The sequence below is a fragment of the Saccopteryx bilineata genome, chromosome 5, assembly GCF_036850765.1.
Source record: "Saccopteryx bilineata isolate mSacBil1 chromosome 5, mSacBil1_pri_phased_curated, whole genome shotgun sequence".
NCBI lineage: Eukaryota > Metazoa > Chordata > Mammalia > Chiroptera > Emballonuridae > Saccopteryx > Saccopteryx bilineata.
Genome location: NC_089494.1, coordinates 260,194,016 through 260,266,104, shown reverse-complemented (window position 1 = coordinate 260,266,104; position 72,089 = coordinate 260,194,016).

Sequence of the window (72,089 nt, the reverse complement as noted above, 5' to 3'; positions counted from 1 at the left end):
ATGCACTCAGCAGGACAGAATTTCCATCGGCCTCAGGATGGAACCCAGGCCCCTGCACAAGGATCTCTAGGCTCTCACAATGTGGTCCCAGCACTCTCTCCCCTGCTAGTCCAGCGAGGCTTCTTATGGTTTCCACTTTCTCTGCATGTGGGTCCTGGGCAGGAATGTCCTCTTCCCACTCGCAAACCTAACGCCCCGCTGTTCTGTCGCGTGCGGCGCCTTCCCGTTAGTCCGCAGAGGCGGGGTGAACGGGCGCCCCTTCTGTTCCCGGAGCACTTAACTAAGTCTGTGGGTCCTTAGGGTTCCAGTCTGATGCCCGGAGGGAGTTTCGGGGTCTGACAGCAAACAGATAGAGGCTGACCCCCTCCTTTCCCACATGCTGGGTGTTTGTGACTCAGGGAAGCTTGTTACCCTCTCAGAACCGCTTTCTCGTGATGACTTTATGGACGCAAAGAGGATCCTGTTCTCAGCACCGAGGTGGGGTGTGGAGGCATGGCCCGTGGGAAGCGCTCAGAAAACGGTCTGGACCGTGTGTCTGACGCCAGGAAACACCAGTGCTTTTTGTGTCCCAGGAGTTCTTTTTTTTTTTTTTTTGCATTTCTGTTCACTCCATTTTTCAGCGGAGGCAGGGCCTATTTCTCGTTCATGTTAGTATTCCCAGCTTTCGGACTCTTGTGCGGTAATAAGACTGTTGCTGGTAATAACCCTGCCTGTCATCAATGTATTACTTCCTGGTACATAGCAGATAATAAATGTTTGTTGAAACAGCGGGTTTGGAAATCGCTAAATTGCCAGGTTCCTTGTGTTTCTTCCAGTTACATCACAGTCATTTACGCTCACGCCTCGCGCCAGGGGGAGAGGGAGGGGCGGCGAGGGGGAGGGAAGCAGCGTGGCCTCGACCAGTCTTGTGTGTGACGAGGCCGTGCGCGTGTACCCAGGACTTGCCCGGCAGGCTACTTTGTGAGTTCTTCCAGAACGCAGGGCAAGGGGTTGGGGGCACTTTTGGGATCATTGCTGATTATTAGGAAGGGGACTGTGCGAAGGGTTATATAATATATGTGGATTTCTCATGTAGGTCATCTAGATGTGCTCCTCTTGCTTGCTCTGCAGCTGTAGAAAGAGCTCTACCACCTCCCCACTTCCCCCACAGCCTCCTGTCCTAGCTAAAGAGACATAGAAACACACAGAAGCTAGAATTACAAAGATGGGGGCTACCAATTGGGGATTGTGGGCATATCAGGGAGCGAATTCATTTCCCTGGGCTGCCGTAGCAAAGCAGCAGGAACCGGGGCTCAGAGCATCAGCAAGGGCAGCTCGGGCCAGAGGTGTGGGTCTAGCGTGGGCTCCTTGTTGGTGTCCCTTGAGGGCTGAAGAGAAGCCCTCCCCTCCGGCTTACGGTGGTTTGCTGGTGGTCACGGGTGGTCCTTGCTTTCTGCTGTATGGTCCCACGTGTGTCTGTGGTCAAATGTCCCCTTTGGATAAGGACACCCAACTCCAGTGTGACCTCATCCTACCTAGTTGCGTCTGCAGAGATCTTATTTCTGAGTGAGGTCATAGTCTGAAGTTCAGGGGAGTAGAACTTCCATGTGTGAATTTTGGGGGGGATGCAATTCAATTTCCATATAGTGTAACTAAGATTTCAACTGTATAAAATCATTAAAGATTAAAAATCAACAACCTCTTCAACATTCTCAGGGGGAAGGGGAGGATGTTGGAGGCCAGAGAGGTTTCAGGGTAAGGAAGAGTGGCCTAGCATCACCCGCTGGGGGCTCTGTCCTCCACTGGGCAGTGGCATTCTCTGGCATGGCCTCCGGGGTGGGAGCGGGGTCAAGTTCCTGTGTGACTGCCCCAATGAAGCTATGTTCCAACTCTAACAGACTTATAAGAATGAAGGGTAATTTCTCTAAGGTCACCATGCAAGTGACAGGCCAACGTGCCACAGGTAGCCACGGAGCAGCATGCCAAGTCTGGGGTTCTCTCCTTGGACACAGCACTGTCCTCGCCCCCCATGAACGTGGAGGTCAAGGCAGAAGTATGAGGCTCTCCTGAGCAGGCATGAGGAGTAGGTCGCAGCAATGGACTTTCCTGCCTTGAAGAAACTGGAACTTGACCATGGAGATCACCAAGACCAGGAACCCTCACCCTTCCGCTGGCTACATTCTCCATACAGTGGTTGCTTGTTCTTATCTTTATTTTTTGTCAGACTCAGACAGTGAGGTCTAAGGAGGGTAGAAAAGCACACTGAGTAGAGAGCTGAGTAGTAAAGGTCAGGGTGAGAGTTGTGGAAAGTTCTGTGGTGGAGCTCACTGCTGCTGCAAGACTGTCTGGTGAGCAGGCAGCTGGTGGCGGCAGGCCAGGGTGTGCACGGGGACCTTGAGCGCCAGCTGTGTCACTGGCAGGGGAGGGGTCAGGTGAGTTCATACCCTGTTTCACTGTCCCTCCCCTGCGCGATGGGGATGATGCTGTTCACGCGCAGGGGTGGGAGCAGAGCCAGGCCGCACGCTCCCCAATGCGACCAGGCAGTGCCTACAGCCACAGAGCGTGTGCACACCCTGTGGACTAGCAATGCTATTCCCTTAGACCTAGGGACAGTCGCAGTCGAAGTATGAGGGGACAGGCTCAAGGGTGAGGCTCACAACAGCGTTGTTTGTGGGGGTCAGAGAAGTGGACACCACCAGGTCGTCCACCGTCAGAAGAATAAGTAAGTACTGAATGGGCAATGAATGAAAACCTTAGGGAGCAGCTAGAGTAAAAGAATTGTAACAGTGGCCCTCAAACTGTGGTGATATGTAAGTGTCACTTGTGAATTTTTAAAAGAGTAAAAATATTATGGGCCCCAGGCCGGTCCCAGTGAACCAGGAGATCTGGGGGGTGGGGTCCAGTGTTCTGGTCCAACAAGCCTGCCTTGGGGTTCCGATGTTCAACCGAGGCGGAGGACCGCTGAAGGAGAGGAGCCCATGGGTGAGTATTAAAACAGTCTCAGGTTAAAAAATGAGAGAAAATGAGGTTGTTTGTTCAATGGAATTTATTTAAATAAAAAGCATACACATTCACAAAAATACTGGGTGATAGAGACCCCCATTCTTCTAGTGAGAAGGGACAAGAGAAGAGGACTGAGGGACAGAGGGAAGAAAGGGTGCTACAAGCCTGTCTAAGCAAGGCTGGGAACTGTGCGGTGATCCGGGAACTGGGTTTCAGTCAGCTTTCTGCCCCCGAGACTCCATACAAACACAGAGAGGAAAAGGGAAAGAAACTGACGGTAAGCAGAGAGCTGATCCCACTCTTACCTTGTGCTAGCTGGGGTTCTCGGCCTTCTGCGTGGGCCACCTCACGGGGCTCTCCCAGCAACCCCAGGACACATCTGCCTACGCAGATCATTCCGATTTCAGCAATGAGGAGACCGCAGCAGGAAAGCACAGGAAAGTTGCCCTGCGACCCAGGGTTAGTTAGAAACTAAGGGAGACACCTCTCCGGTCCTTCTCATCTTGTGAGTTTAGCTCAGTGACTCTCAACGGATCTTGTCTCCTACAGGACATCTGACAGTGCCCTAGAGATGTGTTAGGTTGTCACCCCTGGGCAGGGCCTCTGGCATCTTGTGAGTTGGTGCCGGGATGCTGTTAGACATCTTGCAGCACACAGGACAGCCCGCATGACAGAGTGACCCGGTCCTGAATGTCAGGAGTGACGGCCTTCAGACACTCTGACACATTTCCCACACAAAACCTCTCATCTTCTACAAGCCCGTATTTGCCAAATTGCGTTTAAAAGAATATAAGCATGCCATGAGTTTTAACTTAGGTGTTCTGTGGAGAGAGGAAACATCAGTGAAGCCATATTTTAATATCATATATAAATGCATTTCTATACTTGACCTTAATGTTGAGAAATACCCTACCTACATCCTGCTGAAAGCAGGATGTCCAGGCCCCGCCTTGGTCAGCACGCACTTCTTCTAACGGACGACTACAGATGGTCATCGATAGCCCTTGGCCTGTGACGTAGCCTTTCTCATCACTTCCACAGGTATACAGGATATTATCCTCTATTTATTGTGTACTAAACATATCCAAGTTTGACCACTTTTATAGAGCAATGAGCTATTCTGTGGGGCCACGCTCTGTGCCATTAACTACAACCCGTAGGTATGGTGGTTGCTAGACCATGGGTGTCCTGCTGTCCCCCCCGTCCCCCGTTTCCCTAAATGACACCATCATCCCCTCCCTCTAGTTCTGCACCCAGAAACCTGAGATTCATTTTATGGCTCCTCTGTTCTCCCCACCCTCAATATTCATCTAGTAATGTGTCCTATTGATGCTGCTATCTTCAAAATATATCTTAAAATCTGTCTATACCTCCTTCTTTGCTCTCATAAATTCAGCACCCCTTAGGTCTGGGTGGATGGGTACAGTGGCCTTGAACTGGAGCCATGCCTTTTGTACTTTGTGTTTGAACACAGGCCTGTCTTGGCTCCAACCTCTCCTTCCTCCATCCTCAAAGAGGACTTCCAGCCACACACGGAGTATACTCTGTTCTCTAGGTTTAGAACTAGGACCACGAGGGAAGTAAATGTTTCCCAGTCTTCTAGCACCCTAAGATCTGAGGAAAAGCAACAGTAACAATAGCAACAACAACAGCCCAGAGTGTTGGGTACTTCATGAACCAGAAGCCTGCAACCACCGAGGTTTTCCTGAATTCCTTCCCTTACTTGATGGTGGTCACCTCAATTTTCTACTCCAGTACCTGGTCAATCAGTCATTTTGGTTCCTGAATTATCTCATCATCTCCCACATACTGTGGCATCAGTTGGAACATGACACATCGCCCTTCCTAAAAATTTATATTCATGTTGACACATGCCACATCTGGGCATAGAGATTTCACTAAGGGTTAGTCAGGGAGGAAGACTAGAATCAAGAGTCATTGACTTCCTGTTCACAAAAGATCCAAATGAAGTATCAGACATCTCTTTTTTTAAAACAAAACAAAACAAAAAACTCTCTGGCCACCAACCACAGGGGAGTTCTCTCGGCCCGGTTCAAAGTGCTGAGTGCACCCCCCACCCCTGCATCCTGCTCTGGGCTGCCCCGTCCGCTCCTGCCACGCGGGGGTTTTAGCCACATCCTTTGGGTCTTGTTTCCTGCTAACGCCCAGTCCTCAGATATTCCTTTTAACTTCAACTAGTTTACCAGTGTTACTTCGAAGGAAGTAGTTTCTTTCTAAGAGGAACGCTCATTCCTGGGTTAGGATAATATGCTGTCATTACCCTTTAAAAGGGCTGATGATTTCAACTCAAGTTAAGCAGGTCGAGTGACTGGAGTTTGAGAGTCATCCTGCAGTATTTGTTGAGGACTTCCTCAGAGCCTGGCACTGTGCTGTTGTTAGGGTCACATCGTTGTTGTGCAAACCCAGCAGGAATTCTGCGTGCGTCGTGTGCAGGGCCCACCTAGTTAGCGATGCTGTTCCCTGCTAGCCTGCCATGGCACAAGGAGAAGGCTCTGCCGAAAGGAAAAGGCGTCCACGGGACGTGGGGAGGAGGTGATTTTGAAGCAGTGGTTGTTGCTAAAGATCGAACAGCTGGCTCTCTGGCAGGTTGGACGGGGGAGGGAAACAGCCCCGATGTGTGAGAGCGCTCCCAGGCTGTGGCCCTGGTGCGTCTCCATGTGGAGTCAGGAAGACAAGTGCAGGAACCACTGCCAGAGGGCGTGTCTGCCGCCCAGACACAAAATTAAGAACGTGGGTTCTAGTGATCTCACTCCTAGGAGAAGCCTAAAAAGGCTGAACTCATCAAGAGTCCAAAAGGTGGTTTCCAGGGGCTGGGGGGAGGTAGAGGACATGGGACACACCTCCAGGTAAAAGGGGAACAGTTCTGGGGGTCTGAAGCCAGCGCCGTGCTTCCCGTTGACAGCACTGTGTCATACACTTGAAAGTTTCTGAGAGACCAGATCTCACAGGTTCTCATGACAACAGAGCAATGGCAGCTATACGACAGGATGGTGGTACTAGCCAAGGCTACGGTGGTTATCACTTCACAGCGTATAAATGTATTAAATCAACACGTTGTATCGGTTAAACTGATGCGATGCTCCATGTCAATTCTATCTCAATGAAGCGGGGGGGGGGGGGGGGGGGGGAGGGGGGAGATGCGTATAGCAAGGAGGACAGTGTAGCAAAAGAATCAGAAAATGATGTGTTTTGAGTATTTATCACCTTTGTTTAAATAGGGTTTGTTCATGAGTCTATGTAATTTTGTATTTTTTTAAAATAACATTTCTGAATATTTAAGTCAATCCTGGTGAGCCCATGCTAGTAGCATCCCACACAGCACTGGAGGTTGAGTGGCTGTAACTAAGCAAGGGGAGGATAGAGAGGTAGCAGCATGTGCAAAGGCCCTGTGGTGAGATGGAGTTCAGCCAGGACATGGAGGCTTTTGCCTCTTTATTCTGATAACCAGTGACGCTTCTGCGGGTTTATAAACAGTGGTGGAATGATCAGGCCGTATGTCAGACAGGCCTGTTGTGGGGGGAGTGAAGGTGGTGGTTTCCCATTGCCACTGAGTGGTTTTGACTGAATTTGGGTAAACATACAGGGAGAAGGATTTCATCTCTGCCTGCCCCTGACATCTCTCTCAATTCTGAAATTCCATGACAGTCAAAGAAGGACTAAAGTCTTCCAGGTCAGGTAGAAGGGGTAAGAACTGATGAATTGGGAACTCAGAGATGTCTTACACATTAGACATAGATACATAATTATGCCAGCAACTTGAGGCCAAAAAAAAAAAAAAAAAAGCCTATCTTTAAAGCAAATAGCCACAGGAAGCGAAGTGAGGCAGGTGTATTTCTCTCCTCCCTTCCTCTTCATGGGCATCTATTTTTGAAACAGCACTTCCTTGAAGTGTCAGACAATTATATCTGCTGATATATTCTCACCGACATGATCCTAAAAAAGGATACCGTGAATTATTTGTGCCATTCCCTCTTGGTGGGCGGGGACAGGCCAGTGAAGGCTGCACAATCTTTTAGGGAATTCCTCATGCCTGGTTTCAGAGCACACAGATCCCCTCAGGTGTGTGTGTGTGGGGGAATGGTCTGCCAGAGAGCCCCCTCTGTGTGCGCTGTGGCTGTGGCGTCATCTGCTGTGACCCCCTCTGCCCTGTGGGTTTCAGCTGCAGCTTCCTGGCTATCTCGGGGGTGCCCCCCAACCAGCCTGCGCCCAGATCCCGCCCTCCCCCATGGCAGGAGCCCTGAGGCTAGCACAGCCCTGTGGCTGTGCCCAGGGACCCAGTGCCACAGCTCACCACCCTTCCTGGCACTAGATCCTTCAGGCCACGACCACCCCAGACACCCCCGACCACAGCCCACCTTCTCCCCTTCTCTGTCACGCAGAGCAAGTCCCCCTCAGTCCTAGTTGGGGCTGGTCTTAAGATAAAGGGCTTTGGAGACATCACATTTTTGCTTTATTATGTGACAATGGTTAAGTTAGAGAAACTCTCAGGGCCACGATCTTCTCATCTACACAATGGGGATCAGAATATTCCCCATTTTTTTTCTCATTTTCCAGGTTAGGTTCTGGTTAATGAGTGTATCAGAGTTCCTTGCCTCATCAGTAAATGACTACCTATTCCCCTCTCTGATTACTTTGGTCTGCTATGTGGTCTGCCTCGCATCTCTGTGTTTTTGAAAGACACACTTATTCTGAGCGTCTGCTGTGCACCAGGCACCATGGTGTTCACGTTTTCTTGCTGGGCTTGAAATCCACCGGGTCTATTTGCCTGATGATTACATTTGCTCAGAGATGCTTTCCTCACTTTTCAGAAAACACCTCACAGCTTTGTGTTGCTGTGGAGCTAAGGACTAGACATGGACAGAGAGGGACTACTGTGTCCCTGGCCCCAGAGAGAGGACATCGGCATGACCCCACCCATGGGTGCCATTCTCCTCAGTGGTCAGTTCTGGATGCACGTCGCCCATGCTTACTTCCTCAAAGTGTATTTTTAGGTGCTTCTGTGGCTCTTACTGCCAGCCGGTTCGATACCTGTACTTTCTTCCTCTCCTTCCTTAGCAGTGCCTACAAGGGAAGGAGCCACATGGCATTTCCTCCCCCAACAACTGTGTGCGGAGACGTCCTCCCCTGGTGTGGGAACGGAGGGAGCGAAAGCTTAGAGAACTTAAGGATCTTGCTCCCAAACCCAGGACTTGCGACGACACCCAAGCCTGGCCGTACCTTCTGCACGCAATGCTACCAATCCACCAACGGTCCTCCCATCCGATCACAGTGTTCGGTTTGGGCCAGCATGTCACCTCTCGGAATGTGACAGCCAAAGCAGCAGCATGGGCCCGCCGGCGAGGGAATCCTGACCGTCCTGCCGCCATGTCTTCTCTTCTTTAGCCACGTCCCCTTTTACAGGGCCCCTTCTGTTGACAGCTTTGTCCTTTTCATAGTTGAGGAAAGCTCAATGAAAGTTTGGTGGACTCACCATGGAAGAGGCCGCGGTTTGGCAGGAAATGCGGCTAACTGACCGCACTGGCAAACTCACCACGCATCTCCTCTGATCACGGCCAAGTCCCAGCCGCCATCACAGATGCATCCCTCAGGCTGTCCTTGTGTCTAAATGCCTTGTGTGAGCGAGCGATCCTTCAGACAGCACATCCCTTGCTGGCTTCCCTGCAAGGGTCTTGGTCTGTGCGTGGACGGGTGAGGTGGGCCTGGAGAACCGAGCCAGGCAGACGTCCCAGAGGGCTGCTCACCAGGACGTGAAGCTACTGGCAGGAGCCTGGAGCCTGCTGGCGCTGGGCCAGAGCAGGAGAGCAGAGCCTGGGGTGGAGGGGACCCCGGCTTGCCTCGCACCTGCTGTTGTATCAAACAGCTCCGCGTTCCCCTGGGGCTCTTTGCTGGTGTTCAGAGGCCGGAGCTCAGGGAACTGTGGTCCTCGCCCTCCCCGAGGCAGGACTCTTCCCTCCCAGAGCACAGGCAGCCACGGTGCCCTTCCTCTGCTTTCTCCCCTGGCCGGCATTCTGTACGGGTCCTGGGGGCCGAGCCTTCCTCAGGTACGCTGCCAACTCCTTCTCCCCGGACGAAGCTTGCCTTCTACCGATCTCGGGGAATCTTTTGATGATCAGAGGCTCATCTCCCACTTCATATTGATCGGCGGCGGTTGCCTGGAGCATTATTTTACAGAGGGTTCTGAGACCCCGGGCACGCTCCGCGGGAGAAAGCACCAGGAGCTATTAAGGATGCCTGACAGCCGTGAGGGCCCCCAGGCCTGTGCTTTCACAGCCCTGGAATCGCCGGCAGGACCGGACGGGGCTCCAGGGACAGGCGAATGGAAGGGCAGACATTCTGGGAAAGAGCAGGATGGCCCAGACTCCGTGCAGACGGTACACACACACCCGTCCTCGTCCCCTCGCTCTCAAGAAGGCAAGCCGCTTCCAGCTTCTCCGAGGGAGTCCTGTGAGCTCTATGTTGGACGGACGGGCAGGAGTTTGCCAAGCAGAACAAAGCACGTGTCAAGGGATGTAAATGGGGAGTGGGATGAACAGAACGGTTGGCTCAGGGGAGGCCAGCAGTGTGGGGGTCTTGGGTCGTCCCAGGTGCGGCTGATGATGGGCAGAGACGAGCCTGGAGAGGCCGCTGGGGGCCCGCATTGCCATGGACACGCTCCCTGTGCGTTAGGAAGTTGAGACTTTATTCGCGGGTTGTGGGATGCCAGGTCCTGTTCTCTGTCCTTTCGTTAGAGTCAGGGTCAGGGTGTGTAAGACGGTAAATCAGGCTTGAAAGACAGAATGACAGGGACACAAAGCCAGGAAGTGTTTAGAAGTGAGCAGGCGGTAAGGTGGTGACGTCAACGAGCGCTCACGTCAGGGAGCTGGCCCCAACTTCAACTCCGCTGTGAGCGGGAGCTTCCACCTGAGGATAGACAGAAAGCCACGGAAGGGAAAGGCTGAGACTTAGCAGTGGAAAAAATGGGGATAGTGAGAGTAAAGAGTAATGACCAGGGCCTTGGGGCCAGGGGGTGAGGATAGTAACCTAGTGAGCAATCCTGGTGTAAAGTGGAAGGGAAAGAGACTGGGTCTTGGGACCGGTGCCGGGTGACCACGTGGACCGCTGGCCTTGCAGACAACAGGAAACCAGCAGAGTCTGAGCTGACAGGCAGAACTGTGCTAGTGTATTACCTGCAGCCCTGCAGAGCGAAGGCTACCGCTGTCTCACCGCAGAGACACTCCGTGTCCACACGATCTAATAGTGGGGCTGCCCGATGCCATAGTGTCCCGTGTAGAAGAAAGAAACATTAGCAATAAGAATAAAGAGATAGAGGGATAGAAACAGCCTAAGAGTCCGTCAGTGGACGAGTGGATTAAAAAGCGGTGGTACATATACACAATGGAATACTGTGGGGCCACAAAAAAGAAGGGAATCTTACCTTTTGCGACAACATGGAGGGACCTGGAAACTATTATGTTAAGTGAAATAAGTCAGGCAGAGAAAGAAAAATATCAGATGACCTCACTCATTTGAGGAATTCAACGAACAATATGAACTGAGAAACGAAATAGAGGCAGAGGAGGGATCAAAGGGACCAGAGGGAAAGTGGACAGAGGGAAAGGGGATGAGAGGATGATAGGATGGGATGAGAACAGAAAAGCAAATCCTGGAGGGAAGGGGGAGGGCACTGCGGGAAAGGGGGGCAATGGGGATGTTGCGGGGAACACGGGGGAGGGGGATGTATTCGGGGGACACTAGAATCTATGTAAACACAATCAATTAAAATAAAATAAAATAAAATAAAATAAAATAAAATAAAATAAAAGACTAGAGAGATAGAGGGATAGCCGCCGACTGCAGAGCTCACTGACAGACACGGATGATAGGTGACGGTGGGTGTGGAAAGGACCGGGCACAGAGGGACAGACAGGCGGACGGACACGCAGGAGGATGACGGAGGCAGGGCCAGCGCGGCTCCCTCGTCTCGTCGGCTTTTCGTTCTTCGTGACCTCCCCCTTCAGTGAGAAGGAAAGCCCTCCGCCTCGTCCACCTCATCTGCATTGAATCTGTTGGTCTCCTCTACTCCCTGCCTGAAAAGGCAGAAGGGGAAACAGTTTTTGTTATGGACGAATTTCATCAGCACTCCATTTTGCACAGCCATCGACCACTAATTTATTTTTTTTCCCCTTTGAAGTAGTTTAAAAAAAAAACAGAAAAAAGTTTCCCCTCAATGATATCTGCTAGGACATGTATGAAGTGTGCAGGTGGTAAGAATTCGCCCACGCTGAAGATGGGCTGCGTCAGTGGCCATCATTCGTAGCCACAGTAAGGGACGGAGGGAAGGGGTATCAGCCCCCTGGCCCTGATGTCTCTTCTGCTAAATGACACGAGACTGACGGATTAAAGATGTCGCCAGGAGGAACTCCTCTGACACCCTGCGCCTGGCTTATATACTGCGGAGTCAGTGTGAAGGATTTATCACTCTTAGGTCTGACATCTGTGGAGAAATCCGAGGTAGCCACATTTGATAGGATACCTCCCCAGCCTGCAAAGTCCAACACAACACCCAGAAGGAAGGTTCCTGTTTCCTTTAGGAGCGCAGTGTGCGTTTGCCATGGAGAGCTACCCTGGGAAATGTGACTCTTCCTCTCCCAGCGGCTGTGCTGGCGATCAGATACGGAACTCAGCGTCGGGCAGCGAACGCAATCCCAGGACAGCAGAAAAGCACCTGGGATGAGCTCAGTCCGAGGCTCACCAGGTGCGGGGCCCACAGCCAGTCCTTCTCAGCCCCTGCCCGGAAGTAAGGAAGGAAGACTAAAGCCTCACTGAATTTCCTTCTGGGGAATTAGCCAAATGTTTACAAAGATCCTGTAAAGGAAAACTAGGTATTTAAAAATTTTATTTTATCTTAAAATCTCTACACTTGACTTTATGGCCTATTATTATTATTATTATTACTCCTATTATTATTATTTGGCTTCGGTATCACTGAGACTGAACTGAGGCATGTAGGTCTCATGTTTTCCTAGGTCTCGCTATGTCTCAATAGACCCCCTGCCCCCATCCCTGCACTTTCTCTCCCAACCTCTTAACACAGATTTCCAGGTGACATGTTACAGAGAAGTTATTAGTTGGTCCATTGCAAACCATGTCTTAGGAATTGCTTGACACCCGTGGGTTCTGTAACTTGGCCGTTTATATTTACACCAGCATATGGTGATATTAAAAAAGAAGACTACAAAATATTAGTGAAGACGCTTCCAGACTGTACCTTGTTTAACTGTGTGACAATGGCTAAGTTATCTACCCTCTCCTGGTCTCAGGTGCCACCTCGTGTGGTCAAGATGCACCTGACTGGAGTCTGCAAAGACTCAAAGAGCTCACACAAGGGCAGCACGCGTCAGGGTGCCTACCGTATAACAGGAGTCCCAAACCTTTTTTCACAGGGGACCAGTTCACTGTCCCTCAGACCGTTGGAGGGCCAGACTATAAAAAAAAACTATGAACAAATCCCTATGCACACAGCACATATCTTATTTTAAAGTAAAAAAACAAAACGGGAACAAATACAATATTTAAAATAAAGAACAAGTAAATTTAAATCAACAAACTGACCAGTATTTCAATGGGAACTATGCTCCTCTCGCTGACCACCAATGAAAGAAGTGCCCCTTCCAGAAGTGCGGCGGGGGCCGGATAAATGGCCTCAGGGGGCCGCATGCGGCCCGTGGGCTGTAGTTTGGGGACTCCTGGTATGAAAAACGCTCAGAAGATGTCTGCCATCATGGAACTCAAACCATCTGGGATGCATCTCACCTGCTCCAGGTTCCGTGATGGCTATATCCTTGTTAGTTCAGAGTCTCTTTGGTTTTCTGGGTCTCATCTAGTTGTAAATACTTTCCGAAACATTCGGTACATCGCCAGGGCTCGTGTTAGTCTCAGAATAAGAAGATGTTTGAGACAGGAAATAGGAGCATTGAATCATGTATTTGGCATACTGTCCTCCTCCAACCCTCTGATGGCCATGGGGGGGGGGGGGTCAGAGCCCAACTTTGCCAGCGTGGCAACCAAGACCGGCTCCGACCTGCTTCCTCCAGCTTCCAATCTCACGGCTGGCCCACATAAACGCGTGTCAGGACGCTTGCTCCTCCAACGCTCCTGCTTACCGGCTCGTTCACTCCTTGACCCCAGCAGACGTCAGCCAGAGGGATCTTTGGAAATGGAAGACCTGCGTGTCCCCCTCGCTCCGCTCTGGCCGGACAGGCCTCCTTGCCTCCTCACACAGTAGGAATCCTCTACCTCAGGGCCTTCGGGCTTTCTTTTCCTTCTCCCTGTAAATACCTCGCCCCCAGGCCTCCGCATGGCTCCCTCCGCCTTTTCCCTTGGGTGTCGGGTCAAATGCCACCTTCTCAGAGAGGTGGTTTCCTTCGTGCGCTTTGTAAAAGAGCAGCATCTCCTTTGTCCCTTTCTGTCCCCTACACTGTTCTTTTATTTTTATTTTTTGGCACACTTCACACTTCACACTGGATAAGTCTGTCTTTATTTTTAAATTTATTTATTCTACAAAGAAGGTCTGTGAGCACACGGAGCTTGTCTTCTTTGATCTTCGTGGCCCAGAGAGTGCATCGGGCAGCACTGTCCACTATTACTCAGGAGGGCTGTGACCCTCACCTGCCTCTACAGTGTTGCTCATACTTTTCTCGTGCCTAGAGTTCCCCGTCTCTGGCTTTAAATTTGGCTCCTATACTTCTGCAGCCAATGCAGATCTACAATCTCTTTGAACCCTTCTGTAAACATCTCAGCCTAGAGCGGCCACCTGCTCCCCTCATTCCCTGGAGAAATGGAGATTTTTACCTCTTAGTAGTGATCGGCGGCCCTGTATGTACAGAGGGGCACATTGGGTTAAGTCAGGGGTCCCCAAAGTACGGCCTGCGGGCCACATGCGGCCCCCTGAGGCCATTTATCCGGCCCCCACCACATTTCCAGAAGGGGCACCTCTTTCATTGGTGGTCAGTGAGAGGAGCATAGGATGCATCACAAAGAACGGCGTTGCTCATGTACAGTACTACTTCCAGTGCTGCGGAATGCACACGTCACGACTGCGGAAGTGCGTCATATCATTTGTTACGGCTAGCAGTGACAAATATGGAACTGGATATTGACCATCTCATTAGCCAAAAGCAGGCCCATAGTTCCCATTGAAATACTGGTCAGTTTGTTGATTTAAATTTACTTGTTTTTTATTTTAAATATTGTATTTGTTCCCATTTTGTTTTTTTACTTTAAAATAAGATATGTGCAGTGTGCATAGGGATTTGTTCATAGTTTTTTTTATAGTCTGGCCCTCCAACAGTCTGAGGGACAGTGAACTGGCCCCCTGTGTAAAAAGTTTGGGGACCCCTGGGTTAAGTGAACACGTCCCGGAATCAGGCTGTCCGGGATGGGCTCTTGGCTTGGCCACTGCTGAGTTGAGTGACCCTGTGCAAGCTGCTCAGTCTACCTGGGCCTCATCCCTGACCTGTCAGAGAGGACAAGGCCCGTGTCTGCCTCGTGCGTGTGCTGCAAGGATTGGATGTGTTACGTTCATCTCAGCACCGTGCCGGGCCCCTTGTCAGTACTTGGTTCACGCTCGCACTTGTTTTTTGTCACTGAAGTACATTGTGCCCCCGGCCAGATCAAAAAGCTCCGTTCTCTGTGCCCCAGACCGTATGGCCGAGTCTTCCACACAGCAGGTGCTCAATAACTCTGTTGACTTTTGGCAAAATTATTTCCCCAAAGAAATGTCAGGAGAAATGCTTAGAAAACTCCTACCCAAGCAGTTCTGTTTGCAAAGCCATTTGGGGACTCAGGCAGGATCAAGGAGGATCTCACAGGGAAGTTCCCTTGCACACAAATTTGGAAAACACCTTTGGAAGCATTTACCGCGGGCCAGACGTTGTGCTCGAGGCTCTAGGGAGGCGGCGATGCCAAGGGCGGGCTCCTCGCTCTGCAGGGCTCTGTGGGCGCAGACTGTGGGCCAGCGGCCGGCACCTGGTTGCGAGGGAGGCGTGTGCACGGCGGTGGCGTGGTGTCACCAGGGTTACCGACGGAGGGGGCCGTGCTGGATAGTTAGTTACGCTTTCAGGCTGATGCAGAAGGCCCACACGTCTCTTTCCGTGTGCCGCATGAGTGATTTTGAAAACAAGAATGGAGCTAAAATTGAAAATGGAACAAGATCCCCGGGGACAAGCAGCAGAAGTGGTTCGGGGAGAATAATACCAGGACCGGGTAAAACAGGAAGCACACAGATTGAACTAAAATAACCGATTTCTTTAGGTTTGACGAGCACCTCACCTGAGGACAACACTTTGACTAAGGCGACAGGATCCCCCAGCCACCGTTATGAACGGAGCAAGGTGCTTCCCTGCGCAATGGGGTTTCACTCCCAAATTACGGAGACGCCTGGCCGGGCGGGGCAGGCAGAGACAGGCACACGGCTGCCTCCAGTCCACGATCACGCGGTTGTTCTCACCTGTCTCCTCCGACCCATTCCCTGGGATTTCTGTCTCCTCTGGCAATATCTTTCAAAGATACAAAAGATACACGGACAGAAATCGCATTTTTATACAGTAGAAAGGAACCATTTGAAAAAGAAATGAAGAAAAACAATTCTAATTGTGTTTAAGACAATCCCAATTAAATTAAGAAACCAAACAATTAGAGTAGCATCAAAAAAAATCAAAATCATTAGAAATAAAGTTAATAAAAGAAATAAAAGACTTGTAAAACTATATAACAGTATTAAAAAAAATGAAAGATCTAAATAAATGGGAAAAAGTCAATGTTCAGGTATCAGAGGGCTTCATAGTGTTAGGATGACAATACTCCCAGAATTGATCTATGGACTCAACACAATCCCTCTCAAAATCCCGGGAGAGTTTTTAAAAGAAATTGGTAAGCTGATCATGAACTCTATAGGAAATTCAAGAAACTGTACTTAGTCAAAACAATCCTGCAAAGAACAATAACATTGAAGAACTCACATGTTTCTATTTCACATCTTCCTGCAAATCTACAGTAATCAAGACAACAAGGCACCGTTCTAAGAATGGAAAAGAATCCAGATACAAAAATAAACCCTCCCATTTCCCAGCAATTGATTTTGACAGGACAATCCAATGAATAAAGAGTCACCTTTTCGATGAATGTTGGAAACAGGATATCCACGTGCAAAAGGATGGAGTTGGAGTCCCGATCTTATACCGTATATAAAAATCTACGGGCAATGGATTCGACCTCAATGTAACAGCTACAATGGTGAAACTGACCTCATGATGCACTTTTCATCAATATTCCATATAAGCCCAATTATAAATGAAAGTATATGTCTTATTATTGGTATTTTTTTTTTCTCCATGTCATTTACATAAGTCTCATCTCTTTCTGACCTACCAGCCCTTCTTTGAAGATGGTTTTCTCATGTGTCCTTATGTCTTATCTTCCCCATGCTAAGTATCTCAATATTCATTGTTGTCTCAGGCTTTCAAGTTATGGTCCTGAGCCACTTTCTTGCCTCTGTGTTTTTTTTTTTAAATTAGGTGATAGAAGGGTTGATAGTGAGGCAGACTTCCACATGCACCCCAACTAAGATCTACCCGGCAACCCCTTCTGGGGCCAATGCTTGAGCACCAAGCTATTTTTAGCACCCGAGGCCATGCTAGAATCAATGGAGCCGTTGACTGCGGTGGGGAAATGGTAGAGAAGGGGAAGAGGAAGGAGGAAGCAGATGATCGCTTCTCATGTGTGCCCTGACCGGGAATTAAACTGGGGATTTCCACACATCTGTCTTAGACTATGATGTGCAGAGGTCACAGAATAAGATGGAGTCACTCCAAGCCATGCTGTTCTAGACACCTAGAAAATAGGTTCTTATTTACCTTTCCCTGCAAGCCTTTACAGTGAAGGAGCATTCTGCACATTTTACAGATGACAAAATTGAGCTCAGAGAGGTTAAGATATTGTCCAAGGTCACATAGCGGTGAAGTGACAGGCCCAGGATTTGAAACCATGTCCACTTTTATTCATCATTACTGACCTGGATTCATAGACTGGCACTTCCTTGTCTCCTCAACATTGGACACAAACAAGAATTGACTAGATTAGCTGGAAGGATCCTACTGAAGAGCTAAAATTCTCCACACAGCTGGAGGTTGTAAATCTTCGGGACGGACGTTAGTCTGAGGCCACACTTACTTGTCGTAATTACAAGTCCTTCAGACTTCAGAAGGGCTCTTTGTGCGCTGAGTTGGCTCCTCTTTCTCAGAAGCTGGAAGCAAATCTTCCATTTTATCCTGTTTTCCTTACCACAGTGAGGCAGTGTCTGGGCGAGAACATTCCTTCACTTCCTGTTCCTTCTCCCAGAGTGCCCTTTTCACAGAACGCCTTTCAAATGTGGCGTGGTTTGTGTGTGTGTGTGTGTGTGTGTGTTTTAAAAAAACAACTTGGCAGTTATTTTGATTAGAGCCTAAGATTGGCCTTTTATGTACAAGATATATTTTTTCCCCAAAAGACTTCTAGACTGGACGTACTGCTTGGCAGTGAGTTGCGAATGGGCATTGTGCACCCACCCGTGATGTAGACGACTGTGCCCTCTGACTGCAAGCCCTGTCCCAGGCAGGGGGTGACCGCAGCCCCCGGGGGCCACCGGGCCACCGGCCACTGCACGCATAGAGCCTGCTTTATTTACAGAGGCAGCTGGTACCAGGGTGGCCTTGAGTCCAGCTCTGGCAACCAGCGGCACCAGGGAAAACAGTAAACAAGTCTCAGCTCTGTCCAGAGCCGGCCTGGAATGCCCTGGGATGTGGGTCAGTGCCCCTCCCAACGCGGGGACGGCCACCCAAGGAAGGTACATCTGGGAGGAGACTCCTGGTTCTCATTTTCACTTTCAGAATGAAAAGGGGGGAACTCAAGCCTCAGTACAGAGCCATGGAGACAGGTCTGAGCCCCAGTGGCTCACTTCTCCAACGGGCAGCCCCCGCCGGCTGGCCAGGGTGACATTGTGCCACCCGGGTATCCGAGAGAACCTTCCAGGCAGAGACACCCATTCCTATCACTTAAGAGAACTTCCCTGTACGGGAAGATTGCTAGCTGAGCACCAGTGTGTTTTCAGGGACCTGATTGTATTTGGAGGACTCTCTCTCTCTGTTTAGCCAATGATGCTTTCAACACCACGGTCACAAGATGACTCTTTGGCAGCTCCAGGGTCACCGCATCACGGGACACACAGGACCGGGCTTTGCCTGAGCTGTGGGGCCCCCGCATCATGGGACACGTAGGACCGGGCTTCGCCTGGAGCTGTGGGGCCCCTGGAGCATCGGCTGCTCTACAGTGGGCTTGAGTGTTCAGTCAAGAGCCACAAGATACATAGTTTAGGCTTCACAGGCCACGAGGTCTCTCTCGCGACTACGCGACGTGTCCACCGTAGCGTGCAAGCAGCCATGATCAACAGGGTGGTTTGTGATCCAATATGTGACTTTATTTACAAACGTCGGCTGCGGGCTAGATATGGTTGGCCCCCTTCCCCCAGAGTGACTCCCTCAGGGACCATTGTCTGGGTGGAGGTCACCCTCAGAAACAAAACAAAACAAAACAAAACAAAACAAAACAAAAACAAAAACAAAAACCAGCCAACTGCCAGGCATCTGGGCATCTGTCTTCTCATTACTCTTCAGTTTCTGCTATCATTTCCTGCGTCAGCACCTCTGAGACCCCCTAATCTGAGGTCTCAGTGCTGTGGGCTGGCCAATCCACCATCGAGCATGCTGGAACCCTCTCTAAACCAAGAGCCAGTGGGCTCTAAGTTAGGAGACAATGAGTAAGAGGGCCCGGGAATTCATACCTCTGCCCCGCCCTGCGGATAATCTGCCCACACCTCCTTCCGAGCCTGACCCGTGGGGAGTGTGTTCTGGAGGCGCTGGGAACTGATTTGCTCTTTCCTGTGTTCTCAGCCACCTTGGGTAAGGTAAATGAGATGGAACTATAGAATGAAACCTCAAATAGTTGGATTCTGTTAACTAACATCTTGACTTAAGGTATTATGCTTTGTTTTTGTACACAGATTTTTTTTTTTTATGAGAACAAGACAAATATTCACAACAAATCAGTTACTACAGTGTGTTTGTTGACTTTTTAGTATATGTAGTTCTTTCCCCAATACTTTAGTGCTGTAAGTTGATACAACTGAGATTGATGGGAGGATGAACTGTGGCATAGCAGGATCTGGTGACACTTCCTACTGGCCTTTGGTGGCACATAGGCTGTCACACTGCCCAATTCTGCAAGGCACCATTCACAACCCATTTGAACAAACAAGGCAGCCTCAGAAGGAAGGGTGACTGTTACCAAGACTGACTGGTTCTGCGACTTTGGCAAAGAACACCAACTCCGAGTCACCATCTCATTATCTATAACATTAAGAACGCAACATCTACCTCAAAGGGACTTGGGAACATTAAAGACAATGAAGAATGTAAAAATGTCCCCCACCGTGCCTGGTACTTAGTAAGCACTGAATACCTGTTATCTTCCTTCCATTAAATGAATCAACAAGCAGATAAATAAAGGCATGCAAAACAAGAAGTCATTAGCAAAGAAATTATTTTCAGAACATTTTATTTAAGCCACAGATAATTGGGGAAAAATAGGTTTAAAGTCTTTTCTACTACAGAGCTGGAAGCAATCGGGCTTTCCTGTTTATTCCAGACACCCACAGATCACTGTTCCCACCCTCCTCTGATGCCTTCTGTCCTTGTTTCCAGGATAGCGCTTCTTCTCCAAGAGCCTTACTCGTCGGCGCTAGACTGTAGTCCCTTTGAAGGATGACATCTTTCACTACACGCGTGTTATTTTTGGATAATGAGAACATACTGTGTAATAAAGTGGTGGGATATTGCAATCCAACTATCTATACAGGTCTCATAGAGATTTGATAAAAGCGCAGGGGTCAGCATTCTGAATACCACATTTCTAAAACCCTGAGCTCGGTCTTGCTAGGAAGAGCCTCCCTCTCCTGAATGCTGGTGATGACTTCCTGTAGTTTTCAGGTCATGTCCATCCTGTCCCCCAAAGCCTGTCCACACCTGCTTTTCAGCCAAGCATTCTCTGATTGTGCGCACCCTCTTTCCCCCAGCAGAGCTGAGAGACGCAGACCTCAGACTTTTTTTTTCTGTCTTCCTGTCACACTTGAGTGGCTGCTTTATTACAGCAGCGGGAAGGTACAGGATCATGAACCTCGGTGGCTGTGTTCCCATACTAAGTTGTTGGTTTGTGGGCTGCGGAGAAAGAGGTCTCTATCTTAATTCATCTTGGAATCATTGGGGCCCAGTAACCAGCCAAGACTCAGTAGGCTAAGAAATAATGTTTGTTAAATGAATGTTTGATGTATACAAGATGATAGCAGTTAAAGGTGGCCTTGTCCCTACACTATTGACCCCTGGTCTTATTTTGGGTATAAAGTTTGAAATTTCTGGTAATTTTTTCCTTTGTTTTTATTAACTGTATATTTTCTTTTCTCCTAAAATAAATTTAGTTGTCTGGTTTCTCAATCCACAGTAGATTAAAAGATAAATCAGACCATGGCATTCCTTAGAATGGAGAGCTTACGCACGAAAGTTTACTTTTACTCCTTTATAGGGAGGGTGGGCCGGGGAAGGTTGGAAGGAGGAGGGACCTCCCGTCTCTGGGTCACGCTCTCCCTAGGGGGTACTGTGCAAGGTGCTGGGAGTGGGCTATTTATTGCATGATGCGGATTTCCTTCTATGAAGGGGTGAACTTGGGAGAGAGCAGCTACTGGCCGGCCGTCGTCCAGCTCATGATGTGTGACAGACCCAGGATGTGACCCTGTATAGGGTTCCAAACTCATGTGCACATGTGTGTGTTGTGTGTGTGTGCATGTTGTGTGTTTCACCCATGATGCTGTACAAGAAAGTAACATGGAGAATAGGGGAAGGAAAACAGATGTTTCCGAGCCTAGAGAATAATTCTGACAGTGGGTCTTACACAATCTAAGGTTTACAAACAAACGATGATGAGAGTTCTCTCTGGAATTTTGCTGTTAGGAAAAACTTTCGATATGTTTGTTAAATTCCTGAGCTTTCAGAAATCCTGTGGAAGACTACGATCTCTTGATCTAGGTCTCATGACCTTTCTCTAAAGTGCCCCTTGTCCTTGCTGTGCATTACAGGTAGGTCCCCAGGTGCCACAGAAGCCAAAGAAGCAAGCAAAGCGGAGGGCTTTGCCCCGCAGCAAAGTTTTGACTTTTGGTTCCTTCACATAAAAAAAAAAAAAAAAGAGCAGAAAAGCTCCTAGTGCAGAAACAAACCCTGCCATGTCGCTCACAGTTTAATTAGACCAGATTGTGACTTCACTTCAGTTGTTCCTTCACACAGAAAGCTGTCCATTCCCAGCTATCAATCGATAACGTTTCCACCCTTTTCTCTGCATTGACATTTAATAAGTCGCACCGAGTCCGTCACTAGCCTAGGACTGAATTCAGCCCATACCGTTGACGGATTGGAAGTATAAGCTACTTGGCAGGTTAGACCACCAGCCGGCTGCCACCGCGTGCCTGCCCCACCTGAAGCCGGGACGGGGCAGCCGCGCTCCCGGGTGCCAGTCAGCACGATTTCTGTATGCTCCGCTGAGCCTGGGGATGGCTCAGGAAAATAATACCTTAAAAGGCTTCTAGTCTGGAGCGGGATTTATACTCAAAATGCGAGGCCTCGCTGTAAATACACCTGTTGTCGTTTGAAGGGTAGAAGCGATAAAAGGAGGGATTATGCATTCTGTCTAGGAGATTCACTGAGAGTGTCGCTAAGAAGAGGGTGCCTTCTTCTGAATAATGTGCAGGTGTTTTCCAGTCGCCGAAGGACATGGAGGGGGCTCTCGGCAGAGGGAGCGCGTGGGGGCGGGGGCGTGGGGGCGTGGGCGTGGGGGCGTGGGGGCGGGGGCGTGGGGGGCAGGCATTACGCAGCGACATGGTTCAAAGCGTATTGGAGGACGGGTCGGATGTTGGGCCGCTACACGAGATGTGAGATGGGGAGAAATGATTTCGTGGACATGAACGTGGGGCAGAACCAGACATGATAAAACACGCAACTGCCTGATACTTACATTAAAGGGTGGCTTCATTACTTCCGAGTGATTTCACTAAATAACCTATTAGAATATCTTAAAACCTTTCTTAATTACTTTCAAAAAGGCACAGTGACTGCACCCCCATTTCCCTGTCCAGATATTAATTCCCGCTGATTGTGGTTAAGTCCCAGAATAAATACAGAGACCCGAAATCCTGGATTGCTGAAGTTAACATTCTTTCCTAGGAAAAGAAGAAGAAGAAAAATAAATAAATAAGCCTCAACATTATTAAATCCTACCTCTAATTAAAATTAAGAGCGGATTTAAATTCATACCCAGAAATAAGCCAACAACTCCAAAAAGTGAATACAAATGTTAGGCAATGATTAGGTTTTCCAGCAAATATCACTAATACTCTAACACATCTGCTGCGAACTAGAGTTGATGAAGCAAAAAGTGACTCCTTTAGGGACTTAAGAAGGGGACTAAGTAAAAACACTTAAATTCCAGGGATTTTTTTTTTTTTTTAAATCTATCTGCCAGGGTTCCCAAAATCAAGAGAAAGTGTATGGCCCCAGGTGTACATTACTCTCCGTGTGTGCAAAAGATCTCCTTAAAAAGCGCTCAAGACATTCACAGGCCTAGCAGGAATTCTAGGGACAACTTACGACCCCTGCCATTAAGTTCTGTCCCGTTGCCAACTTGGAGACCACACACTGCCCAGCCAGGATTGACACATGAATTGTGTGCAAGGAGTCCTGAGACTGCCCCTAGGGCAGTGGTCGTCAAACTGTGGCTCGTGAGCCACAGGCCGCTCTTTGGCCCCTTGAGTGTGGCTCTTCCACAAAAGACCATGTGCAGGTGCTACCTTGATAAGGAATGTACCTACCTATAGAGTTTAGGGCTAAAAAATGTGGCTCTCAGAAGAAATTTCAGTCGTTGTACTGTTGATATTTGGCTCTGTGGACTCATGAGTTTGCTGACCACTGCCCTAGGGGAAGTCGTTTCCTCTGTCGGTGCCTCAGTCTTCCTGTCTGTAAAATGGAAGTAGGTTTGTCACGAATGACACTTGAGGTGGCGTCTGTGTGTGCACGTTGTCAAAGGGCTCTGGCTTTCCTCTGTTGGCCATCGTGCAGCTGGAGGGGGCTCTTCATGGGCTCCTCCCGATTCCCTTGGACCTCACGGTCCCTTCCTCAGTGCCTCGTCCTCACTCCATGTTGCTCCATTCGGACGCTGTATCCATCCTGCCGAACTGTTAACGTAAGTGGATGCCTGCCATACCCTCCCCTTGGTCAAGGTTGTGCACTGACTCCGTACTAATGAAATTGTTACAGCCCCAGCTCTGTAGTCATGATGGGACCCAGCGCAGCTTTCCAGAACTGGACTTCTAGTCCTGCTGCTCCTCGCCACCAGCCCGCACCAAGCTCTGTCCCTCCTCTGTGCCTTTGGGCAAAATCAAATGGCCTGTTATTGCATCCTGGTATTTCTCACCACACACACACACACACACCGCACATCTCTTTACAGAACACCATAAAATTCTCACGTATTTAGGTACCCTTCCCTTTCCTCCTATAACAGACCATCCCACACATGACCATGGACCCCTTGAGAAAGGACCCAGGCTCTGTTATCATCTTTGTCTTCGGAGCCGAGTGCAGAGCCCAGCCTGAACTCCACATTTGGCAGATGATTGTGGAATTCCATGGCTGGCCTGGTGGATGTCAACCATCTGAGATCCACATGGATGGCCCCTCTGTTGTCCCCAGGGAACCCTGAGCAACTTCCCTGAGCTCAGTTGGGGGCCGGCCCAGCTAATTTTGTTTCAAGATGTGCAGGCGTGTGACGGGGGCGCCAAGACCACAGTGGGTCAGAGCAAGTGCCTCAGTCTCAGAGCAGGAAGACACGGAGGGACCGCCCCACCGGCAGATTCCGCAGCTGGCCCAGGGCCTTCCGTCTCCGGGACCCTGAGTCACCGTGGCAATGGCATTTCCCAGAACCCCTTTCAGGGCAGAGAGACTGTTTCAGCTAGTGTGGGCTTCTGTCAGGCTCCAGACACACATTCCGAGGGAAAATGACAAGCAGAGGCCTTCTCTTTAAGACTCTCATGTTCTTCTCTCTCCCTCCCTCCATCAGGGCTTCTCTACCCAGGGGGGGCTGGGGGGGCTGGAGACTGGCCTTTCTTATGTATTTATTTACTAAAATGGAATTGATGGGGGTGACACTAGTCAACAAAATTATGCAGGTTTCAGGTGCACAATTCTGCAACTCGTCGTCTGCACACTGTATTGTGTGTTCACCACACCAAGTGACGTCTCTGCGCATCACAATTTATTCCCCCTCCCCTCCTGCATCTTCCCCTACCCCTTCCCCCTGGCAGTCACCACACTGTGGTCCCCGGCCATGGGTTTTTCTCTTCCTAACAGCCTGCGGCACTCCTGTCTCCTGTGGTGTGTGGAGCGCAGCGCATGCTCCCCCCCCCCCCCCCCCCCCCCGCATTTTACGCCGAGGCAGTGCGTGGTGGCTTCAGGTTGTGTCACCACGCTCTCGGATTGGATTGCTGGCTTGCTGCTCTGTGAAGGCGTTGCCTTCCCTCTTTTCCTGGCGCCCGTGATGACGGGGTCGTGCTCATACTCGGGGGAGGATATACAAGCACACAAATGAATACACATTGAGGCAGGAATGGTCTTGGCACCAGTAAAGCAGGTTTTACAAGAGAGGAAACTGAGGCTCGAAGCAAAAGTAGCCTGCTCACTTCCCAGGAGTCCTAAACGCACAGGTCATATCCAAACTTGGATCTCTCTTTCCCTACCATGCGACAATACCTTTGCTCCCCCCACCCTTTCTTTTGTATTTTTCTGAAATGAGAAGCAGGGAGGCAGTCAGACTGACTCCTGTATGCGCCCGACTGGAATCCACCCGGCATGCCCACCAGGAGGCGATGCTCTGCCCATCTGGGCTGTTGCTCCATTGAAGCTGGAGCCATTTTAGCACCTGAGGCAGAGGCCATGGAGCCATCCTCAGCGCCTGGGCCAACTTTGCTCCAGTGGAGCTTTGGCTGCGGGAGGGGAAGAGAGAGACAAAGAGGAAGGAGAGGGGGAGGGTGGAGAAGCAGATGGACACTTCTCCTGTGTGCCCTGGCCGGGAATCAAACCTGGGACTTCCACACAATGGGCTGACACTCTACCACTGAGCAAACCAGCCAGGGAAGCCCCCCGCCTTATGTTCTTTAATTTAATTTTATTAAGTTTATTGGAATGATATTGGTTAATAAGATTATGTAGGTTTCAAGTGTACATTTTTATGATGCATGATCTGTATAGTGTGTGCCCACCATCCAAAGTCAATCTGTCCCCATATATTTGACCCCTTCTATCTCTAACTACCCCTTTGGTCTTTTCTTTAAAGGGCCCCAATGACATCCGCTTCAGGGAGACATGACCAATTACAAATGTAATTCAAAGCCCCGAAAAAAAAATTGCGGTGAAGAAGCAATTCAAGTCTCTGTGACAAGTTTTTCGCCCTGCCATTCCAATTTATCATGTTTTCAGCTTTTCTTGGGTTATTTCTGCTTAGTGAAACATCAATATCTTAATGCTCCACTCTTTTATTAGGTATATTAAACAGGAGAATTGAATTCACAAAATGTACTTTGAAAAGCACAAATGCTCTGCAAACAGAGGCGGTATTAGAATTATTACCACTGCTATGAGTTTTTCTCTTGCTATATACTTAGTGGGGTTGTTGCTCCATCGAACCCGCCTGAGTTATCGTCTACGTAGACTCGGTGGAGTCAGCTAAGTGCTTCCCCAATATCCGTTTCCGCTTCCCTTCTTATTAATGGCGCTTTGGGTGCTTGTTCCATGGTGATGTTACCGCATTTCCTACTTCCCCCAGTGACTGGGAATGGCCGACCACATGATACAATTTGGGACTTTAATGTATGCAGAAATTGTTGGCTGGGCTCTTATGGATGACCCTTAAAAAGTGGCTTTGCCTGCCCAGTGTCCATTTTCACACTTTCCTTTCCTTGCTTTCCTGACATGCAGACATAAGGCCAGGATTGGAGCACCTTGAACATGAGGGCCACAACAGGACACCCACAATAACTTCATCCCCAACACCCCTCAGCCAGTAAGCCAAAACCCCAAACACTCTTGAACTTCTTGGTATTCAAAAACAAAAAAGTAACCTCCTAACTTAAGCCACCACTGCGTGGATTTTCTGTGGTGTGATACTAAACGCAATCGCTATGTGACACAGTCATCAAAAGGAAGCAGACTGTATTATAAAAGTCTGACATATCATAATTGTTCTTCCAGCTGCATTTTTCTCCACCAAGTCTCTATATTTTACACAGAGAGTGCTTCCTACTGCCTTGTTTAAAATCCTTCCGCAGAGTATCATTGCCCCAGTTCAAAGTTCCAAACCTTTGTTGTGAATAAACTCTCTCCCAGACCCGGCCCCTGCCTGCCTCCCCGCCTTCATCACCCATCTCATTGCCATTATTGGTCCCGAAGCTACACTGACCTTCTCACTGGTCCAGAGCACTATGCGGTCTTCTGCTTTTACCTCCTGATTGGCTGTGATTTTTGCAGGTAGCATTCTTCCTCATCGTGGCTCCCTCTTTAAAGAACAAACCAAGTGGAGCGTCCCTTATTCCCTTCTAGCCTGGCTCCTTCCCTGCCGCTGTGATAAGTGCTCTTCCTTCCTCTCTGTCGTGCTCATAGACTGTGGATTCAGCGGGAGTAGGGCTCCGTCTGTCTTGTGTAGCAGCATGTCCCGACACTTAGTCTAGCGCCTGGCACTGGGCAGGCCCTCGGCTCGTCACGTGAGTGTGAACTTGAGCAAGTCTTCCCTCTCATTTCAGGGCTTGATCCTGGGAGAAACCAAAATGAAAGTTTCAAGTGCAAACAGTTTATTGGGAAGGTGATCCTGGGAAAAGCTGAGAGAGCGGGGAAGTGAAAGGGAGAAGGAAAGGAGGCCAGGAAGAAGGGTGTTAACAAGCAGTGCTTCACTATGGACGATAGCTTCTTCCCCCGAGGAATCTGAGAGGCGGCGAGGAGCCCTCAGAGTTATCCTGTCTGGGGGTGGGGGGGCTGGGGTGAAGCCATGGTCCCCACCAGGCACTGAGGGGCGGCAACCACCCACAATGCTGACCTGCCTGGCACGCAGGTAGAGATAATGTGTCTGCCCAAACCAAACCAAACAAACAAAAGCAACCAAGCCTTCAGGGAGAGAGCCTGGAAGTATGGCGGTGCTCACGGACAGCAGGCACGGAGGAGGTGAAAACGGGTCTCCACGTGTCTGCCACATCTCTGCCCCTCTCCGCCATGTCACCGCCCCTCTCCGCTATGTCACCGGCCCTCTCCGCCACGTCACCGCCCCTCTCCGCCACGTCACCGCCCCTCTCCACCATGTCACCGCCCCTTTCCTCCACGTCACCACCCCTCTCTGCCACGTCACCACCCCTCTCTGCCGAGGCTCCTCTTCCATGGAGTGGGCATGGCAGCCGCTTGGGATGCTTCTGCAGATTGAATGAATTATTGACTCTATTTGGAACACTACTCTTCTGATAAATCATTAATCAAACAATATTGTTCCACATGGCTTTATTTCCCTTCAAGTGGGAGCATCTATTTCTTCTTAGGTTAAAATTGTAAAGTCTTTTTTATCCTGAGCCAGGTAGAGCCCTGCCGGACCGGGAGAGAAGAACTGAAGGGAGTGATGAAATAGTTACTACTCTGTTTATCAGTTTGTATAGTAACACATGGGAAAAGTTCCGGCACAGGTGGGCACCATGGACAGAAGTAGGGCTTCTGAGTCCGGTAGACACAGTGTCTTTTCTGCCTACATGTAATCCTCGGGGGATTTGGGCAGGTAATTGACCTCTTCTCATCTATAAAATAGGGATGTTAATTCCTATCATGCATATTTATTAAGAAGACTTATGTTACAGGAGGCGAAGAGGGAAGAATGAAGACGTGTAAGGCTGTCCAGGCACAGGGATTTGGGCCAACTTCTCTGGGCTCTTCTTCCGGCTACACCAGCTTCTGAGCCTCTTTGAGCTAAGCTTCAGTTCCTGCATCTATTTAATGGGTTCACTAGTTGTATTGATTCGTTAGTTTTAAGGATTGATGAAATAACAAAACAGTTGCTGGTATTGAGAAAATACTCAATAAAGGTCAGTGGTAATTAATTTTATTAGTAGGTGAGGTTAATAGTATTGTATTTTTCAAATAATTTCTATAAGAATTTTTCATCCTCCTTGCAACTTTATTCTTGTGATTATCACAGAAAGTAAACACATCTTTTTTTGATGGTAAACTTTGACTTACAGTTTTATATATATATATATACACACACACACACACACACACACACACCAAATTCTACTTTCAGGCCACCATTCAAGTCCTTTGGGGCTTTTAATCATGTGGGAAGTTTCCATTTAGGAAGAGGGCCCGGGTCTTCAGATGATCTGCTCAGAATCAGTGGGTGGTAATTTGGCGTTCGACCTTAAAGCATCTCTCTTCCATTAATCCCAGGTCTTCCTTCCTCCCAACCCTCACTTTCTTGCTGATGGCTGGATCTAAATGAAGTATTGCCATAAATTATACCGGCTAACCAGAAGTCATCAGTCCTCTGTTGAGGGGCAAGTCACTAAACGGTAAAATTGATAATAGTCCTTGCTGGTGTCACCCAAATAGCTTCTCCAACTTTAATAAGTGTTGGTCTAGCACATTTACACATTATCCGGAGACACCTCTAAGTTACGTTAGCCTTAAGGTGCCGAGCTGACATATTAACGAGAATGCCTTTCACATTTAGGCTCTCGGATGTCTCCTTTCAACCATGACTCTAATGGCCGGTTACAGATGGAAGTCGAGTTGGCAGGAGGCAGAATGCTCACGCATAAGGAGGGCTAAAAGTTCAATGCATTTTCTATGAGAGCGTTACTCTTAAAGACCCACCTCTGCTCAGATCTGGGGCGTTGGAGCACTCAGAGGGTTCTGAGGCTCTTCCAGCTGTAATTACCTCCTTTTACAGATGAACATCAGACTCAGAGAGGTTAATTAATTGCCCAAGGTCATACATAGCAGAGCTTCTCAAACTTTAATGAGAACGAGAACCACCAGAGGGGATCTTTTACGATGCAGAGTCTGATTTTGTGGGTCCAAGGTGGGGCTTGAGGTACTGCATCTCTATAAGCTTCCTGGGGCTGCAGTTGCTGCTGGCCTGTGGGCCACTCTGTGTGCAACTCGGCTATTCCATCAGGGGAATAAGACATCAGGAATTTTTTATACTCAGTTTATTGTTCTGTTATTTTACCCCCCTGGAATATCCTTTGTTGCTGAAAACCATAAAGGCTTAGAGTGATAGTGGTCATGCATTACTCGGGAGAAGTGGTATGCATAGTTTTTTATTAAGTAAAGTTGGAATTCACAAAATCTTCAAGAAAATTGTCAACAAATTGATCGACTAGTCAATTTCAATAAGAACACTGTCAATAAATAGATTGACTAGTCAATTTGAATGTCATTGAAGTGCCCAGGCATTGTATGGTAGATGCTAGGATGTGTCACACAGAAGAACCGCTGTGTGACACAGGTGGAAGAAAGAATAAAATCCTTCAGTTACACAAGTGCAGCCAACAGACAGCCCTCGGCTTTTTTTTTTTTTTTTTTTTTAATTTACAGAGACAGAGAGAGAGAGTCAGAGAGAGGGATAGATAGAGACAGACGGGAATGGAGAGAGATGAGAAGCATCGATCATTCGTTTTTTTGTTGTGACACCTTAGTTGTTCATTGATTGCTTTCTCATATGTGCCTTGACCATGGGGCTACAGCAGACCAAGTAAGCCCTTGCTGGAGCCAGAGACCTTAGGTCCAAGCTGGTGAGCTTTGCTCAAAACAGATGAGTCCGTGCTCAAACTGGCAACCTCGGGGTCTCGAATCTGGGTCCTCTGCATCCCAGTCCGACGCTCTATCCACTGCGCCACCACCTGGTCAGGCAGCCCTCAGCTTTTAATCCCTTATAAAAAATGGCTTCTGCTCAAGAAAGCCCTATTACTCAGGGTCACGCCTCTTTCTCAGGAGGTTCTAGATCCAATGACTAATCCGTGGACACACCAGGTAGTCATTTTTTCCTGATCCCCAGTGATAGCATTGAAATAGATTTGTGAGTGAAATATGTCCTCTCCAATATTATGTGTCAGAGTCCTCACCTCCAGCACCTCAGATGTAACTGTATTTGGAAATATCCCTCTAATGAAGTAATTAAGGTAGAATGAGGACATCGGGGTGGATCCTACTCCAATGTGACTAGTGTCCTTACAAGAAGAGGGCGCTAAGACACAGATACACACAGAGGGAAGAGACCAGAAGGAGATCACTACCTATAAGACAAGGAGAGAGAGGCTTCCGAAGAAATAATCCTTTTTTTTTTTTTAAATTGTTTATTGGGGTGACATTGGTTAACAAAACAGATGGCCAACCGACATATAAAAAAATGCTCAATGTCACTAATCATCAGAGAAATGCAAGTTAAAATCATGAGGAGATATCACCGCACCCCTGTCAGAATGGCTCTCATCAATAAATCATCAAGCCACAAGTGCTGGTGAGCATGTGGAGAGAAAGGGAAGCCCCGGGCACTGCTGGTGGGGATGCAGATTGGTGCGGCCACTGTGGGAAGCAGTATGGAGTTTCCTCAGAAAATCAGAACTGGAACCGTGTCCCTCTTGGTCTCAGACTCCTGGCCTCCGGAACTCGGAGAGAACGAATGTCTATTGGTTCAGCCCTGGAGCTGGTGGTGCTCTGTGGGGGCAGAGCAAGCACACTAGATGACGTTGTTGGGGGATGTCATGACTTCTGCAAAGATCCTGTGGTTTGTGGCCTGAGAGCTTCCGTCATGGGGAATGCCGAGCGGCAGTCTCCGGAACGACCAGTTCCTCAGCTGAAACAGGGTGTATAAACCAGCTTGCTTACCAGGGGGGTGGCAGACAGTAGCATCACCCTTACATACTTAAAAGATATAGGGATGATGGTTCCTACTCTTTCACAATTTAATTGCCTGAATTGTATACCTGCAAAAGTCAGAAAGATTCTGGAGGGTGACAGCAGACTTATGCTCATTCGTCCAAATAGTAACCCCAGGTATAGCTGTGTGCCAGACACGGGATCTTTGCTACAGCAGGCTAGCATGTCTCCAGGTGCACGGTCTGTGACCATCAATTTAAAAAATCCATTCTTCTTATCGGGAAGGGATGCACCCAGCGGGACTGAACAGCAGTATGTATTTGCTGTCTTGCCCAGGGCGAGGCTACCCTCGCATCCTCCATTGCAATGAATGGTCTCAGTACAAAGACTCTACGACCAGCGGACCTTCTGCAGAACATCGCATCAGTCCCCAGTGTTTGGGGTGCTACCCCAAATAGACTATGGCTAGGCTGGAGAACTGCATTTTCTAACCTATCACAGGGACACATGTTTATTTGTGATGATAAAATGAATGAATACAGGTGAGACACTTAGTAGTATCGCTATGTAACAAATTCAAAAAATATTAGCAGGTCCACTTGAGGTCAGCTCTTGCTGCTCTGCAGATCTTGACTGTGTTCCGAGCTCAGTTAAGGAAAACCATCTTCCAATACCAGAGCTAAAGAACACCGAACTTAATTCTAACAGCACTGCTTTGGAGATACAAGTGAGTTCATATATATTAAGTCTTTAGAACAACCATGTTATTCTTTTGCCATGTAGTTTTTTGTACATATTATTTTATTTAATATCTTTAACCATCTGGCAAGGAAAGTCATCCTTTTCCTTTCTCCAGACACATTATGAAATTCTGAGACTAAGTGACCTTCTCAAGGTCCCAGGGCTTGTAAGTTGTGGATGATAATTTGGGCCCACACCCTCCGACTTCAAAAAGCATGCTTTGTCCATTGCTATTGGTCGACTTCTTAGGGTACTGAAGTGAGTCTGGGAGCAGGTGATTTGGAAGGGACCACATCAACATGCAGGATGGGAGAGGCTTGCTCTTCCCAGCCAGTGACAACAGAGTGTCATTATCTCAGATTTGTCCACAGGCAGCTAAAATGATGCCATGGCATTTGCATGACCACAGTCCCAAAGAGGCGCTCATTTAACATCTGGCCTTTTCCAGGAAGTGGAGAACTCGGGCACGCAGTTGGAATCTGACATCTGACACACACCCTTGCGCTGACAGTGAATCCCAGCCTGCGTTATAGCAGCTTAAACAGAAGGTGGATTTTTTGCAGTGGGGAGCCAGCTCCACTTCCAAGGAGCTATTACTCATGTGCTTTCAAGAGCTGCTTTCTATTCAGCCCCTTGCTGAAATCCCTTTCACCTGTCCTGTACCAGGTGCATCGGCCGGAGGGCGGGACCGAAGATGGACATTAGGCCAGTGAGCAAAGCAATGTGGGCATTGTGGAAGCTAGGGCGAGCTCATTTTTCATGAGGATTACACTGCCTGTGCTAGCTTTCAAATTGCCTAACTTCAGCATGCCTGCTTAGAGCAGAAATTAAAGGTAACAGTTAACCCAAAGACAGCCCTTCCACGGAAAGTGATTCAACAGCTAACGGGCACACACTGGCACACACAAAAGAAGCTTCAGAAAGGGTTCACAGCACATTGTTCACAATCGTTGCCTCTGGGGAAAATCAGCGTAGAACAAGGTCAACGCCATTTACTTTTCCCTGTATGTATTTTTTAACATTTGAGTTCTTCGCTGTATGAATGCATTACTTGCAAAAGAGGCACATTGCGGTCGGAAGTGCTAGAATGGAGCCCTTGGGGATAGCAAACAAAGGGACATGAGGGGATCTTCTGGAGGCTCCGTTAATGTCCTCTTTCTTGAGTGGCATGTCGGTGAGGCAGGTGTGCCCACTTTGGAAAAATTCACCAAAGCTGTCCACAGATGATTCGTGCATGCTCTGTGTATAATCAAGCATCCACTGTGTTTAACAAGTTAAGAAGCAAGAAAAATGTCATAAGGGAGGGAAACTTTGGGAGACTGAGCAATTTATTAAAAAAAGCCCCCAAAATGTGTTTTTTGTGTCTACTTTGTGACGTGGACTGGGAATACAGAAGCTCCCGTGGGGGCCCCCTCTCCTTGGGAAGACCCAGCCCCGTGACGGGGAAGACGTGTGACCATGAAGCCAGGTGGCTTGTGCGCACGCCTCTCAATGCTACTGCCCCGGGGGCCCCACGCTCTGTGGCACAAGCTGACATGGAGTTATTGTCTTACTGTGTGGAGGTTCGGAGCGCGGCACATTCTCCCTGGGGACAAAATCAAAGTGTGTCCCCACCGGAGGCACAGGGGGTGAGGAGGGTGGTTACATCCTGTCCTCCTTTGTCCCGGGGGCACCCCTGTCCTCCAGCCCGTGGTCTTTCCCTCCACATCCCTCTGGCCTCTGCTCTTGTCACATCACTTCTCCTGGCTGTGTCCTTCCCCCTTGTCCTTCTTTCCTCTCCAGGGAAACCCAAGGTTATCTCTCTGTCTCAAGAGCTCAGACTGAACCACATCTGGGCAGTCATCTTTGCTATTCTGAGATAATAAATTCAAAGGTTTTGGGGATTAGGATGAGGGCATCTTTGGGGGACATGGATGGAATATTGTGTCTCCCAAAATTCATATGTTGAAACCCATGGCCCAGTGTGAGGGTTTTTGGAGGTGGGACCTTGGGGGGTGATTAGGTCAGGAGTTGTGGGGTCACATTAAGGATACGACCCCTTATAAAGGAGACCCCAGAGGGCTCCCTCACCCCTTTCAGCCTTGCGAGGACACAGTGAGAAGGTGGAGTCTGTGACCCAGGAAGCGGGCTCCCGCCAGTCACCGAATCTGCCCACACCTTGATCTTGGACCTTCCAACCTCCAGAACTGTGAGACGTACAGGTCTGTGGCTGAGAGCCACCTTGTCGGGGAGGTTCTGTTATTGCTGCCGGAACGATCTAAGCCACCTGTCATACCGTGTGTATGATGTCAGGGGCTCAGAGTAAGGGGACCCGAGGAGAGGCGGCAGCAGGCAGCAGATAGCACTCAGAGGACCTGAAGGAAGGGTGAGAAGGATGTGGGGACAGGTGTGCACGAGCGATGGTGGAGATGAGAGGTCACAGGTCAGGCTGTGATGAGGTGCTGTCCAGCTAGCTTGCCCCGTTCCAAACCCCATCCATGAGGGTTTTTCTGGGGAAGCAGCCTTGTAACCAAACCTGACCGATGAGGAAGAAATGAGTGGTGGCGGGGGGTGAGCACTGCAGGCAGAGCAACAGTCTGTGCTGAATTCAGTGGGAGGGAGGGCGTGTAGGGCACACAGACCTTACGATGGCTGATGGCCCCCAGGCTGGCCGGGCTCCGGGAGAGAGAGTTCGAGGGAGAACATCAGGATGAAGACCAGCAGTGCTTTCCTCATGGCCCGGAGGACCCTGCACCTTCTGATGCCTGTTCGCTACACTTGTTGCATCTTCTGAGAGAGATGGGAAGCCACAGAGGCCTCTGAGCAGAAGAGGACATCCCCGGGGTCACAGCCTCCAACTCAGAAAAGTCACGGCCACAGTGGGGTTTCAGGGCGCATCTTGCAGGAGGGAGCCGTTTGAGGTCAACAGAGCCTGCTGCAATCTCCCGTATTTCTAGACAGTTCTTCACCAGTAAGCTTCTTCATGATGATAGACAGTAACACATCAGCACAGACACTTTTGGAAGCTTGAGGGAAAAACGGTTTAACTTGGCTCAGTGTCTTTCACTTTTTACAAACGACCTTCAAGCTGATACGCTTTGCAGGGTATTTAATACTTGAGAGGGGCTGCAAATTATGAATTATGTCTTTGTCATCATCTTGATTTTTGTGCAATTAGGTCTCTTCATTTCATTTCCTCTAAGCAGTGCCGGAGCTGAGGAGCCTGCACAGCAGACGCATGGCACTTAAGGTTTGAAAACAATGATTGCTACCTATGCTAGTCTCTCACTAGAATTACTGTCCTGGCTTCTATGTCCTCCCATAGCCGTGCTCATGCTAGCTTTTCAGACTATTCTAGTATATTCCCAGAGTGAACGCTGGATTTCAGTTAGATTTTGTTATTCTCTAGTCCCACAAATAAACCTTCTAATTCCCCATCTTTCTGCCTTTTCTCCTTCCCTTGTTTTACCCGCCATCACTAGAATCAAAATCCCTCCCACCCTGAGGTCTTTGAAGTAAAACCCCATCCGTCAGTGACACTTCCCTTGACCGAGCCAGGACGCAGGCTATGTTTCTCAGTTCTTTCGACTTTATTGGGACAGTCATGTGTGGTGGAGGGACGTGAACTTTGACGTTCATGGGTCCAGGGTGGCCCTTTACTAGCGTGGGGAAAATAATCCAAGCCCTCTGATTTTCCAAGCTTCACGAATGAATACACACAAGCCAAATGAAGCTCTCTTCAACAGCCATCTCCTATGGTTTGTCCTGCTTTCTTGGGGATTACAATAATATCTTTATTTATTAGGGTTCCTTGGCTCTTTTTGCCAATATGCCTCGATAGGCCCAGAGATGAACGAGTATGACCTCCTCTGTCCCAGGAGGAGACGAGAGAGGGGCACAAGGACAAAGGAGGTGTATGAGTCAAGGTCCTCCAGAGAAACAGAAATAACAGGATATATACAAGCACACACACACAAAATATGTATAAAGAGGTTCCTTTGGAAGAATCGGCAAATGGTATATTGTTGGTGTTGGCAAGTCTAGAACCTCCAGAGAGGTGGCCTGAAATTTTCAGCAGGAGTTGATGCTGCAGTCTTGATCTCCAAAGTGGTCCAGAGGCAAAGTTCCCTCCTCGCGGGGGGACGTCAGTCTTCCCTCTTAATGTCTTTAATGGATGCGGATGAGGCCCACTGACATTATGGAGGGTCACTTGCTTTACTTGAAAAGCTACTAAATTGAATGTTAATCACATCTACAAGTGCCTTTATAGCAACATTTAGACTGATGCTTGACCAAAGAATTAGGTACCATGGGCCAGACAAGTTGACACATAAGATTAACCATGGCTTCAAGAAGTGATGTGTTCTGCTCGGAACCTCACAGAAAGTGTGAGTCCCTGGAGGCAGCTTGAGAAGCTGAAAGAAGCCGTGAGGAAGATGTGGGGGAGATAGCTGACACGGTCTTGAGCGAGAAGAGGGCCCTGTGCAACTTGGTAGGATGTAATCAGGGATGAGAAGGACAAGAAGCCAGCGAGATTTCCCCACCATTGTGCAAGGCAAAGAGATTTTAAGAGAAGTATGTCAAAATGGTCTTTTAGGGATCTCCTTCCATAGAGTGGTCTGATGAAATCATTACTTGTTCATCTTAAATCTTTAGTAAGCTCTGAAAAATACTTACTTTGTGGTTGCTTTGGAGACACAAAGGAGAAGGGGCTGTCTTGCTACCTGAGTTGTATGAGAATAAATAAACTGTGGGAGACAGCACACAGGTGAGAGCCAGAATCCATCAGGAAACTAGAGCAAGAATTGGATCAGAAGTGAGTCCTCGGGATCTCTGGGTGGAGAGTGGGTTCTGTACTTCGTGAAGAATGAGGTATAAGCCATTTTAAATTTAAAATTTCAGGACAAGTGACCTCAGAGGGCAAGAGCATTTAAGGACCCTTTGACAAGTGCCCTCTGGGTTACAGCCTTTTGCAGAATTGCTGAGATGGACACGTTAGACAGCATATTTCCACACTCAGTACAATGTCTAGCACACAGTAGGGGCTCAGTTTCTGGCAGAAGTTGTTGCTACTGCCTTCACCATAGTGATGAACACATGTAATAGTTCTTTGTGACACAGCTTGTCTCTCTAATCTCTGTGACTACTTTGCAATTCCTTGAATACAAAGATCGTGTCCCACAAAGATTTGTAGACATGTCCCGAATGAAATCGCAGCACAGGACACCCGGGAAGCAGAGAGCTGAACTGACTAATCTCACCTCAAATGAATTCATAACACTGGGGAACAAAATTTTTGTTGCAATTTGAGTGTGCTGATCTCAAATCTGACATTAGCTATTTCTCTGTAAGCTACAGTTTTCATCTTATTGTAAAATTTTCAACATTTAGTTTAACATAATGAAGTAGAATGTCTTCTTGGGCATCATCTTTGTGAAAATATAATATTTTATATAATGCAGTAAATACACTATTACATTAAAAGATATAATTGCATCAGAATTTATCTACAATTTTGAAATAGAACATATTAAAACACTTATTTTAATCATAAAATTTGCGCAATACTTATTTAAATTCTATTCAGGCAAAAATCTGCGTCTGTAGCTCTAGTGTTTGTGTATTTGTTGAGGAAAATCTCGTTTGATGCTCCAGCAGTAGTCTGCTCATCACTAACAGCTCTAAGATTTTCGGGAAACTTATCAAGGTGACTGTTCAGGAAGTGAATCTTAATGCTCATGTTACATCCAATGTCACAGAAAGCCAACAGCATGCTTTGAACCAGAAGTTCATAGTTTTCTGCTTTTTTGTTGCCAAGGAAGTTCTTTGTAACTGCCACAAAAGACTGCTATGCTGCTTTCTCTTCCTTATTCATCTTCCTGGCAAATTTCTTCGTCACGTATGAGGGTTCAAATGTGAGGTCCATCGAATACACCTGCTTTTATCTTCTTGAAAGACAAGGCAGGAAAAGCAGAAATAATATGTTGAAAGCATTCACTTTCTCTATTCAAAACCTGAACAAACTGCTTCATTAAGCTGAGTTTGATGTGAAGTGGGGGAAAAATGATCCTGTCTCAATTAACTACAGGTTCATTCACAATATTTTGCATCCCTACTTCCAGAGCATCATATTTCGGCCAATCTTTCTGTGTCCAGTGTTTCTCCCAAGCTCGGCTGTCCCACAAACACAGAAAGCAAGGATACTTCGTGAAACCTTTCTGTTGTCCTAGCAGGAAATTTTCCATTTTAAGATCCACACAAATAATCCAGTTATGCTCCTCATACTTCAGAAATTCGAGGACATTATAATCTTCTCACAGATGAGTTGAATAACCAATTGGAACTGCTGAAAATAGGCAATATATACACATGTCACAAATGATGAAATATTGTGCCTTTGACGTTGAAGTGTGTAACAGCTACATATATAACAGAAGGTGTCAGGACTATTCTTACATTTACGCCTACTCGAAGAAGCCATGATTCAGTCTTAAAACAAAATAAGAGGTTGATTTTATCAGATAATTTTTTATATTTAAAAACAACTACAGTTATGTAGAAGTGATGTTTGTAAAACATTAATTTCCTTGTGGTTATGTTCAATCCAAGAGTCGTTGCCCTTTAACTACAATTTAAAAACCAGTGCATGCCATTAACTGTAACAAAAAGAAATTAAAGTTGCATAAAAACTAGAGCATGCAGCAAAAAATGGATTTCAGATTTGGAATCAATGATGCAGAAATATATAGAAACAGTTCTAAAACCTCATGCAATAGAGAATGAAAAAGAATTTGTTCCCCATTGTAATCTAATCTAAAAGGGAGGTTATAAATGCACACAGGTAACTTCAATCAGAGCTACAAGGGCTGCAAAGCTTCATCTCAAACAGCAGTCCTTGATTTTTCAGCTTGACCCACAAAAAGCTTTAAAAAAATTGTTTTTTCAATTTGGTGCCAATATTACAAAATCTGGAAGTTTTACATAAAATGTGGATTTTTTTCCAGGTTCTCTTGAATAAATGGTATGTGTACCTACTCCAGTTCCAGTACCCAATAGTGATCAATACTGTTTGATGAATGAGTTACGAAATAAATGCATGACTTGAGTGGAGTCAGCAGTGTATCAGAATCTGTTTGCTCCGGGAGGGCAGGCACTCTGCCTGTCCTGTGCGTCTCTAGACCCACAGTATCTTAGAGCATAACATGGCCTCAACAAGCTTTGTTGAATTAGTGATGAGGCCTTTCATGAAGCGGAGTAGATGATCTGTGGAACATATGAATTTGAAAGCCTGCTGGAGGTCCAAGTGAAAAGTCTAACTGGAGCCTCCTGCTTCTTGGGCCATAAATTACTAGAAATTGCGGGACGATTTTAGGTCATGGGCCAAGAGGAAAAAGCAGCGCTGAGGAGAAAGGAGCACTGACTGTGACTCAAATTCCCAAAGTTGCCTTTATGGAAAACAGCCCAGGGCTGTGCCAATAACTGCAACAATAGCTCCTCTGCACTGAGGGCCCTGAGGGTACCACCCGCCAAGCTCAACATGCTCACATCCAGCCCATTTCATCCTCACAACAACCCAGTGGTTTATGTTCTGGTTATCTATGACATTAATTAATGCTGCATGACAAAAAGCTGCAAAACCCACACCACGAGCTAATTACCGCTCCCGCATCCGGGGTCAGATGCGAGAGAACGAGGGGTTCAGTGATCTCAGCCAGCTCACGCCTGTCTGCGGGTCAGCCGCTTATTGGCTGGTCTCACTAGGCTTTGGCCAGAGTGGGCTCCCGCATTGCGCATGCCCAAGCAGACTGGCCCGCGCATGCGCTCACGTCAGAGCAGAAGGGACGGCGTGCCGGCTGACCTGCGTAGGCGCATGTTCAAGCCCCGGGTTGTCTTCCACTTTTTAACATCTCATGGGCCAAAGCGCACAGGAGGCTGTTTCAGAGCCACAGGGCGGAGGAGCGGGTTCTACGTCCATGGCGAGGAAGTTCACATGGACACACAGTCACGCGGACACTTGGCTGTGGACACTCGGCGGACAGAGAACTGTGACGATTGCTGAAATTAGCCCACCACAAGCAGGGAAAGGCAGTCCAAGTTTTATGAGCAAGCTGAGGCTTACACAGCCCTCCTCTCCTTCCAATGGTGGTAGAGTCGAGACCCAAGCAAGCCCAGCCCTCTCTAGATCACCTCACATTTGTTAACAGGCAGGTGGCTGGAGAGCAAAGGGAGGTGGAGGCTACGGTTTATAAATCTGGGAAGCCTGCCTCGGTAAGAAGTTCAGCATCCCATTTAACTTAGCTTGCTAGGAGCCTCTAACGTCCATAGGCTCCCTTGTGCATTCTAGGAGCCCATTGCGTCTCAGTCCTCTGGACCCAATCTGAGCTGGCTGGGAGGAGTCTCCCCAGGCACTGCGGTCCTGCTGCTGAGGTAAGCAAGGAGGAAATTCCTCTACTGAGCATGTGCAGTGGAAGCCCAGATGGTAACCATAGAGGCCTGTCAGTTTAGCCTAGAAGAAGGATCTGATTGGTTAGTAGGAGGAACCGGTGCAAACCCACAGAATTTTAAAGAAACTGATTGTTTGGATGAAAAGAAAGCTAGTCCCTCTCAGCCCCAAAATAAACACAGGCAGAGTTCTGGCTCTTCCAGTCTCTCTGCCTTCCTACTTGGGGACATGCTTGCCCCCTTTGCTCCCATCTGCGGCCCAGGAGCCGCCTGTGGGTGGTCTCACAAAGGCAGGCATTGAGCAGCACCTGGACAGGACTACTCTTTCATAATGGCTAAACCAGGGCACAGACTACCTTGACTCTAACTGTTATACTGAGTTTAACAAAGACAAGACCAGACTTTTTCCTTGGTGAGAGAGAGAGGGAGAGAGAGAGAGAGAGAGAGGCCATTGGGAACCTGGGAACAACCTTCTATTCCAACCCCGATAAATCTACGGCCAAAGCTTAAGCTTCTCAGAATGCAGGTCTTTTGAAATCCCTTTCCCTTGACACAAGAACTCCATTTCCACCAGCATCACATTCATTTATAGTCAACCTTATTTTAAGGAACGTTGGTATTCAGTAGGTTAAAAATACAAGCCCTGCACTCCATGCTGAAAATGTTGAGACATATAAATTGTCTTTTTTTCTCAGCAAGAAATTGGAAAGATGATGAAGAAGAGAAATCTCTTTAGTAGAACACACTGGGTGTAGCACATGGAGGCGGAGAGAAGGGGTGAGGGGCCCCAAAGGGAGAGATACTCAGGTGAGCACTGAGTGGAAGGGAGGAAGATGTTCTCCCAAAGTGTTGATGTCCGAGGGCCTGGAGGAAGAGAGGTGTTCACTGAGAAGCGTGGAAGCAGAACCCCAGCAGAGACATCAGTACAGGTGACTTTATACAGTTGAGAAGTGAAATGAACGGGGCTCTCAGAAGTTAGATGAATGCTCAGTATTCCTACAGCGTCGGTTCCCAAAATTTAGTGGCATCAGAATTCCCTGGAATCCATCATCAGAAACCATCTTCAGGGATCTATCTTTGGAGGTTCAGAGTCAGCCTGTCCGGCCGAGAGGCCCGGATTTACCTTTTCATCCAGCAGCTCAGTGAGTCTCACGCAGGTGTGCGCAGCAGCAGCCGCAGTGCGAGAAGCACTCTGTCTGCTGGGTACAAGGGAGGACTGAAGATGAGCCTGAAGATGGGAGACAGTGTGGCCGAGTCACTGGAGATCAGGTTAAGGGAGACGTGAAAGGACCTTTTCAAGGTATATTTCAAGACCTTTTAACAGATCTTGAAAATGGTGTTGAGGAGCTGTGAGTTTCTTCCGTGTGCGGAGAGGGCGTCTCATGCTGCTCAATCAGGGAGTTGTCATCGTCACACTGAAAGGCTCGCGGCCCTCATGTTATGTTCACATTAAAACTGGTGGAGATTTGAAATGAGGAGGGGATTGTGATAATAGATCAGATGGGTCACAGAGATTCGGGGGACTCTGACTTATCAAGTAATTCATTCCTGGCTATAGCTGTAAGTTGAATGTAACCAGCAAATTATGTGCCTAATTACAGTGAGATGGAAGTAGCAGAGAGAGAAATGTAGTACCTATTTTTACAAGAACACATGTGAACTGTGTGTATTTGGGGTGGGAGAGATACAGACTTCCACAGTGCCAGCATTTACGAGCTGGGCTGAACATACATCTGATGGACCGGATTTTTGGTGAGCTTCATGTGGATGGTACACATTCATTCAGAAATGAATCCCTTACCCAAATGTAACCTCCTTGCAAGACAATCCTCATGGTGGAACAAGGCTCCATTATGGAAGGATCGTTACACAGATGCATCTTCTCCCAAGATTAATTAGGCGATCTCTCTGGGTCCATTCTATTAACCTGTAATTAGAATGTAAAGATACTCACGCTCCATGACACACATTTTAATTACAACTCACTATGTGCTGATATTACACACGCCACTGGAAAACAAGGCAGGAGTCAGGAAATTGGCTGCAGAGAAAAATGTAGCTTTGGCTCCTGACCTGGTTCCCTGTCTCCCTTTATCCAGAGCCTGCTGGTGGGCTTCCCCGGGAAAGGTCGCAGCAAGGAGGCATCAGCTGTCTGGATATTGCACAGAATGATTTGGCTCGGATCCACCAAACAGGCTTTATTCATAGCTTTTAAAAGATCTTCCTTTTGCTCTCAGTGGATTTCTGGCCAGGACCAATGATTTAGGGTGCAATTAACAGTAATAGTAACAAAGAACTTTGGGAATGGTAGGGCAGGAATTAGTCTCCCGTTTTACAGATGCAAAACCAGGACCTGGAAATGGGATCAAACTCTGACTCTTTTCTGATTTCTAGTCCAATTCTCATTCAACAAGACTCTTGTCCATTGAAGCCAGGCAGGCGAGTGTGCATCCTAGACCATGCCCTTGAAGTCGTCTAATGGCGTGTAGGGCCTTCCCAACCCTCCTCCATCTATTCACTTAAGAGGCAGTTTCTGAGCCACAGTGTTAGACCTGATGCTTTGACAAGGCCTCAGTTTCTGTTCTCACTGAGTTTCCAACCTAAAATTAATTACACTTTTGAGGGGTGCTGTAATTACAAATGAGTTATAAGGTACTGTGAATATTCTCACCTGTCAAAACATAAATGTTCCCCATCTCAGTTGGACTTCCTGTGTCTGCTCTTCCCAAACATGGGCGGTGGTGACATTTCTTTGTTGCGGAACAAAGAATTCAGAGAAGCAGTATGAGAAGAAGGACAGAGGAGAAGAAGAGACCCACAGCGAGTCAGGTGGTGGCCTCCCACTCTATGTAAACGGGCATCAGTCCCCAGAAACTGTGTGTGGAAAAAGGGTCTTTGAAGTTGTAATGAAAGATCCTGAGCTTTGATCATCCTGGATTCTCCTGGTGACCCCTAAATCTAATGACAAATGTCCTTATAAGAGGCAGAAGAGGAGAGACGCACAGAGAAAGAGGGGAAGGTCATGTGAAAATAGAGGCAGAGATTAGGGAAAGGCAGCCACAGTCAATGAACAGCAGGAGCTACACCCAAGGGATGAATTCTCCCCTAAAGCCTTTGGAGGGATCAAGGCCTTTAGACACCTTAATTTTGAACTTGTAGCTTCCAGCTCTTTAAAAAAAAATTTTTTTTTTCTAATTTTCCGAAGCTAGAAACGGGGAGGCAGTCAGACAGACTCCCGCATGCGCCCGACCGGGATCCACCCTGCATGCCCACCAGGGGGCGATGCTCTGCCTATCTTGGGGCGTCGCTCTGCCGCAATCAGAGCCATTCTAGCACCTGAGGCAGAGGCCACAGAGCCATCCTCAGCCCCCAGGCAAACTTTTCTCCAGTGGAGCCTTGGCTGCGGGAGGGGAAGAGAGAGACAGAGAGGAAGGAGAGGGGGAGGGGTGGAGAAGCAGATGGGCGCTTCTCCTGTGTGCCCTGGCCGGGAATCGAACCCGGGACTCCTGAACGCCAGGCCAACGCTCTACCACTGAGCCAACCAGCCAGGGCGCTTCCAGCTCTTTGAGAGAATAAATTTGTGTTGTAAGCTAGTGGTCTGCAGACTGGTGGTTAAAAAACAAGCCACTCAGTTTGCGGTCACTTGTTATGGATACCTGAGGAAAGAAATACAAGAGCCAAGAGACAGTAGTCAAGGAAGGCGCTAGGGTGTGACCGACAGGTGGATAGCACCAATATTGAAGGAGCCATGCCCTCTCAGGGTCATACAGCACAAGGCTGGCCATTGCAGGAACCCGAGAGTGAGTCCTAGACACCTAGCCTGGCTGGATGTATGAAGGAGCCTACACACAGTAGGTGGTTAGCAGATGTCCCCTAAAAGATTTTCTCTTTTTGTCATTGACTCCCTTCAGTGTCCTTGCTTATCAGCTGGTTCCCGGAGAGGAAGGAAAACCGACAGTCATCAAATGTTCGACTCCTGACATGCCGTGGCGCACCTCAGTTTCGCTAAGAGCTTCCAGGCTGGGAGACAGAATCGTGATTCCGTAGGTGGAAAATTGAGGCTCAGAGGGAATTGGTAACTTTTCCATGTGTTGGAGCTGGGGCTGAAACCCAGATGTGTGTGACTGCTGCCCAGACGCAGCACAGTAATAAGTGTGTTAGTCAGTCTTGACTCACCCACAATTCCTGCTGTGCTCTGATCACTGCTGATGGGCTTTTCACTCTTTGACTTCCAAGTAAGACATTCTGCCATCAGCGACTGTTGATCCAGTAGAGGGGGGAAAGCTAGAATAAATCATCCCATATAAAGGGAGGAAGAATAGATACCTTTTAAACAGAACATAAGCAATGATAAGGGAATGGAATAATGGGGGGGCGCTGAGCCCCTGGAGTCCGCCATCTTGGTGAACAGAAACACATAACACACAATCCAACCGCCTCATTCTCTCCCCCTGAATGCGTTTGATCTGAGGCTACCTCTGCTTCAGTTGGACCAAGAAGCTGCCTTGAAGCTCTTTTTTCTGTTGAGCTTCAGTGTTTAAAATATTTCCAAAGCAGACTAGGAAATAACTTTCCATTTTGCCAATGTTTGCTTTTCAATGTTTTGAATGAATCTTCTCAGCAAACTGCTAAGCTAATTGAAGCGCCACCATTTCAGCTGTAAAAACACTCTGCTTTGTTTGTGTGCCCAATGGCACCAGCAAGGGGCCAGAGCGTGGGGGAAATCATTGTTTTCGGCCCAAACGCCAGGTGCAGAACAGAAAGGTGTTGTTTTCTAAAATTTTTATTTGTTCTGTTATTGGGAAGATGGGGATGATATTTCAAGGGACACTTCATTCTCTAATAGATACTTTTTGGTTCAGAAATGTAAAGAATGATTAACTCAGAGACATCAGGTAACTTGTCCAAGGTATTAGACGGAGGGATGCGATTGGAGTCCCCACCCTGTTTGTCCCAGCTGAGTGCTGCCTGCCACACTGGCTTGCACCATAGGCTCATCTGTCACACACTAGGAGAAGTCAATGTCCTCCCCAAAATTTGTGATTTGATTAAATTCAAAGGCTGGGATTCAAACTCAGTTCTATACTTCTGTGCCCTTGTGGGTTTATGTCTTATGTTCCAAACATGCCATTCAGCCTCTCATAAATGTGAGGCACTTAAACACTCTGAAACATGTCCTAAAAACATCCTCAGAAGGAACATCAAAACTCCCTATGAATTTATTTGAACGAATTATGATCCACCCTTAAAAATATTCAACTTATTTTCTTGGTAGGTTTATGAAACTGGGCTATTTTATCGTTAAGACCAGGGACTGTATGTGCAACATAATCTTTAAGGTGTGTTGGTGATTGGTCAGATTCTTCTCTCCAAGTTCAAAACATCACTTAGGGTCCTGAGGGTGGGGGGAGCGTCCACAGATGTTACAACATAATGGGGAATAAGACGAGGCTGAAGTCGCCTCTGACTTGAGATCAGCAAAGTGACTGACACTTGCAAACTTGTCTAAATCTCTCTTTTTTTTCATTGAATTTTATTGGGTGACACTGGTTCACATGGGGTGCTGAACTGAAACTCACTTTTAAAATACACTTAAAAAATTAAAACTGGGCCAATCGCGGTACTGTTTGGTTGCTCCGCTACCGCCCACCATGAAAGCTGGAGCGCCCCCTAGTGGGCGGGAGCCCGGACCAGGTTGACCAGCACTGCAAAAGTGGGTGGTTTTTATAAAACTTCGCCATCACGGCTCTAACCAAATAAGAGACCTGACCAGGGCCCAGGCTTAACCTTTTAATGGTTGAAACTTGCCTAGCTTTGGGCAAAGAGAATGAGATATCTTGAGGTTAAGTGAACTCTTCTATAAATGGGTAGGTTTTGAGATATGAACGGGCTGACTGGAGGACATAACTTGATTGCTTTTATGTTTACAATGACTGTCATTACAGTTGTAATAAACTAGTGTCAGAGGCTTTACCTAAACTCTGTCAAGTAATGACCACCTGATTCTGGGGACAGCTATGCTATTTCTATTTGACATAGAAGAATGCGGAGGCAGCCTGGGGAGAGGGGGTAAGGATTCTACCCCAAGTCTCAAAGTCAGTAAGCGGCAAGGACTGGATTTCATCGAGGGCTTTGTTTCTGTCTCCGAAGCTGAGAGTTTTGTTTTGTTTTATAAGCTATAGAAGCATGTGGATGTTTAACCTGCAGTTTCTTGCACCCTCATCGGCAGTGGTGGAACAGGGGCTGCAGCTGTGACCCCTGTCAGTCCTTTGCACTGGGTCATGCTTCTCTCTCTCAGCTTTGTCTTCCTGTTTTTAAGCAGTGGCCTCCTGTGTGTGCTTCTCTCCCAGTCTCTTCTCGGGCTGGGGGTCTGGGGAATTATGATTCTGTCTCAGAATCTTATTATCGTTCGTCCCCTTTATTCTCCCTGCTCTCTCTTTTCACGCTTGGCGTTTCTGTGTCTCTGAGTCAGATTTCGGAGGGCGGGACGGGGGTGTGTGTGCACGGAGCCCCTGGGGAGAGACTGTGCAGATGCGAAAGGCCATTGTTTTGGATAATTGCTGGTTATTACTCAGAACAGTTGAGGGCCAGCTCCCTGCGTGGCTTTCCTGCTCCCACTGACAGCTTTGTTCTGGAAGCTGTTGTCTTTTCTTTGTGTGTCTGTGTTTAGAGCCACTGAGAAGTACTGTAAACTTGTCCTGTGTCAAAGGCAGTGGTGGCCGGAAAAGAACGGAAAGGGACCAGAGTCCAGCCTGGAGGGGGTCTGGGGTAGCAGTGTCCCCTACAGTGGCCCGAGGAAGGAGTTGCTTATACAAGTGGGGGGAGGGGGGCAATTGCATTCCAAGCAGCCTTGTTTAGAGACGCCTAGAAGGTGGGTGTGCATGTCTCACCGACAGCATCCTTTGGTAGGTGGCAGGCAGTTTCTCTGTTGGCCAGAGAGGAATGTATCCTAACTGTGCTCCTCCTGTGCTCCAGCATTTCACCCTGTCACCTGGATGTCAGCTGTGGTCCTCTGGCCTGTGAGGTCCAGAGAGGGCTGGCTGGACTCTGAAACCTTCCTCAGAGTTTCTATAAATTCCTGGGGTGAGGGGGGGCAGGCTGTAGCTCAAGGTCACTCTAGGCTCCAAAAGGCTGCGTCACCTGGGCAGTCTGTGCTCCTCACCTTCGTTGATTTCAAATGTGAAGTTCAAGCCTTTGCTCAACTTCATCAATAATCACAATAACAACACCAACAACAGGTTATTCATAAACTTGATGGGAGGAAGGGTTTGTGCCGGGATACCTCGCGGATTCCACTGGGTCCCTGGGCCCTGGGACACAGTAATGATGGCGCCATGTAGTCACATCCACTTCAAAGTCACGGGGCTGGGGGAGTGGTCTGGAGCTCTGGGCTGGCGGGAACTGTTGGAGGCCTTGTGTAACAGGAGCAGAGATATGAGTCCCCACTGACCCGCAGTCAGAGAACCCATGGTTCTGGTGTGGATGTGATTCGACTGTGGGGAGAATGGGTATTACGGATATGGACATCAACCAGCTATCAACCCAGATAGGGAATGCAATAGAAAGATTTCTACATTGGAGCTAAAAGTATTTAAAATAACAAACTCATCTCATGTTAAGGGGGCCTTTGACAATATGCCAGTGGAGCACCCCCCTCTGAGACAGGGACACCTGGCAGAGGTCAATGCCAGCCTCCTCCATGGGTATCTATCGGGTGCTGCTCCCTGCCCCCTCCTTACCACCTCCATCTAACAGAGAGAAGCCAGCTTTAGAATTGCCCCATCAAGTGCAGATGTTGGCTGGGCTCCACGCACTTTGTAGAATGTATTCTTTCCATGTTCTTCTTGTAGCTGAATAAAGTGGGGGATCGGGTAGAGGGGGTGACTGTGGCTGGAAGGGGTCCCCTCGGACTAGGACTCAGGAGTGCAGGAGAGTGATGTATGGTTTTCAGAACTATCTTCCTGGGCACCAGCTGGGCTTCAGCCTGTGTTCTGCCAAACGATGCTCGTGAGAGCCTGAGCCTGGACCCACCATCTACTGGTGTCTGACTTTGGGTAAGTTACTTAGATTTTTTTTTTTTAAACTAAAGAAAGTTGCAAACTTCTGACTTCTGATCTCTAGGATTCCGAAAGAATACACTTCTGTTGTTTCAAACCCCCAGTTTGTGGGACTTGGTTACGATGACCCCAGGAAACTAAGACACGCACAGAGGGGTTAAGCAATTCGCTTATGAAACAAGGTGACTGTGAAGTCCGGGGCCTGGTCAGGATCTGGTCATGAAGGTCAATCTCAATCTGTAACACGGATCCTTGCTCCCTTTCCAGGGGCCCCCGGCACTCTGCACAGATGCTGCCCAGGACGGTTGAGCTGCAGGAGCAGGGCACCCAGGCTGACCTCATGAGAACCCCAGCGCTGTCACTCATGAGGAAAGTCGCTCATCCACGGGAACAACTCAGGCCTGAGCTTTCCTCACGCACGTTCCGGGCTTCTGGAGAAGAGTCAAGGGCGGGCCGAAGCTGGGGGACACTCAGGAACTCTGGATGTGCCCTGGGGCGTGAGCGCGCATGCGTGTTCTTCCCTGCCGCTGCTCTGGCTCTCGCTTGAAAGCACAGCTTATTACGTAATTACAGGGACCCGGGTCCAGGCAGAAAAGCAGGCCAGACGTGGGCGGCTAATGTCCCGTTGACGCAGCTAACGCCCTTGTTCAGGCTCCCAGGCCTTTTCCTGCTCCCGTGCCAACATGTGAGTGTGAAAAGTCCCGTTTGTCCAAAGGCACATTGTCTCCAGATGCAGAGAGCCCTTCAGTCCAAGATGGAGAAGTTTGGGAGTGCTCCCTGGAGACAGGCAGAAGAGGAATACAACAGGGAGATGATTTTAATAGCTATCAAGCAAAAAAAGAAAAAGAAAAGAATTTAATGTATTGTCCATGGACAGAGAACAGACCTGTGTTACCTTTGGGAACAAGCTGGCACCCTCCTGACCTCAGTGCAGGTACGATACAAGGAAGCAGGCCGCCGGTGTGAGCTGGGTCTTGCCTTGAGCGTGGTGCCTCCTCACCCGGGAGCGTTCTCAGCCCCGCCTTGGGCAGATCTGGGGTGCTCCGGAGGGACAAGCGGAACCTCTGACCCGAGAGGCCAAGGCCACACGGCCGGGTCGTGGGAGACGCTGTGCTGCTTACGTCTTCCCTCTGCGCTCCGCACGCCTTTCTGCAATTTTCTTTTTTTTAATTAAGAGAGTGCCTCTGTTGTTTGAAGATGAATCCAGCAGCTTGAGCAAAGTCTCTTTCTCTGGCGTGGCTGCTCTCTGTACCTGTCCCTGTCTTTGCTACTTTTAAGAAGTTCTGCAGTTCAGTTTTTGAACATCTTTCTAGAATCCCTCAACACACACACACACACACACACACGCACACACACTCCGTGCTTCATCAAACAGAAACGAAGCAGTTTGCTTTACTTAAAAAAATACCGTGTAATGACTATATTTCCATATTAGTACATATTTTTGTGTCCTCCTTAAAACAAAATGAAACAAACCAAAAATGTCTAAAGAATATTCCACAGTAAAGATGAGCAAACTCTCCACCGTTTGCTCAGTAAAGGACCCCAGGAAGCTGTTAGTGAGGTGCCGCTGAGTGCAGCCCGAGGCCTGCCTGGCAGTACAGGCCCCTCCCCCTGCCCCGGAAACGCAGTGGCTCACAGTGAGCTGGGGGGCGTGGGGGTTGAAGCCGCAATCAATGATTTCACTTTGAGGCTCCAGACGCTGTAGGAGACCCTTCCACCTCCACTTCCTCACCGAAATGTGCCATTTTCTTCGTATCCAAGGTGGCCGGAAGTAACACGTGAATGTCAGACTTATTCTCACTACTTTTAATTTATAACAATGTTTTTTTCTCTATCCAACATAAAAATTCCTCTTGGGGTGTGATAATCTGTTGGCTCCGTCATGTTCCTACTCACTATTTAACCTCGGCTAACTCTCTGACTGCTTCTCTCCAAAGCTCGCCGTGCACATCCTGCAAGAACACAGCATTTAAAGTAAAGTAATCAAGATTTCTGGTGATACGGTGTCTCTTTTCATTTGTTCCACGTCTCCTCATTATTTTACTCTTTTTTTTCCCCTCTTTAAGTAGGTGGGAGCAGAGGATTTAAATTGAACATCAGAAATGAAGAAAAGCTCAAATTCAGTCCGGGACCAGCTGCGGACGTGCCTGAGTGTACCATAATCCTTGGATAACAATGGGAACTATTCTGGATTTTATAAAACATAGGAACTATGATTAAGAAGGAGAAAAATAATTGGTGTTAGTTAGAAATCCCAGGTTTTTCTTCTTAAACTTCATTCTTTTTTAACCTTGAGAAAGTCATTTAAGTTCTCAGAAACAGTTCTCTTACATATTTTTTTTTCTTCACATAACCTACGAAAAGAGAGGATGGTCATATATCATTTCATAGTTATGATGAGGATTGAAGAACTGCAGCTCACTCAACCGAAGCCGCGTGGCAACGGCTCAGGAAAGCTGGGCTTTGGAGCCACGCAGATCCAGCGTCAAACCTGTCTTCGTCCCACAAGCGGACACTAAGAGAGATTTCCAGAGAACAGAGGGCATCAAGGTCTTCAGCCAGACAAGGGGATAGAAACCAGGACAGAAATACCAGTGGGTGACAGAGAGAGTCCCAGGCCAGTATGACCTTGGAACATAAGAGGGCAAGGCAAAGCCGGTGTCAGACCTCCATTCAGGTCGCTCTGCGCCTACCTATCCTCCGAGATGGATGTCCAGCTACACGGGCCCGGGATTTATGGTTTGCTTGAAGCTTAAGGTTGCTGGCTTGAGCAAGGGGTCACTGGCTCGGCTGGAGGCCCCCAGTCAGGGCATGTATGAGAAGTAATCAATGGACAACTAAGGTGTGTCCCAATGAGTTGACGCTGCTCATCTCTCCTTTCCTGTCTCTGTCTGTCTGTCTTTTTCTTGCAAAAAGAAAAAAAAATAAGGCATTTGCAAATATAATTAAATAAAGATGAGTCCATTTTAGATTAGGGTAGGCCCTACATGTAGTGACTGATGTCCTTATAAGAAGCTGGTGGGACCCACGGAGACATAGAGAACACCCCGTGAATAGGGAGGCAGAGATTGGAGTGAGGCAGCTACGAGCCAGTGATCACCAGGGATGGTCAGAAGCCACCAGAAGCTGGAAGAAGCAAAGCAGTGTCTTCTCCTAGAGTGTCTGGAGGCACCAGAGCCCAGTGACAGCATCATGTGGACTTCTAGCCTTCCAAACCACGAGGAAATGCATCCCTGTGGTGTGAAGCCACCCAGTTTGCGGTAACCTGTAACAGCAGCCCTGGGACACTGACATACCACCGTCCATTATTTCTGTATCCATGTCCACTCCCCCCTCGGACGAGGACACAGAACTTCAGAGGGCAGAAGGCAGACTCGTGTTCTTCTCTGGGTTTCCCTCAACGTAGTGCTCTGCTGTGGAGACGTTTATTTTTATTGAATATTTGCTGCAATAAAAGCATTGATATATTGCTGATCATTAGCTTTCATTTGAAAGCGCTTTGCAAGAAATTGGACATTTATAACGAACACAGAAAAAGTGTGAATGGGAGAAATGAATAATTATATGCTGTTTACCTCCTACTATTGTTCCAGAGCCATGATGGGTCCTCTCTTCCACTCACTTCAAGTTCTCACTCAGTTATTTGGGTCAACTCATACTCCTCAGAAGCAGTTCCCATCTCTAACCTCATCTGCAGGTATGAATGACTTAGAAAATGGGATGAAATCAAAAGCAATTTTGCAATTGCAAGTAAACAGGAAATTCTTAAAAATAACTTGGATAATGAATTTAGGAGGGTGTAATTTTGAAAATGTAACTGCAGAATGCTAATTGTTCAATTATTAGGACACAGAAAAGGAAAGAATGTGGATCTTCAAAACCAAATGTTTTGTGTCATCTCTTCTGTGAATTTGTCAGAGGAGGGTTTTGCGACAAAGGTGCTTATTTTATTGCATTTTTACTCAGGCCATTTGTTTAAAAACACCTCTCTGTTACTTAAGTGAAAGAATTAAAAAAATTTTTTTTTAAATTTTTTTATTAAGTGAAAGGTGGAAGACACAGAGACAGACTCCCGCATGCTCCCTGACCAGGATCTACCTGGAAAGCTCACTAGGGGGTGATTCACTGACCATCTGAAGCATGGCTCCATTGCTCAGCAACTGAGCTCTTCTTAGTGCCTGAGGCAAGGACATGGAGCCATCCTCAGTGCCTGGGGCCAATTCTCTCCAATTGAGCCATGGGTACAGGATGGGAAGAGAGAGAGAGAAAGAGAGAAAGAGAGAGAGAAAGAGAGAGAGAGAGAGAGAGAGAGAGAAGCAAAGGGGGAGGGGTGGAGAAGCAGATGGTCATTTCTCCTGTGTGCCCTGACCAGGAATCGAACCCGAGACATCCACACACCCGGCCAATGCTCTACTACTGAGGCAACTGGCCAGAGTCAGAAGTTCTGAGATAAAATAACACACTCTAGAAAGGGAAATCGTCCTTATCACATAAAATGATACTAATTTAAAATAAGGGAATGGGCATAAAATTACCAAAGCAACTGAAATGTGAGAAATTAAAAAAAAAGACGAAATTTAATGTATTTAATTTGCCCAAGGTGTGCACTGTGGGTATTATATACATGATTGCAAATACAAACAATTAGAGAACTGGAGGGAACACACCTGTCTTGCATTAGAACATAATGTCCCAAGTTAAATGTCTTGCACGGAGCAGTTGGATTGCACATGTCACTTCTGAGTTATCACAAATTCCACGGTGGGGGCTCAGATGAACGAGGACCGACTGCATTTGTACAAAGGAAAAGTAATATATGGACAGGGTCTCCTTGTTTCTCTCTACATAAGTCATTCCCAGATGGCGACTTACACCCCAGAGACTGGAGTTTTCAAGTTGTGTTGATATTTCCCATCTTACTTCCTGCTGATCGATATTGCGACCAAAAGCTGCTTTCTGCAGTGAATACAATTTAGCTAATGAGGAAGTAGGCAGCCCTTCTGTTTGAATTATGGATTGTGTGCTGAGAAGGAGGCTTCTCCATATGTCACTTTCTTCGGCGCGAGCAAAAGGAAGAGTCACATTATTATTTTATTTTAGCTGGAATGGGTTAGGTCGCCGGCTTTCCAGATCTGGGGGTTCTTATCTTTGTAGTGGACACTGTCTGCCAATAAAATGTCACCAGCCAGTAGCAGTCGGGAAGGGCCCAGAGTCTTTCCTTATGCTTTTACTGGTGGGAAGACCTTGGGCCTGGTGTTTGATCCTGAGCCATAACAGCAATGCTTTCTTGCACGAACACTAGCCAGGCCCCTCCAATTCCTCTACTTGAAGAGGCATCAATTCTGGTCTTTAGACACTTAACAAACACTCATATAGTTTCTGACAGCTCAGGACACACCCCTAGGCTGAGCCTGGACCCACCTCAAGTGTCTGTCTGAGAAAACTCAAGGCCGCCAGGAGATGTGACTGTTGCACCCAACCCCTGAGGACAGGGTCCTGCCTCCGAGCCCCTGTGGGAGGCAGGAGCAAACCCGGTGGCTCTACCACAGACCAGTCCCCCCTCCACTTTTTATTTCCCGCTTCTCTGACTCCCGCCGGCCTCCCCGTTTCCTCAGTCTCCAGTCCCCTCTGTACACGTCCAGCTTGAGCTCAGGCCACGCAGGACTCTCCTCCCCGTGCCCTCAGTCTCCAGTCCCCTCTGTACACATCCAGCTTGAGCTCAGGCCACGCAGGACTCTCCTCCCCGTTCCCTCAGTCTCCAGTCCCCTCTGTACACGTCCAGCTTGAGCTCAGGCCACGCAGGACTCTCCTCCCCGTTCCCTCAGTCTCCAGTCCCCTCTGTACACGTCCAGCTTGAGCTCAGACCACGCAGGACTCTCCTCTCCGTGCCCTCAGTCTCCAGTCCCCTCTGTACACATCCAGCTTGAGCTCAGGCCACGCAGGACTCTCCTCCCCGTTCCCTCAGTCTCCAGTCCCCTCTGTACACACCCAGCTTGAGCTCAGGCCACGCAGGACTCTCCTCCCCGTTCCCTCAGTCTCCAGTCCCCTCTGTACACACCCAGCTTGAGCTCAGGCCACGCAGGACTCTCCTCCCCATGCCCTCAGTCTCCAGTCCCCTCTGTACACGTCCAGCTTGAGCTCAGACCACGCAGGACTCTCCTCCCCGTTCCCTCAGTCTCCAGTCCCCTCTGTACACGTCCAGCTTGAGCTCAGACCACGCAGGACTCTCCTCCCCGTGCCCTCAGTCTCCAGTCCCCTCTGTACACGTCCAGCTTGAGCTCAGGCCACGCAGGACTCTCCTCCCCGTGCCCTCAGTCTCCAGTCCCCTCTGTACACATCTAGCTTGAGCTCAGGCCACGCAGGACTCTCCTCCCCGTTCCCTCAGTCTCCAGTCCCCTCTGTACACGTCCAGCTTGAGCTCAGGCCACGCAGGACTCTCCTCCCCGTTCCCTCAGTCTCCAGTCCCCTCTGTACACGTCCAGCTTGAGCTCAGGCCACGCAGGACTCTCCTCCCCGTGCCCTCAGTCTCCAGTCCCCTCTGTACACGTCCAGCTTGAGCTCAGGTCACGCAGTACTCTCCTCCCCGTTCCCTCAGTCTCCAGTCCCCTCTGTACACACCCAGATTGAGCTCAGGCCACGCAGGACTCTCCTCCCCGTTCCCTTAGTCTCCAGTCCCCTCTGTACACGTCCAGCTTGAGCTCAGGCCACGCAGGACTCTCCTCCCCGTGCCTTCAGTCTCCAGTCCCCTCTGTACACGTCCAGCTTGAGCTCAGGCCATGCAGGACTCTCCTCCCCGTGCCCTCAGTCTCCAGTCCCCTCTGTACACATCCAGCTTGAGCTCAGGCCACGCAGGACTCTCCTCCCCGTTCCAACAGCATCTCACTGATTGGCATCTGTCCTTGCCACTCTGACTGGTGCCCAGCTTCCTCTATCTCCGAGAGAGGCCACAGGCTGGACGAGGTGTATAAAACCACCAAAGTCCCCCTGAGCTCTGCTATTTGCCGATTCAATATGTTAATGCCCAGGGTTCTCTGGGGAAAGTCGTGGTTAGCTCCGTGTGGAAGGTGGCACCTGTCCCCTGCTCCCGGAAGCTGCCCCTCACCCTTAGTGAAGAGAGTTTGCCCAGGCCAATCTTTCTTATCCAAGTGAGTAAAGCCCTGATGTTGTCCCTTGCTGTCACCTCCTTGAATGAAGTCCTTGCACTGCCATAGTTTCTCCAAGGACTTAGGAATCAGGGCACAGACGAGTTGGGGGAGGTCAGAGAGAGCTTTGTAGATGGCTTCTTCTTGGAATCCACCTTACGTAGAAGAGCCCTTCCTTGTCCTCACAGGAAGTCAGCCTACACGGAGATCCCGTCTCCTGGGTGTGGTCTGCAGTGCGCACGCTCAGGCTTCCTCAAACTACATCAACTTGAAACATTAAAAAAAAACAACCCATGGTGGGGAGCTCTGGGCCTAGCACTGTCCCTCTTGCTGTCACACCCATCTCTGTCAGTCCCTGAGGCAGGCTTTCTCAAGTGGATGTGACGGCTGGGACAGCTGTCTGCGACTGAGGCAGACCCTGAAGGGCGGCAGCCCCGCTGGGGTCTGCCTGCTGATTCCAGTCCTGCAGGGGGGCAGCAGGTCCTTTCTGGCTGGGGGATGACGGTGTCACATTGTTGCATGCACCAAAATAAACGCCTGTGGCAAAAGTCATTCCTGATGGTGGGATGTTTAAAAGCATCTGCTCCCCCCCCCCCCAGGAAGGGAAAGACATATGGGCTGTCCCTCCCAGCCCTCCGACTCCGCGTGGTAGCAAAGGTTCCCGCTAGCACAGCATGCCGAGTGGAAAGGAGAGGAAGGAAAGACAGTGGAATGCACAAGCAGAAACATGACTGTCATTATGGGTACTGCAGCCCCGGCAATGTCATCGCGTATCATTCTGCTTCGAGTGTGTGATTGACAGTCCTCCCAGGTGTGTTCCCTGTGCTTGAGTCTGGGAGGGATATGTGACCATGCAAGCCAATGGAACCCAGTAGAAGCTGTGCTCTGGCTCTCTCTCTCCCTCTCAGGACACTGGCTCTTGGAACATGGCCACCATGTTGGGAGGCAGCCCAGGACACATGAAGAGGACACATGGGGTGTTCCAGATGACAGCCCTCCCCCTACGGTCTTAGCTCAGAGAATCAATTGCTGGACAGTGAACAAGACGTCAGATGGTTCCAGCCCCCAGCTGTCCTTCTCGGATGTCACTGAGCAGACACCGATCTCCACTGTGCCCTTTCTGAATCCCTGACCCACAGAAAGCAAGAGCGACGGTAGATGATTATTACTGCTTCAAGCCACTCAATTTCAGGAAAACTTGTTACGCACCAATAGATGCTACAAATATTAAGAATCAACTCTAGATACAATATTAGAATTAATAAGAATTTAGCATGGCTGCTGGAGACAAAATCAATATACAAATCAATTACATTTCTATGTATACTAATAACAAACGCAAGTCGCATTAAAAATTTACAGTAGCATAAAAATGCAATTGCCTAAGAATGACTATGACAAAAGTCATGTAAGTCTTCAGGAGACAATCACAAAACTCTGTGCAAATGTACTCCAGAGGAACGACAGCGTGGAGGTACAGACTGGGTTCCTGGGTTCACAGGGTCGGTAATGTGGAGATCCCATTTCTCCCAAAATCGATTTACTCCGCATGGCCCTCAGAGTAAACATCACCATCACTGTGCAACGTGTGCGCGGATTCTCGGATTTGTATGGGAAGTGTGAAGGCTGGGAGTGGCCGTGGCCTTCAGACACAGAAGAAGCTGAGGACTTGCTCTCCCAGGTCATAAAGCTAAGGCGTCCGACACTGGCCGACCGGGTTGAAGCAGCGGCCCGCAGAACCCGGCAGAGAGCTGAGCCGCAGACCGCGCAGGCGCCGAGGCTGCAAGGAGGGCAGCCGCGGCGCTGCGGACGTTAGGGTTTCTGTAGAAACATTTCAAGGGTAGGGGTGCCAATTTTCTCCCCTTCCCTCCCTCATAGGTTGGCCTCCCTGGTTTCTCTGTGCCTAATCAGAGTCAGAACTTCACTTTCAGGTGGCCAAAGGCCCACAGCAGCTTCCTAGCTTGCCCGCCTGGGGAGCTGGTGACCAATGGGAAGATGGGCTTAGTGAGAAAGCAGTCTTGATCTGTGGACCAAGGACAGCTTTGAATGAATGAAATTCCATATGTGTGGTTTTTGAATAAGCCGAATCTCCTAACTCATTTATAGTACTCAGCTTTGATCTGCTTTTTAGAATAGTGTCCAATCAACAGACAATTGACTCGCAAGAGCCCCAGCGGAAGGCTGAACTGAACGGAGGAAGCCCGCCCCGCAAGCCCTGGAGACTTCTTTGTGACCGCCTGGACCAAAGAAGGAAGTCAGATCTCCCTCCGCAGAAGCCAAGGACAGGCAGATTGTGGCCACGATGCAAAAGGTGAAGTCTAACTACATGAAAGGTTTTAGAAACCAGAGAAAAATTTCTTCATGAACTTGAAGTGGGAACGCTTTTTTTTCCTCTCTCTTGGAACTGTTCTCGAAGAACCTGCAGCCCCACATAAGATTGGTCAATGTGACCACATCAAATTTAAGAATTTCTCTTCTTCAAAGGGATCTGTACAGGTTACAGATACGAGTCTTTGAATTGCGTCAGGGTCATCGTGTGTGGCCAGCGGAGGGGGAAGCCGGTGTATTTGGCTCACGTGTGGCCCTGAGTGGTGGAGCCGGGCAGGGTTCCTAACAGTCACACCTGGAAACAACTCAAATGCCAATAAATAGTGGAATGGGCCCCAAACAACAACAACAACAACAACAACAACAACAACAACCCTATGAAAACATGGTCCATTCTCACCATGCAACTAGCCAGCAGTGAGCATGCACTGCCCACAGTACACGCACCAACATGAATGGTTCTCAGCTGCAGACAACGAACCAGCTCCCGAAGGACCCGTGCGCTGCAATTCGGAAGCAGGCAGAAGAACACGGCATTTTTTGAGGGATCCATATGTGTGTGTGAGTGTGTGTGTGTGTGAGTGTGTGTGAGTGTGTGTGAGTGTGAGTGTGTGTGTGAGTGTGTGAGTGTGTGAGTGTGAGTGTGTGTGAGTGTGTGTGAGTGTGTGAGTGTGTGTGAGTGTGTGTGTGAGTGTGTGTGAGTGTGTGTGTGTGTGTGAGTGTGAGTGTGTGTGAGTGTGTGTGAGTGTGTGTGTGAGTGTGAGAGTGTGTGAGTGTGTGTGAGTGTGAGTGTGTGAGTGTGTGAGTGTGAGTGTGTGTGAGAGTGTGTGTGTGAGTGTGTGAGTGTGTGTGAGTGTGTGTGAGTGTGTGAGTGTGTGTGAGTGTGTGTGTGAGAGTGTGTGTGTATGTGTGAGTGTGTGGGTGAGTGTGAGAATGTGTGTGAGTGTGAGTGTGTGTGTGTGAGTGTGTGAGTGTGTGAGTGTGTGAGTGTGTGTGTGAGTGTGTGTGAGTGTGTGTGAGTGTGTGTGAGTGTGAGTGTGTGAGTGTGTGTGAGTGTGTGTGAGTGTGTGAGTGTGTGAGTGTGTGTGTATGTGTGTGTGTATGTGTGAGTGTGTGTGTGAGTGTGTGTGTGAGTGTGTGAGTGTGTGTGAGAGTGTGTATGTGTGAGTGTGTGTGTGAGTGTGTGTGTGTGTGAGAGGGGGGATGTTAAAGATGGAAATGGTTATCGCAACATTTTGTGTAGTAATTATCTCAAAGGAGGAGGCAGAGGGCATGAGGCACATTGACTTCTAACTAATTGTAAAAATTGTTTCTTTTTGTTGTTCTTAAACAATTGTGATTTATTGGTTCCCCCAAGCTAAAGGTTTAGAGGTGACTAGTGCAGGGGCTGGGGGAGAAGCTGGGTGAGGCTGTGAGACGCTCAGGACCCTCTACTTTTGTGGTGTCATCTCAGGTGGTGGCTCGCCTTACGGTAGCTGCACAGCTGCTGCCCTTCCGGACACTTACGCTTGTATTTCAAGGTGGAAGAAGAAAACAGGGCAGTGCATACACGGCACACCGGCTGAACTTCCCTCGCTGTTAGGCAAGTGACAGCGTTCCTGGAAGGTGCGAGCAGCGTCTTTCCGCTTGAACCTCATTCTCGCGGGGCAGGGCGCCACGCGACCATCTGGGGCTGGGGAGACAGTCGGGCGGTGAGGGAACTGGGTGCGCGGTTGGTCAGCCATGGCGTCTGCCAAACCGAGAAGGGACCAGCTTCGTTTCAGTGCTCCTCCGAGGTGCCAGCCAGCCTGTGCGTTTTCTGGAACATGTGACTCAGAGGAAGAGGTCTCGCATTAGAGTTTCATTTGGCACCACACACAATCCCATCGCGGGGCAGAAACTGCTTCCTCTCCTAAAGACTCGTTCCTTTCGTGTTCTAAAGTGTGGTGATGAAGCGAGCCTTCTCGGCCCCAGCCTCGGCACCCGCGAGGGAGCCAGAGCCTGGATCCCAGCCCCTCCTCTTCTCAGCCCTGTGACTTTGGGCAAGTGACTTGCTCTCCGCGCCTGAATTTCGTCATCTGCAGAAAAAGGAGTAGAAGTGCTTTTCCCCTTCTCAGAGCGCGGTGAGGAGTACACAGGCTCCTGGGGCGAGACAGAGCCCTGCCCAGCCCCCAGCGAGCTCTCCGTAAGCGGGCCACTCGTTCTGCAACGTTTAGAATTCTAGGCCCTGGCCGGTTGGCTCAGTGGTAGAACGTTGGCCTGGCGTGCAGGAGTCCTGGGTTCGATTCCTGGCCAGGGCACACAGGAGAGGCGCCCATCTGCTTCTCCACCCCTCCCCCTCTCCTTCCTCTCTGTCTCTCTCTTCCCCTCCCGCAGCCGAGGCTCCACTGGAGCAAAGTTTGCCTGGCGGTGAGGACGGCTCTGTGGCCTCTGCCTCAAGCACTAGAGTGGCTCTGGTTTGCGACAGAGCGACGCCCCAAATGGGCAGAGCATTGCCCCCTGGTGGTCATGCCGGGTGGATCCGGTCGGGCGCATGCGGGAGTCTGATTGCCTCCTCGTTTCCAACTTCAGAAACACACACACACACACACACACACACACACACACACACACTTCTAGGCGGTCCCAGCCCCGATCTCCAGGTTTGATCGGAGTGCCTTTCATTTCCCTCCGACTTAAACGAAGCTTCTAATGCTCAGTCTTCCCTCTGAGCCTCCAGTTTCCAAAGCGCCCGGGGCGCGGGGATGAGTTGCAGCCTCTCCAGCGAAGCGGTGCGGTTCTCTCCTGAGCGGGCACTCTGGGTCCTGCGGACACGTTTGCTGCCGCGACGCTTCCACCTTTTCCTTCCGGGCTGTGAGCTCCGCTTCCAGGGACAGGTCATGCTTAGACTCACATCGCTTTTGGCTGGGGTTCAAGCACCCCCGGCAGGCTCCTGAACCGAAACGACTGATGCTGCTGAAGCCCATGCTCCCTGGGCCCCAAGAGCCCCGATACCTCCGCCCTGTGTTCCTCAAGGAGCAGCCTCTTCCTTAGCTTTTAAATGTGCTGTGCCGAAAATAGCATCGCTGGCTGCTCAGTTTCCCCTGGCTGTCTTCACAACCCCCCTGGAGGACTCATCCGGGCGCCCTGACCTTTTACTGCACCTGCTTTAGTAGGTCAGTGCCTTCTTCGGTCGGCAGTGTTCCTTGGATCGGCGTGCACGCTTTCCCGTGATTTTCCCACGGCGTTCAGGCCCAGATACGTCACCATTTTTCCCCTCTGGGTAGCCTCTGACCCGGTTCCCACACTGAGGGGCCTGAAATCGATGGATCCCGGCTGTCAGAACGCAGGCGTCCAGACATGTATCATCTGATACAGAAAGTACTCACCCTGGAGACCAATATCTAACCCAGACCTGGCCTTGCTCTGTTTCTTTTTCCTGACTGGATACCCTTTAAGGTATCTCGGATCTGTCGTGCCCACCAGCATGCCCTAAATTCATCAATTCATTCTCTCCTGCCCTAAGAACACCTCCTTGCCCATTTCAGTGACTGGGGCCTTGAAACATACCTAGAGATTACTAATCAGACTAAAAAGATTCGCCCTGATTTACCGTTCTCCACCATAAGATGATGCTCGTGTATGAAATACAAGCCCCTTCCCTCCAGCGAACAGCAGCCCCCAGGTTACTCAGTTAAATTACTTGGAAAAAAAAAATCATCTTCCTTTCAGGTAAACACAGCAAGTGCTCCTGGGGTTGATTACAATGTGATCTTTTGTATTAAGGTGTCATTATAACAATTCAAATAAATGTTTGGTTTGTCGCCAGCCACCCTACCTGATAGAAAAATCTATTTAACATATAAAAACGCAGACTTTCTATAAGAACAAAATGTTCCTGGTAGGTTCAAATCACTCGTTATAAATAATGGAGGACATTTTAGTGCAATTGTATCCAATTTAACACTGAACTCTCAGACTAAAATATTCAGGAGGGCAGCAAATTTATGTCTTGGCATTCTTTTTGTTTTTCAGGACAAAAATTGCATTTATAAAAAGAACAGATAAAGATGAACATTGATGCCAATGAATTTCACGGCAAGTCGCCACAATCAGGTTTATTATAGGAAACAATTTTGAAACCCAGTGAAGAGAAAATATGTTGTGAAACCTTTATATTCTATTTTTAAGTAAGGATGTTCATTATGGGAAAAATGAAATAATCTAGTTAAAGATTAAAAAATAATAAAATCAAGTGAAAGAACATATAACACTTCTCAAGTGCTTAGGATTAAGATTTCAGAGTGTACATCCAGTCCATTGGCCGGACAAACCATATGCACTCTGACTGTTAACAATATTTCTTATGCATATGTCTTTCTACTGCGAACAAAATGCAACTTGTTCAAGGTCAAGTACCACACTGAATTTACCTTTATATTAAGAAAACCCCCCACACATGCACAAAGCAAAAAAACCCACCCAAACAAACAAACAAATAAACCAACCTCCCCCAAACCCCCCCAAACTCCAGCCAAACAAAAAAAACCCCCAAAACACAAAAAAACCTATACTGACTTCTCCTAAGTACCCATGGTTTTGTTAAAACAGACTAAGTTGAGCCTGACCAGGCGGTGGTACAGTGGATAGAGCGTTGGACTGGTATGCAGAAGACCCAGGTTCGAGACCCCGAGGATACCAGCTTGAACCCAAGGTTGCTGGCTCCAGCAAGGAGTTACTTGGTCTGCTGAAGGCCCGCGGTCAAGGCACATATGAGAAAGCAATCAACGAACAACTAAGGTATTGCAACGTGCAATGAAAACTAATGATTGATGTTTCTCATCTCTCCGTTCCTGTCTGTCTGTCCCTGTCTATCCCTCTCTCTGACTCACTCTCTGTCTCTGTAAAAAACAAACAAACAAACAAACAAAAAAACAGACTAAGTTGATGAGAGTATGTATTAAGTCCTTTGACCTTGTTAATCTAGAGAAGAGGCAGAGAGGAGAGAGAAAAAAAATAGACTAATAATTTACTACAAAATTAAAAAGAATTTGAAAACATTTCACCACTTTCTGAGCTCATCAAAGCTTAATTCATATAAAATAAATACATAATTCATGACTCAACTTTATATGAAAGTAAAATATTTCGATTGAGAAAATAAAACAAATCTCATGACATACTTTAGTTTTATAAAATGTTACACAAAAAAATCTTTACTGAATATACTTTGTTTCCATAAATTACTTTACCATATTTTTTGTAGTCCTTCCTCTGAAATACTTATTAGCAAATACAATGTGCTTTAACTACATTTCAAGATTTATATTTTTTTCCTCCCCAAACAGGAGAGAAAATAATTACTTGTATGGAATACTTAGATAGCTTCACTCATTTATATATTTATTCAACAAACATTGAGAGCCTGCTGGGTGTCAGGCAATGATACAAGAACGGAATACATCAGTGAATAAAACATCAGAACCCCGCATTGTTTAGTTTATGGGTAGTATAGGTCAGGTAGCCTCCACACGCTCCGCTCCCCAAAATCAGTGAATTGTATAGTCTTTTCAAAGGTAATCAGTACTATGTAAAAAACTAAACCAGCAGAGGTAGATGACGAGTTCTGAGTATTGGTAATGGGTGTTGACAATTTAAAATAGGAGGGTCATGAAGAGGGTTCTGAGAAGGAGACATGTGAGGAAGCTCTCAATAGAAGTGAGTAGGGGAGACACGGCGCCCAAACCCTTTTACCATGACTTTAACGGTGAGTAACCTACTAAAAAATAGCACGCGGAACATGTCTGCAATAGTGCGTTCGGAACCCCGCGCGTGGTGCCCCTCTGACTCTAAGGGGCTGGAAGGCTTTCTCAAGCCCCTTTTCCAGCACTCACTTCCACCATCTGAGGAATAATGGGTTGAGCTTCATTTATTTTCAACCAATGGTGTTGTCACCCCCTTTGAAGTCTGAAGGAAATGGGAGAGGGTGTCTCTGGTTGTCACAATGACTGGGGGACACAGCTGGCTGTTGACGGGTGAGATCCAGGGAAAGTGAACCTATTGTAATGCACAAGAAAGTTCAGCTTTGAGGCTTGTCCTGCTGCAGGAATCAATGGGGCCTCTGTTGAGAACCCTGGGCTCAGTGGTCAGGATGGTCCTATCCGGAGTGAATGTCTCCACCTACGAATCTGCATCTCCATGCAGCTGAATCTGCGTAGCAGGAACTGCAGGGCCTCCCTTCCGCTTCTCTGTCTGGTGCCTTGGGTACCTTTTCCTGTCTTCTTACTCTGTGTGTTCATCTTCTCTTTGCTGTTAAAACAAGTTACCACACGCTTGCAGGCTGAACACAACACCCACGTGTCAGCTCACGGTCCTGTAGGTCAGAGGTCCGGAGGGGTGTTGGGCTCTGCTCAGTGTGTCACTGATTGAAACGAGGTGTTGACCAGGCTTCTCATCTGGAAGGTCTGGGGAAATACCTGCTTCCAAGCTCATTTTTTTGAGGTGGTGGTTGGCAGAATTCGGGTCCTTGTGACTTTAGGACGAGGTTGCCCACTTCCTTGCCGGCTTCCCACCAGGGGGCAGCCTCAGCTCTCTTCCCTCCCGTCCGCTCCTGCTTCAAGTCAGCAGCATCATGGCAACTCCTTGGCGTGCTTCACACCCCTGACTTCTCTGTCTTTAGTTCACTACATATTTTAAAATAATGCAAGCGACATAAGACTATATTCTTCTTAGGAAACATTAAGTAGAGATTAAGCCAAAGACTTCCTTGACATCGCTCTCTCATTATTCTCCAGAGAACAAACCATCATTAAAATTACATAGCCTTATGGACCATATGTATGTATAACTTATTAACATCTTTGCATTATTAATATCATTATTGTATGTAAAAGAAAAGTGACAGAATGAGTCTTGGGAAGGTTTCCAGGCCATTTGCACATACTCTCCTTTACTCTTTTGCGTTTCTGCAGAGTACTTCATTGTGTGGATATACCATAGCTTCTAAGGGTCACCTGGGCGGTGATCATGTCCACTGTCCTATTGCTTGCCCATACAAAATAATGCAGATACAGGCATTTTTGTGTAAATCCCTCTGGGGTATATTCATGAACAAACATTTCAGATCCTAGAATTTAGATTGGTGGATATGCCACTTCTTATTTTGACTGAATCTGCAAAATTTCCCTTCATGAGAGGATTCATATCCCATAAAAAGATTTGTTGCAGGTTTGCGGAAGCCCAGTGGAAAGGTCTTCCGCTCTGTCTCAATCCTGGATTGATTGAGCAATGAGAAAAAACTTGTGTGAGGTAGAAACCCAAGGTGGTCGCCACTGTCTTTGTCCCTACCTGGACGCACTGCTACTCTGCGTCCGAAGGCAGAGCCCACGGCTCCTTCCCGTGAGCCTGGCTAAACCCACTGAGTAGCCGTGAGCCAAAGCATGTAACAGGGGTGATGTCTGGGAATGTTCAATCTAGGATATAGAAAGCCTTGCAGCTCTTACTTGGATCTCATGAAATTCTTTATCCCAGGAAGTAACCTCTGGGAACAGAGCTGAAATGCTGTAGGAAACTCTGTCCTGTGGGCTGAAAAAGGAACCATCTTCATTATATATATATCTTTACTTATGATTATATACACATAATTTATAAAATATGCCATGCATCTTTATTATATAATAATCACTATTTATATTATTGCTAGAATTATTTATAGATCTTTATTATTTTTATTTGCATATTATTGAAAAGTTGCATACCTATTTTTATGTTAGACCCTCACATTTTCCCTTTTGTATGAAATTATCTACTGCATAGATACTTTGCCCACTTTTCCTGAGGGTTATTTGTATCGTTTTTTTTCTTTTTTGATTTGTAGTTCTTCATACATCTTTAAAGCAATTCATTTACGCAAGTTGAAAACATTTCTCCCCGGTTAACTGATTTTCACTTGTAAAATCAGACCTTAGTTTTAACAGTTTTTTTCTTACACGACCAGCAGCACTTCCGTTTACGGATTTCGTGATTGCGTTTTAATAAGGAAGTCCTATTCTATTCCAAGATGATATAGGTGTGCCTTTATTTTTGTTACATTTTAATACTTTTTTATGCTTAGATTTTTACTTCATCTGTAATTATTATTTTTCTTATGATGTGGTAGAAACAACTTTATGATCATCATTTCCTAAATATTTATCGAATTCTTACAAAACCGTTTATTGGTTATTTTATAATACCGCCGCCGACGTGAACATGCCAAGTTTATTATGTAATAAACTCTGGACGTCTGTGGGAGGAGGTCGCGGGGAGGACATGACTGCCCATCGACCCAGGAGCTGGACATGGGCAGCCCGCGTTCCTCCGGACCCTCCCTCTTACAGTGCTCCTTGGACTGTGTGTTGCCGCCATTCCCAAAGTGGGAACTGTTTCCAAAGACGCAGGCTTGAGAGAGCAATGGGTGGTTGAGACCCTCCGAACTCCGCGGTTGAACCCAGTTAAGACCTCTACAGAAAATGTAAAGTGACGGCGCGCAGGCGCAGCGATCTGCTCACTGTGAGGCTTAAGTTCCCCTGCTCGTTGAACCTGCCGCCTACCCATCTGGAGCGGGCTGCCTCTTCCCTGGGTCTTGCCTCGCCCTCTGTATGCGGGTCCATTTCAGGTTTCATCTGAGGAGCTTCCGAGGCTATGAACCAACAGCTTCCCTTCTGCTCCATTGCCCTTTTTGCCTAATCCTGACGAAATAACACGTGAATTGTTAATTAACTATTTAGCAACACGTTGTGAGAACAATACAGTCCGTGCACTTTTATTTTATTTTTCCCCTTTGGGCCACAGTATTGTCCTAGATTCTGGTTTAGATGTGCTATAGACAATCCCAGATTCGGGCTTCCTGATGGTGTCAGTTCATGTATTTTTTTATCCTCTCGTATTTTCTATGCATGGAAGTTAGTGCTATGGGCTCGATTAGAGTCAAGTTCAACGTTTTGGACAAGAACCCTTCTTAGCACAGTTCATATTGTCTTACCCCGGGAGGTACTCAGTCCTTCCTCGTCACACTGTGACTGATGCTCGATTGATCGATGGGTTCGGATGGAACAGCTCAATCTCATCAGTATGATGTCTTCATAATAATAAATTGAGGTGAACTTTCAAGCATCGCTCATGCATTGATGGTCATTGCCGGAGCCAGTGGTTTCCGCTGTGGTTTTGAAATAGGGATTTCCTAACTCTATGACTTTCCCCCTGTCGATTAGCTGGTGGTCTCTTAAATAAGAAAACTTCCCTGTCACCTAGAGCTATTGAGTTTCTGAAACATATAATTTATACGGGACATACAAGATAGACGGTTAATTCTTTTCCACTAATTGACGATGTTCAGGAAAAGAAGCCGGTGGTTTCAGTAGTCCAGTGACTCCCAATGCTGTCTGATGACGTTTACATTCCCTCTGTGTCTCCCCTCTCTTTTATTGTGAGCCTATTGGTTTATATATAAAACATGTTTCAATCAACTGCACTTGTTCTTCTGTCTGATGCCCACATTCCCTGCCTCCATTTCTGGTCCCTGCCTTTTCATAAGCGCTGTCTTTGTCTTGCCTGGCTCTCATGCTTTCTGAGACAGTGGAGTGTCTCAGTCTTACATTATTTTTTGCCCCAGACATAGGAAACAGAGCTTTTAATTTAATTAATACCCTCTTGCATCCTGAAAACTGTTATTTAAAGAAAGATTAAATCTACCTGATTGGAGTATAGTTTAAATAATTAACACCCACTTAAACGAATTGTGACAAATGTATCTATCCATGAAATGATCACCACAGTCAAGATAGAAAATTTCACCCCAAACATTCCTTGCCTCTTTCCAATTGATGCCCACTAGTACTCTCAGCTCCAGGGAGCCACAGACCTGCTTTTATCACAGTCGATGGGTTTTAGTTCCATCACTGAACTTCATCAAAATGAAATTGTAGAGAATGCATTCTTTTGTTTCTGGCATATTTCTCTCAGAATAATGTTTTTGTGATTCACTCCTGTTGTTTCCTGTAGCAGTGATTTATTCTTTTTCAGTGCCAAGTAGTATTCCATCCAGTGGATAAAGCAGTATTGTTCATCCATTTATTTGCTGATGGACATTTGAGTAATTTTCAGTTTTGGGTTACTATAAATGAAGCTACCATGAGCATTCAAATACAAGTTCTTGTGTAGAGAAAGGTTTCCATTTTTCTTGGGTGAATATCAGGGACTAGAATTAATGGGTCATGTGGGAAGTATAGATTTAATGGTGTGAGAACTTACAGAGCTATTTTCCAAAGTGGATGTACCATTTAACCTTTGCACTGATAAAGCATGAGCATCTCAGCTGCTCTACATCCTTGACATCAGTGGTTTAATTTACATTTCTCTTATGACTGAAGACGTTGAGCATATCATGTGCTTATTGGCTATTTGTATATTTTCTTTTGTGAAATGCGTGATTTAGTCTTTTGCCTATGTTTTAAACTTTAGGGTTTTGCTGGTTGTTGAGTTGTATAAATTCTTTAATTTTTTTAGATATAAGTCCCTTGTCAAATATATGTATTGCAAATATTTTTTCTCCATCTGGGGCCACCTCTGGATATTTTAAAGAAAAATTTCTACGAGCAGAAGTTTTTTAGTTCTTTTCTTTTATACAGTCAATTTGTTGTTACTTGCTCTGTCACAAAGATGTTCTGTGGTTTTGAAAGGATTTTTAAAAATATTTCACCTTCGGTCTATGTATTAACCATCGTGAGCTCACTTTTGCATAGAATATATCACAGGGGTCATGATTAACATTTCTTCCCCTGAAAAAACACCATTTCTTATTAATTATGTAATAAACCACTACACACATAATGGCTGCAAACAACACAAATCTGTTGTCTTAGAATTCTAGAGGTAAAAAATCCCAAGTAGGTTTTATGTGGCTCGCCTGGCCTGTGTTCCTCCCGAGGGCTCCCGGGGAGAATCTGGCTGCTCGCACTTTGCAGCCTGCAGAGGGGGCCAGCGTTCAGGGCCTTGTAGCCCCAGCCTCTTCAACCTCTACTGTCCTGGCACGTCGCCTCCTTGGACTCGGCTGCTCACGCCTCACTCTTACGGGGACACCCGCGATGCACTCTGGGCCTGTCTGGGGCAGCCAGGATGGTCTCCCCTCGGATCCTCATCTGCTCGTGACTGGGAGGTCCTTTTGTCACGTAAGGTAACCCAGGCACGGGCTTAGAGATGAAAACATGGACGCCTTTGGGATGAGGAAGGCATGATTTTGCAAACCACCTCTGCCTTCCAGCTGAAAGGTAAACTCAACCCTTGGAAACCACTTCTGAGGAAGAGGGCTGCATGGCATTTCCCGGACTGCATTGCTCTGCGAGCATTAGAAGTTTGCAGGTACAGAAACACATCGGGGCCAACGGGCTTCGGTGCGTTAACACCTGTAATTCTACCCAGTGGAAACCGTGTTCATCTTAGGCTTATTTCACGGCTGGAGGCTTGAGTGTGCTAACTGGTGTGAACACACAACTCTTCCTCACACACCCTGCTTTTTTCCTATTATTTTGTTCTTAAAGAGTTTCAATACTTTTGATCAGAATACAAAGAGCTGTACCCTGAGAATAACTCTAGAACTTGTTTTCGAGGCAGCGAGGGCAATGTCATTATCTGTCGGTCACCAGCAGTTGATGGATATTTGGAGAAATGAAGAATCAGGTTGTTGGACTAAATGCACATGAAAAACAAGGATCTCACAGTTGTAACAAATGCTCTGCCTAATTGCGTTCCTTCTAAGATAGAGCATGAGAACCGCGGAGTGCATGCATTCCATCTGCATCTTTGTCTTCTGCCCTGCCATCCTGTTGGACCCTGTTTTGGGTTCCTGCAGTGGCCAGTTCCTCCCTCAGACTTGTATAAGGGTTTTCCCCCCAGTTCCCACTTTGCCACCTGCGACTGCCCCCCAGATAGTCCCTACTCATGAGATGTTGACTCAAATGTCAAATTCTCAGAAAGTCTCTCCTTACTCACTACCCAGACTAAGTCAGTTCCTTATAATCTCTCACAGGGCCCCAAACTTTCTTTCCAGCACATTTAGGACAGTTTCAGCTAGGTATTTAGCTCGATAATTAATTAGTTGATATCCTCCCTTGTTGATAGACTATGTAAACTCTACGAGGAATGTATTATTCTCATTGTGTTCATTGTTAAATGTCAAACACCTGAAAAGATGACTCTTGCTTAGTAAGCATTAATTTTATTTGTTTCTTGAAGGAATGAAGTAGGCAGGGGGCTGATCACAGAAACCCTGGCGGGTGTTTAACAAATGCAGGAAACACAGTACAGTTGAAAGAGACAGGCACTGAAGCTGAATGTGCGTATCAAGCCTGGGTGAGTCAATTAATGGTCATGTCATTAACAGAAATTGGGGTGTCAGGGAAAGTAATCATTGCTTCACCGACTTGTACAATGGTTAGTTCACCGGAAAATCAGGACTTGAGTTCCCATCTCATTGCAAACAAATCTATGAGACAGAAGAGATGAACGAGAGTCGTAATTGGAACTCTTAAGACAAATGTGGACTTCTAACATAAAAGATTGTTGGTTCCAGCATTTCCTGGTTCTTGGGGGTGACTTGGGAAAACTAACCCCTTGGTGTTTCATGATTGGACACAGTATTTCACAATAAGGTCACATGCATGTACCATTACTGGTGGTGAGAATGTCAGCATTTAGGGGTGTTTTGGGGGTGTAACTTAACCATTCAAAGTACTCACATCACTTCGTTTTTTTTTTTTTGTTTGTTTGTTTTTAATCAAGAAATGGCTGTCTTCCCGACCTCGCTGCTGTCGGTGGAAAGTTCTCCCTTTGATGGTGCAGGAGAACACTATGACCACGGGTTCTTCAGGCACGGCTGTGCATAGGCCCAAGGACATCAGTAAAGACCCGACAGTGTCATTCTCAAGGCCATTGCCTGCCTTGAGGGCCTCTGCCTTCGATTTTATTTCTGCGTGCCACGAAGAAGCCCCACATCACCTTGCCCCTTTCCGTCGCATTCTGTTTCTGTCGGGGACATGTTCTCAGTTCTGTCCCAGGCAGGCACAAGCTGTCCAGGGCAAAGGTCATGTATACAGGAAGGCAAGAGAATAAAAAGCCCATCAATAATAATGTCACGGTTGATATCTTGATAAACATTACTTTTAACGAGTCATCTCAGCTTCGCCCTCCCATTGCCTGGCTTGCTTGTCGGGTGACTCAGGGTTCGTGTGGGATCTGGATGCTTCTGCAAATCCATACAGCTGCTATCAGGCCCCGGATCCTAAACTAGTTTCACCCAGAAGCTGGAGATTGGTTTCTGCCTCAGGAATAACGAGAACCGAGTTCTCCTGAGATAGTTTCTCTTTGTCCTTCAAGGTTTCCTCTCCCCTGCCTGGGATCCGCACCGTGGTGTCCACTGTAGACAGGCTCGGTGTCCTCTGAGGCCACGTCCTGGCAGCATCAAGGCGTCCATTCCATCCAGGAACACAGGAAAGGCATCCTACCAGCTGCTCCTCTGGTGTTGACCCAACCGCTAACTGAATGTTTGGGATATTCCACTTTTCACTGAGCTGTGCTTATTATTTCTGTAGGAGTCACAGCTTAGTAGGGAGAGAGAACAATGAAAATAAGACAGAAGAAGAATAAAATGTCAGACAGCCTTTGACCAGGAGGGAATTAAGCATTTTTAATCTTAATGAATCTGGTGAACTTTGAATACCATTTCCAAATGACACAGATTATGGAAAAGTACTTGTTCAGTTCCGTGTACTTTGTTTTTGAAGCAGAAACACTCACAAGGAAAACAGTTCCCATATGTTCTCACTTTCGAAATGGTAGAATAATTAGCGCACTTTAATGAGTCAGTAGATCTGTCTTCCCTGTGAGCATCATATGGTGCGCACAGTAAACAGCTTTTAAGGGCCTTTGGAAAGGCCTAATATGGGATTGGAGTTCAGGTAGGTGGGAGGCTTTGACAAAGGGATATTATTATTCTTCCTTAATTAGGTGGCTGCCATTCACATGTGCCTTGGTGTGATTTTGGATTATGATAAAGTAAATAGTTCATTACCAAGCCCCTATAAATACCTCAAAATAACATGGTGCATGTGTCAGAAGGAAATATTTACTGAATTAACTGACAGTCTTGGTCACCAATATATGCCAACCTCATGTTTGTATTTATTATTTTAACTATTATGTTTTCAACGATGCCCAAAGTGTCTGCTGTTTCCTATGAACCACACTTATTTTAAATAAACTTCTGAATATTTCTTCTATCATGGTTCTTATCTTTGACTATTTGGGAGCTTGTTTCATTGCAGAGAAGGTTT